The sequence below is a fragment of the Lotus japonicus genome, chromosome 5 (genome assembly GCF_012489685.1).
Source record: "Lotus japonicus ecotype B-129 chromosome 5, LjGifu_v1.2".
Taxonomy (NCBI): Eukaryota; Viridiplantae; Streptophyta; class Magnoliopsida; order Fabales; family Fabaceae; genus Lotus; species Lotus japonicus.
Window position 1 is genome coordinate 42,556,039 of NC_080045.1, and position 72,089 is coordinate 42,628,127.

The window sequence follows — 72,089 nt, forward strand, 5'->3', positions numbered from 1 at the left end:
ATCACCCTCAGACAGATGGACAAACCGAGAGAACAATACAGTCATTGGAAGACTTGCTGCGAGCGTGTGTCTTAGATAGTCAAGAGAGCTGGGATGAGCTGTTACCGTTGATCGAATTTACTTATAACAACAGTTTTCATGCTAGTATTGGAATGACACCTTATGAGGCTTTGTATGGGAGGAGATGTAGAACTCCTCTATGTTGGTTTCAAGATGGCGAACATCTTCTCGTTGGACCTGAACTAGTGCAACAAACTACTGAGAAAGTAAAGCAAATACAAGAGAAGATGAGGACGTCACAGAGTCGACAGAAGAGTTATGCTGACACACGTCGGAGAGAACTGGAGTTCGAGACGGGAGACCATGTGTTTCTTCGCTTGACACCAACTACCGGAGTGGGAAGGGCGATCAAGTCGAGGAAGTTGACACCGAAGTTCATTGGACCGTATCAGATTATCGAGCGAGTCGGTAAGGTAGCTTATCGGATTGCGTTGCCACCATTTCTGTCCAAAATTCATGATGTGCTACACGTGTCACAATTGAGGAAGTATATTCCTGATCCCTCTCACATCATCAAGGAAGATGACATCCAACTTAGAGACAACTTGTCTTTTGAGGTGGCACCAATAAGGATTGAGGAACGTAGGATCAAGCAGTTAAGGAACAAGCAGGTTCCTCTGGTAAAAGTGATTTGGAACCAAGTCACGGGCGATGCTACTTGGGAACTAGAAGAGAAGATGAAGGAACAGTATCCGGAACTCTTCACTGAGCCTTAAGTTTCGAGGACGAAACTTTTTTTTGGGGGGTAGTATTGTAAGACCCAAGATTTTAGAATTAAATAAATAATTAATTTCCAACTCACGCATAGGATTATGTGTAAGCGTGAGAGGAACTTGACTCGTGTTTAATGTTTGGATTAATATTATGAAGAGGAAGGTTCAGGAAATGGTTAAGAATAGTTATATAGTCGCTATAGGCTATAGCACGAGTTTCATTCACTTCCGCCTTAGGGCGAAAACGTTAGTAAACGACTAATTTGCATTTAAAGACACGATGGAAACTAATTCCAAAAATCTTCAGAGAAATGTTAGAACTTCTCTTAATCCTTCCATGACAAGCGTTTCGATATGAAACCCTGGAATGTACGAACGTCCGATTCTAGTTCTCGGAGGTTCGCCGAAACTAAAACCCTGATAGCTCAAGAAACCTAGAATAAACGGTTGATGAAGACTTTTTCTATTCGGAGCTTCAAACGAAGATTCCACACCCATACACCTATTTCTTTCAAGCTTTCCAATCTTTCTTCAGAATGAAGTTTTCTCTTCCGACATCAACTGCAAAAAGTATTTTTTCGGGTAAAATAGATTTACACCGACTTTGGATTGTTTGCCTTAATTCCAAGAAACCTCTTTTGAGTTTTGGAATTTTGTCGCCAGAACCTATCTTAGAATTCATAGAGGATGGCACAGGAGAAATCGGAATCGCGAAATTTTCATTTTTCCGCATTTTCCATTTTCTATAAATAGCTTGAAAAATGAAAAAAAAAAAATCAAAAACTTCCAAACCCATTACCCTTGAACCCGCGAGCTTGGAGGAGAGGAAAGGAGAAGAGTTTTTCGCCGATTCTTGCCTGATCGTCCCACAGTTCGTTGCTACGCGTAGGCCTCAAGGTACTGATGCTAATCCTTACTTCTGATCGTCAATTCTGTCGCTTTTCTCTATCTCTTTCTGTGCTCAAAGTTTTGAGCTTTTTGTAAAACTGTCCAAATAACTTCATCTTTCTATCTAAACTTATTCCCTGCGTGCCCATGGGCATGTTTAGCGGATTACATTTCGCCGATTCTCGCCGAATTGCCGCCGAGTTTCAATTCTGCTCATAATACCCATTTTTGGCTAAAGTTCCGTCCTTTGGGCTTAAAACTCTCGACTGAGCTTAGCGTTAGTAGGATTAGTCGTCATAATCGTCGTTGGTGTCGACCCCATCTAATTTGTTTTTCGAAATTTTGATTTTGAGTTTCTGAGTTAAAAATATTGACCAAAATACCCCTGCAATAGTTTTCGACTCGATAATTTTTCTGAGAGTTTCCCTGGCCTAGATATCGCCTAAGAATACCTAGGAATTGATTTAGATCGAAGAAAATGTTCGGAAACCCTATTTTACATAGTGGCCGAAACCTATTGGTTAGGGTACCGTGTCCAAAAATAATTTTTGGGTCTCTATGACCTGAGCTATAGCGTAGCTCTCTCGATTGTCGAAATTTTGGCGCTGGTTTCGTGTCATTCCGAGTTCTGTAGCTCGAGTTATGCTCGTTTTAGCGAACGAAGTTCTGTAGTCAATTCGTGCCTATATAGGAACTCCGAAGCTTTAAAGCCTTCTTTACGATTTCGATTAGCGTTATTAGATAGTGTTACTCCTAGTAGGGCTTGTGTTGATGATTGTGTTTCCTTCTTCTAGGTTCACAACTTACATGCCCAACTTCTACTCACGAAGGTAAGGGTAACTCGGTTTTAGAGTGTCTTTGAGTCTTGCATGCTTTTATCGCACTGCATGCGTTTGAGATGAAGATGTTTATATTGATTGGCATTGGATTATGATTATTATGCTTGCAATGTTGTATGCTTGCTTATATTGACTGTTTCTGAGGCTTGTGCCAAATGTTTTCTGAAGGCTTCGGCCGAGTAAACTTATTGAGACGTGTGTCTCCGTTTTTTGAGAGGCTTCGGCCGTTTACTGGTTTCTGTCATTACTGCTTCCTAGAGGATGGAACATGTGGTTACTTTGGATTGGTCCTTGGTTGGGCTTTGTTGTTGTCTGACTTGGCATATAGGGCTTGAGTCAAGTGGCGATGAGGAGGTGTGTCCTATCATTGTCCCGTCTTGTGAGACGTTAAGTGGCGATGAGGAGGTGTGTCATATCATTGTCCCGTCTTGTGAGACGTTAAGTGGCGATTAGGAGGTGTGTCCTATGATTGTCCCGTCTTGTGAGACGTTAAGTGGCGATTAGGAGGTGTGTCCTATGATTGTCCCGTCTTGTGAGACGTTAAGTGGCGATTAGGAGGTGTGTCCTATGATTGTCCCGTCTTGTGAGACGATATTGATCGATCCATTTTGTTAGCAACTTATAGTTGCATTATAGGAAACTAACACCTAACCCTATGTTGTTGGATTCCAGTTATTGGTTTATTGATATCTGATTTGATGTTACATTGTTGAGGTTATTATTATCTGAGTTCATCTATGTTTAAGTTGTTGATATATGAGTTGAGTTATGTTGCTAGTTTATTTACCATGCTAGGTAACTAAATTTGAATAACATGATTTTCTCTTTTATACATGGTAATTGTATGGAGTTAACCCTTTCTATTTGCTACTTGTTGTTTGAGCGCTTAACGCTATTAGGCGATGGAGATCCTTCCGCCGATGCTTAGCTGCTTGAGTTGGAGATCGAGTTGTAAGCGGTGGAGTAGAGGTGTGAGAAGCAGCTTTGCTTCTCTTCTTGTGGACGGTGTTTGAGTCTCCTTTTCTATAAGAGAACTCTGTTATTAAAGCCTTGCTTCCGCCACTGTTAAAGTGCGCATGTTTATTTTGAACCGTACTTACGGTATTGTAAACTATTATTACTGTATATCGGGAAACAGGTTATTTAAATAAAGTTATAATATGTTTCCAACCTTTTAGCTGAAGTGTTTAGTTGTGTTTCAGAAAAAATTCCCTTGGATTTTAGGGATTGCAGAATAGTCCTTAGACTTTGTTAGGTTACTAATGTGACTCCTCAATTGAGAAATAGGGGCGTTACACACGTCGGATATCTCAAGGGTAAATTTGCTTTTATCAATAACAAATTAGTATTATTAATTTCTATAAAGTTCTACGGAAGAAAGTTAACAACTTTTATTTAATTTTTTTCAAGCAAAAAAATTGAATGTTTTTTATACGGCCAATTTTTCAACGAATTGGATGCACTTATAAATTCAAAAGACCACAAACATGTTGTTATTATCATATTGTTGGGAGTTGTAACAATTCATCAAGGTACATTTGATTATTTTGAGCAACAAACAAACATAAACTTCTATATAATAAATCAACATGTTCAAACTTAAGCTTACAATCGATCGCTAATTTCTTTTCTAGGGGAATATAAATTAACTGCTGGGTTAAGCTGCACTAAAGTAATGTTCAATCCTGACATTCCACAAGCAATGTCCTACAGAGAAAGGTATGTATGTACTGTGGATTTCATATTACTTTGAACAAATTTAGATGACAAATAACAACATAATTTTGTTTCTTCGCAGATTATTTGAGTGTGACGCAGTTCATACTCAAGTAATGAACGTTGTGATTGAAAGATTAAACATTACTGAAAAAGATGAGTTCCTGACGCTTTTCCCAAGCACAAGTATTAAAAATTTGGTTACTTGCAGATCGGTATGTTCTCATCACTTTTAATTTAATTTATTAGACATTTGTTTTATTAAAAAAAAACAGACATTGATTTTCATTCAATGTTTTAATTAAATAAAACAATTACTTATTATATTATTAACTTAGTATTAATGAATAAATTATTAAATTAGTAAATAAACATTTAATGTTATTACACTAAATAAAAATGCATTTTAAATACTAAATTCATGGGGTTAGAGTTTTTTAAACACTAACTACAAACTTAAATACCTATTAAACAAATTTATTAATCACCTATTATGGGAAATTAACAACACATGAATAATGAGATAAAATATCAATTAATTAGACCATAAACTCTTATACTCTTTCATTGAATTTAATTGCTTTAAATTCATAATGTTATAATAGGAAAAAAAGATTTTGATACACGTTTTGAACATTTTTAAAAAAGATTAATTCATAGTCAACAGTTAAAACAACAACTACTATATTCAATTCTTAAAAAAAACGTTTTAATTTTTTTTGTAAAAAAAAATGATGGAACACTTATTTAATTTTTTTTAAAAAAATTTAAATTTTAATCAATTTAAAAAAAAAATCTTTAAAAGTAAATACCGTATTTAAAAAAGAAAAAAAAAAGCTACTTAAAGGTCTTTTAACGAGTATTTTAATTATCATTTAATAAATATAAAAACTCTTATATAAACGTATTTTTTTTGTTACTATATAAACGTATTTAATGGATCTTAAATAGTGTGTTTTATATTGAGTTATAAAAACAGTCGACACTATAATCCCTCCTTTTAGAAAAATAAAGTTTACACTATACAAATTTAATTACTTTTTCTATAAATAAATTACTATCTAAAAAAATAACAACAAAATCAAGTACAATCATTTCTCATTTAAAAAAACATGTTACTGAGTATTTACATTTAAACGTATTACATTTACATATGTTATCATCACTGTTAATCTAACAATCAGTTGTAACTACGATTTTTTTTTTTTTTGCATTTTATTCATTTCTATAGCGTACAATATTCATTATATATGCCACGATTAAGAAAATTTAGAGCACAAATGATTTGTATTACCATAACTGTGAATGTCACTCAGCAACATACTCTGACGGAGCACAATATTATTGTGAAAAATGTAACAAACATGTCACTCCTACCATACGATAATCTACAAATTCGATAAATAAATTAATTTGTAAAATATTCAGTTTATTTAATTATTAATGTTTACATCAGGTACAAATTGTTGCTTAATGTTGCTGATGATACTGGATCTGCAACGTTTACCGTTTTTTATCGCGAAGGTTGTTATCTAATGAACAAAAAATGCAACGAGATATTGGAAAAAATGGAAAAGGTAAACATAGTCATGTCAAAAAAAGGTACATTTTCATTGCTCACTTAATTCATAATATATTAATTTTTACATTTTAATTTAAATTCAATGTAGACCGGGAACATGGAAGACCCCCCACAAGAAATTGTAGATTTAGTGCACAAGGAATTTCTTTTCAAGGTTGAAGGGAAGGATTGATGCGGAAGGTGGTTTAAATCAGCATTTAACGTCTTGAAAATTTGCAAGGACCCACAAATAATTTCAAAATTCAAAACAAAGGTAAAATTTTAAACTCTTATTGCTAAATAATGATTATTTATATCTACATAATGAATTTTGATATTTCCGATTCAAGTGTAAAATCTCTGATTGAGGTATTGATCATCATTATTGTCAAATAGGTTTGTTTTAGACATTGGTCATTACTATTTCAAAATATGTTTGTTTTGCAGACAATCACTAAAAGTGTTAAACGAAACACACCTCCACCTATAATTGAAGACTCCAACACACTTATTAAACGTCGTTTAGACGATGGATCCATAACAAAAGTTGTTGGAAGTAACGATGCAAAAATGTTCAAAAATATCAAGTTTTCAAAGAATTAGTAGCATTTCCTCAAGATTGTTTACAAATAAAGAGCCTATGTGCTAAACTTTCACTTTTATGTCTTTACCCACGTTGACAATGTGTTTTTTTTTTGGTAAATTGACCTCGGTGGTAACTTTCAAACATTTTGACATTTGTTTTTCGTATATTGACCATGTTACTAAAATATTCAATAAATCGTTTTATGTTTGCAAATTTTCGTGCATACGTCAACTTTCGTGCATCGACCCTTAAACACATTACTTTGCAAAAAAAATAACCTACACCACAAATGTGTAAAAAACGAAAAATAAACCAAATACCTATATAGAATAAATAAAAAAAGATATTAATTGATTAACAAAAATAAAAAAATAAATCCAAAATTAAATTCCCCGTGCAAGGCACGGGTTAAAAACTAGTATCAATATAAGCACTCAATAAAAAAATATTACCACAACAAATATCACACAATCTCCAAAATTTCACAAACTCTTATATATTTTTACCTCTAAGACTATTTTAAAAATTATGACAAATATACTTGAATTATATGAAAATTTATTTTTTATTAGGTTTAAGAAAAAAAGTTTTTTTATTTTTATTTTTCCTCCCCGTAAGAGAGTTTTTTCCCCTGTAATTTATATAAAAAGTAGAAGTAGACTATATTGTTATGTAGTACAAAATTAGTGTGAAACTATATTTTAAACCGATGAAATCTTATTAAAAAATATTTTTATACTAATTTTTTATCTAGAAGTATTTCATGTAAAATTTCCTCCCCATTAAATAAGTATTAATGTTTCTTACCCGTGCGTTGCACGCCAAATTTTGATAATATAATTTAGGCATGTATCAATAATTCTTAACAAATTTTTTGAAAGATAACAAAATTGATATACTAAAACCAATATTTGTCATTTTTTTCACTTGATAGGATTAAGAGTCTAATAATTATGACCACTCAACAAAATAAACCCACAACGAATATCACACAATCTCCAAAAAAATGAAAATGGACTATATTATTATGTACAAAAAATTAACATGAAATTATATTGTAAACCAATGAAATCTTATTAAAATTAATTTTATATTGAAGTTTATGTAGAAGTATTTTCAAGAAAAATTTTCCTCCCCATGAGAGCTTTTAATCATGTAATTTAAATTTAAATATATATATATATATATATTATTGTTATCTAATCTCGACATGACATTTCTATACTCTCTGTCTCTTTCTCACACACACACATATATTATCTGAATCTTCGAAAGGTTGATTTATTTTGATTAATAATTTATTTAATGTGTTGACTTAATTTGCATCAAATATGAACAAAATTTCAGTGATAAGTTAAATTTTTATATCACATTTTTTAATTATTTTTTTCAAATATTTGATACCTGATTTATTTTAAAAAGGATTTACAATTAAAATAATTTTGAAATTTGAATTCTCATTTAGTGTTTCATATATTTTCGATTTTTATAAAGATAGGAAGTGCAACGTAGAAGTACAATTTTAACAATTATTAGTAATAGTGTTTTATATAAACAAATGTAATTTTTGCAAGAAAAAAAACTAATAAATAAAATATCTGTTCTTTTTACATTTTCAAAATTGAAAAGTTAATTTGTGTTTATTCATAACCATTATTTTTTCATGAATTATATATCTATCGTAATATGTATAAGTTTGTTATTCATTCATTGTTTCTTCTCTCCATTTTTTTTCATTGTTTATACTTTGAAGTGAATTATCAAAAAATGTTGTAAAATCTTTATGGGAGAATATAAAATTATGAACTAGACATTTAATTAAAGTAAACTAATTTCAATTTGAACAATCATGCATGATTGAGGTCATTCATGTACCATTTTTTTCTTCAAGTTGTTGGGTGTTTGGTTTAAAACACCCAAAAACTGATACCTATCATTGGTTAAAATTTCCTTATCCTGCGGTATTCATCCTTGTTTTCCTGCAAAAGCTAATTTTAATTGATGGAAATTAAAATTTTGTGTTTCTTTTAACAAAAAAAAGTCAATCGGGATATACATCAAAAAAAATTAAATAGTCATATTATATAATTGCAAAAGAAATTTGAAGAAGATTGAATGAAAAAAAAGATATACAACATTGTGCATTAGAAAAAAGAAGAAAAGAAATCTCAATTGTCAAGATGAAGGTATATAAGGAACAAACCTTTGGTCATTGCATGTTAGTGGGGAAAAGATGAGCAACGAAGAAGAGAATTTGTTTCTTCATGTTATGAGAGTAAAAAATATATACAATAATGTATTAAATAGGATAAGAAATTAAATAGGGTGATAGAGGGTCATCTGTTGAAAAAATTTACTCAATATAAGATAAACACCTAAATCTCTTCTCCCTCTTTTGGTATGACCCATTTTTTTGTGCTTGACACAATTTATAACACTCTTATAAAAAAATTGATATCGTGGTCAATCTATAAAAAATTTGTCTTAAATTCATATAATTAAATTATATGTACACAATTTATAGCATCATAATAAAAAAAATTAAAAACTCATGGTCAATTTAAAAGATTTTATCTTAAATTACTATAATTAAAAATATGAGAAGTTTATTTTGATACAAAATAATGTTTATCTATTATCTATATCTAAAAAAAGATTTTATCTTAAATTACTATAATTAAAGAGATGAGAAGTTTATTTTGATACAAAATCATGTTCATCTATTATCTATATCTAAAAAAACTTTTTTTTTAGTATAATGAGATCATTGCACAAAATACCCAAAGGGAATGAAAAATAAACGACTCAAATTATTTTTTATACTTTCGAATATGTGATATTTTTATGTATCATATTTTTCTATTTTGTGATTTATGTATCTACTATTACTTTTCCTTTTTCTATTTTGGGATTCCAAGTAAACTAAAAATCAAATTACAGAATGCGAAATTTAAAAAAAAATGATTTCATCATTTATTCAAAAAACAATGATAAAAATGATTTAATATATTAATTGCTCAAAATAAAATCTTTAAGATTTTCTATTTTACAATATTTTCGGATTTTATATTTTTTAAAATTTAAAAGATAAAAAGATTTTTTATCTAGCAAATCACAATAAAAACTCATAAAATCTTGAATTAATTAAAAATATGAAAATTCAATAAAAATTAATTAATATTCTAAAAGTAAATAATAAGATAAATTAAGATAAAATCAAGAAATAAACAACCTAAATCCTAATCAAATCTAAAATTTAAAAAGGTACTAAACAAATATAGATAAAAACTATTAAAATCTAGGAAATCACAATAAAAAATCATAAAATCCTGAATTAATTGAAAATCCGAAAATTCAATAAAAATACAATAAAAGTTAATTAATACTCTAAAAATAAATCAAAAATAAATTAAGATAAAATCAAGAAGAAAACAACCCAAATCTTAATCAAATCTAGAATTTTAAAATGTATTTTTTTTATGAGAATGACACGTGGAATTTTTTTTATGAGAATTAACGTGAGAATGACACATCACTAAGAATTAACGTGAGAATGACACGTCACTAAATTAGCCTGATAGAAGTTCTTCTTTTCTAATATATATTGATGAGTTAATACTATTTTCTAGTAACTACGCAACAACCTAAGTGTTGGTCAAATGATAAGTAAATTAGATTTGTAAGAGAATGATGGTACAAGTTTGAATATGTGAGAAGATAATTGTTGGGAGTGACATGCAATGGTTTCTTAAGGGAGTCCATGCTAATACCATCGTTTGTGTGGTTGCTGGGCCGAGGTGGTGGTGCAGCTGCCAATATATGTATTGAGGTGGAAGAGGTTAAGACCTTTGAGGTTGACGGACGGAGGTGATGATCTGATATGGTGTGTAGGGTATGGTCATAGTGGGTGGTGACGGTAAATAACAAGTGACGGCGGTGGTTTTTGGCGGAAATGCAATGGCTAAATATGATTCGAGTGAGTTTAAACTTTAAAGTGAGGATTAATTAAAAAAAGTAGAAGTTTATAACTCGATAAATTACTAAGTTGACCCACAAAATTTTATGTTTCCAAGTTTTGCATATTAGATTTTGCTAAAAGTATCTTTAAAAAAAATTGTTGAAACTATATATATTCTCTCTTTAAATTTAAAAGTGTCAAATGAAAGTATAAAATTGACTAATAATCATCTTTTACTACATTTCCAATATCCCAACCCTTGAATAATGAATCATCAAACGAAAGCAGAGTTCCATAGAAATGAGAAATTACCCAACAAAGGCATACATCCTCCCCAATGAGGGGGAGGTAGCAGGACCGTAACTAGTTGCAAGAGTGTTGTTCATATGTTTTTAGTTGTCTACATTTTAGCTAAGATGTTTTGATTGTCAAGATGTGGGACATGATGCTAGAGCATCTGGTGCAACTTATGTCCTTGCGCAGCTGCTGTGGGTTGCGCGTGTTATCTAGAAGCTTTGGATTGATTGACGTGATCAACAAGTTAGGGTTGTTGAAGAAGCTTCCGCGTGTTTTCTATAAGCTTTGGATTGATTGACGTGATCAACAAGTTAGAGTTGTTGAAGAAGCTTCCGCGTGTGTATCTGAAAATATATCAAGTGTAGTCAAATCTGCTGAAGAAGATTTGATTTGGTTTAAGTTGTAGAAGATTATATCTTTTTGTGTTCAAATCTTATTTAATAAGATTTGTTACTGGTTTAAAAGATTTGTTCCAGATTTAGTCTGAGTGATTGTTTTATCATGTGAACAAATCTTCTGAAGAGAGAATTGTTGCTCCTTTTAGTTTATGGAGAAAACATGTTTGAGATCAAATCTTTGACAACAAGATTTGTTTCATATTTAGGCTTATGGACTCTGGTTTTGTTCAAGCTCATTGAAGATCAAGGTTGCAGAAGAACAACTATTTATGAAGGCTCAACCCTAGTTGCTCAAGTGTGCGTTAATCATAATATCATTGTATTTTTAGGGTTATGTTTGTGAGTCCTTATTGTGTTATTTATACACCACTCTACTACCACCATTGATCATTAGACATAGAGTTGGTTTGTTTTAGTTAAGTTGTAATCTCTTCAATCTCATATCGTATTATAATGCTTCAATCAGGGTCTCATACTTAGGGGGAGGGACTAAGTATAAAACACTAAGTAATATTAGGTACGAAGGCATTGATCAAAGTTTGTTCAACTAAGACCGGGTGTACCAATATTATTCATAGTGGACTTGCTTTCTCGGGTGGAAGCCCCCCAGTTGTACGTCATGTTGCACCGAATTGAGTTACCAATTATTTGTGTTCTTCTTTATTGTTTTGGCTTAATTGCACTTTTAGTCCTTGATCTAACACGATTGTGCAAAAACGGTCACATATGTTTAAAACGAGCAGTCAATGTCCCTAACGTTTGTGTCGTGAGCAATTTAAGTCCTTCCATCCACTTCTGTTAGTAGACAGATGGAATTGTTGACGTGTAATTCATTAATTGAAGTGGCATGTTGTGTCACCCTGCCAGATAAATAAATAATTATTAAAATATTCTTTTTCCTGACACTGATGAGTGTTGCTTTGTGGTTTGTATATGCTTTCATTCAAAATGACATATGTGTTGTTGTAAGTATATACATACATACATTAATTGAGTTAATTAAATAGTTTAATTAACATGAAATTAAGTAACTTAATCACTTGTTGAATTTATGTAGGTCAACATTTTACCAAATCACTTAAAATTGAAATTAACCCTAATCACTTAAATTTGCAATAAATTTTAACTTTCACTTTGTTGAATTTATGTAGGTCAACCTTTTACCAAATATGGAAAAGGATATCCACAGCAGGATGCAGAGTACGGTCAGACTTAGTGGCATTACTGAGCCATTTGGTCTGGATGTACTACGCGGTGCTCCGAACCTATTGACTTATCATAGTGGTTAGCTCCCTCGGATGTATCATAGAGATCATATACATTATGATCTTCCTCATCTATGCAGACCAACAAGCTAGGGTACTGCTTGCTTTCAATTTATTATTTATTATACTTTTTGCTTAGATTAATCGAATTGAAATTAATATTTTCTTCGATGTTTCTTGTTTTTTTCTTGCCACAACTCCCTCATATATGAAATTAAATTTTACGCCACAAATAACTAGTTTAATTATTTTCAAAACTTAACAATTAAACTATTTGTGGCGAACATGAGTTTCTTTTTTATGATCTTCTTGATAACAAATTTTATCATACGAGCTTTCCTCTGTTACCGTCTCAATGTCCTTGGATGGATTGCGGGTTTATTTCAACGAGTCTGTTTACAGCACCTCTGAGTAATATTGTAAGTCAAAATTTCAATTGTATTCTATATTTGTCAACTGTTGCTTTATATATTTAATAATAATAAGGATAAAAAAAAATTATTAATTTTTTACTGGCAAAAATTATTAAAACTAGGAGTGCAAATGCTATATCCATCACTTTATAATCTTTCCTCACACTGATGAGTGCTGCTTTGTGGTTTGTATATGCTTTCATTCAAAATGACATATGTGTTCCTATAAGTATATACATACACTCATTAATTGAGTTAATTAATTAGCTTAATTAACATGAAATTAAGTAACTTAATCACTTATTATAATTTGTTTTTTTTTTTTGCAGATTCCGAATATGTTGATTTCATATAAAGGCTCATTCAGATAGTGTTGTGATGTATTTGTAGGGAAGTTGGGGAGAGGTAAACATTGTACTGAGTCCATGTAAAAATAAAATGATTTCTTACCCGAAGAACATGTGCAATGCACGAGTTAATATTACTAATCATTACTACTAACCCTAATCACTTAAATGTGCATTAAATTATAACATTCACTTTGCTGAATTTATGTAGGCCAACCTTTTTTCAAATATGGAAATGGAAAGCCACAGAAGGATGCGGAGTACGGTCAGACGGTGGCATTACTGAGCCATATGGTATGGTTGTACTATGGGGTGATCTGAACCTATCAGCTCCCATAGTGGTTAGCTCCCTCGAATATTGCACAGAGATCATATACATTATGATGAGGCTCATCTATACAAACCAACATTCTAGGGTGCTGCATGCTTTCAATTTATTATTTATGTACTGCTTGCTTAGATTAATCGAATTTGAATTAATCTTTCCTTCGATGCTTCTTTTTTTTTTTGCCATAATTCTCTCATATATGAAATTAAATTTTACGCCACAAATAACTAGTTTAATTATTTTCAGAACTTAACAATTAAACTACATGTGGCAACGAACATGAGTTTCATTTTTATGATCTTCTTGATAACAAATTTGATCATACGAGCTTCCCTCCGTTACCGTCTCAATGTTCTTGGATGAATTTGTGTGTTTATCTAAACGAGTAAGTTTGCAGCACATCTGAGTAATATAGTAAGTCAAAATTTCAATTGTATTCTATATTTGTCAACAGTTACTTTATATAATTAATAATAATAATGATAAATTTTTTTTATTAACTTTTGTGCAGGCAAAAATTATTAAAACCAGGAGTGCACATTCTATATCCATCACTTTATCATTTTTCCTAACACTGATGAGTGTTGCTTTGTGGTTTGTATATGCTTTCTTTCAAAATGACATATGTTTTGCTCTAAGTATATACATACATACATTAATTGAATTAATTAATTAGTTTAATTAACATAAAATTAAGTAACTTAATCACTTGTTATACATTTTTTTTGCAGATTTCGAATATGTTGAGTTTCTTACTAAGGCTCATTCAGATAGTGTTGTGCTGTATTTATAGGGACGTTGGGGAGAGGTAAACATTGTAATTTAGTACATGCGTAAATAAAATGATTTCTTCCACGCAGAACACGTACAATGCGCGCAATGAACGAGTTAATATTACTAATTATTACTACTAACCCTAATCACAAAAATTTGCGTTAAATTTTAACATTCACTTTGCTGAATTTATATAGGTTAACCTTTTACCAAATATGGAAAAGGAAATCCACAGAAGGATGCGGACAACGGTCAGACTTAGTGGCATTACTGAGCCATATGGTCTGGATGTACTACGCGGTGCTCCGAACCTATCAACTTCTCATAGTGGTTAGCTCCCTCGGATGTTTCACAGAGATCATATACATTGTGATCTTCCTCATCTATGCAGACCAACACGCTAGGGTACTGCTTGCTTTCAACTTATTATTTATTATACTGCTTGCTTAGATCAATCGAATTGAAATTAATCATTTCTTCAATGTTACTTGTTTTTTTCTTGCCCCAACTCCCTCATAAATGAAATTAAATTTTTCGCCAAAATTAACTAATTTTTAATTACTTTCAGAACTTAACAATTAAACTACTTGTGGCAATGAACATGGGTTCTTTTTTATGATCTTCCTGATAACAAATTTGCTCATACGAGCTTCACTCCGTTACCGTCTCAATGTCCTTGGATGGATTTGCGTGTTTATTTCAACGAGTGTGTTTGCAACACCTCTGAGTAATATAGTAATTCAAAATTTCAATTGTATTCTATATTTGTCAAATGTTACTTTATATAATTAATAATTATAATGATAAATTTTTTTATTAACTTTTGTGCAGGAAAATTTTTTTAAAACCAAGAGTGCGCATTCTATATCCATCACTTTATCATTTTACTTAACACTGATGAGTGCTGCTTTGTGGTTTGTATATGCTTTCTTTCAAAATGACATATGTGTTGCTGTAAGTATATACATACATACATACATACATACATACATACATACATACATACATCCATTACTAGAAATAATACCCGTGCGTTGCACGGGTTTATTTACACTATTTTTTTAATGTAGTATAAAAATTATTATAGTATAATTCAACGTGGATGGAGCGGCGAGGGGTACTCCGGGAAGGGGTGGTATTGGTGGTGTGGTGCGTGATTGGACGGGTGAAGTGAGGGGGTATTTTTCGAAATCGGTTGGGGTGGTGTATGCTCATGAGGCGGAAGTCCTGGCTATTCGACATGCCCTTGACTTCTGTAAGGAGTTTCAATTACGTCATGTGTGGCTGGAAAGCGACTCAACCCTCGCGATTGGTTGGACCCTTCGTTCTACAAATAGACCCTGGAAATTGTTAAATGAACTACATGCTATTGATTTTTTGAGGCAGGAGGTTGATTGTTTTAAGGTGGAGCACATATGGCGTGAAGCAAATGAGAAGGCAGATGCTTTAGCCAAGGAGGGAGTGGAGAGGGAACAGCAGCCGCTGTGGGTTTATGGAGCATGATGGGGGGCGGGGGAGTGGAGTATAGGAGGAGTGTACATGGAGAATGATGAGGCTAGGGGGTTGTTTGCTTGTTTTGTTTTGCAGGCTATCAAGAGTGTTCCCTTGGAGTGAAGGTTGCTGCTTGTCTTGGCGGGAAGGTGCATCTGCTGCGGAGAGAGGGATCGTGTTGTCTAGAGTCTGTGTTCGAGTGGCTCGCTGCTGCTACTTTTTCCCTGTTTGCAGATCATATGAGGATGGTGTGACTGGATGTAGCTACTCAATAACTAATGCTAGGAGTCTATCTTGTTCCTGGGTGCAGTTTGGTTTTCCCAAGTTAGTAGTACTCTTTTTCCTTGCTTGGTTTTTTCCCATAGGGTTTTGCCAAGCAAGGTTTTAATGAGGCTCTTTCTTGGGATTTTTGTTTGCCATTCTGCGGGTTGGTGGTGGGCTTTTGATTTCTTTTGTGTATTTTTTGAAGCATGGTCTTCAATTCCCAGCTGTACTTTGCTCTCGCAATGAGTTGTTTTTGGCTCATGCGTATATTTATATCATTTTCACTTCTTTTTTCAAAAAAAAATTTCTTGTGTACTAGCATTGAATTAATTTTAAAAGCTTTGGTTGTAAGTTATTCTATTGATTTGGGTTCTCTATTTTTTGGTTTATTATTGTAGTTTCAATTGCAGAGGGGTTTATTTATCATATATCCGGTTGTAAACATTGATACTCAGGTATGGGAAACATTGTCCCAAAATGTTAATCTATTTTTCAATCATAACTAATCCTTAAAAACCAATTTAATAATTTATTTATTTAATAATTTGAAAAAAACCTTAAGTGAATTTGAAATATTTTAAATCAAGTAATAAGGTTTTAATATAATTTATAATAAAATATTTTTTTATATGTTTTTATCAAAAATGAAATAACTTTAACTTTAAAAATTATAATAAAATATAATTTTAATATCGTAAAAAATTATAAGATTTATAATTATTATTTTTTTAAATTTCTCTACTTACGATTAATAACGTATAAGATTTATAATTATTATTAATAATTAGTAAAGAATATAAACAAATTATTATTAACAATCTATTATTGTCATTAATGTAAAGGTAGTCAATTTCAATGATTATTATTGTTTCTTTTCCCCTCTGTTCTCTTTTTAAAAGCTTCCTCTGGTCTCGCTGGTGTTGCTGTTGGCCGCGAGTCTTCTTTCTGTTTCTTTTATTTTGTTGCTTTATTTGTCGCTTGTCTTGCTCTGTACTTGTTACTTTCACTGTGTTTTTCCAGCGTTTTTCTTTCAATATAACTACCTCCTTTTACCTCTCAAAAAATAAATAAATAGTATAATGAATAATAAAGTGGATGTAGTTTTTATTTTAGTTTTCATTTCTATTTAATGTTTTTAATACAAAAGAAATTTATTATTTCTTTATGTGTTTAATTCTATTTTTTCAAGTCTGCTTTACATATGTATATAGATAGATATATAGATAGATAGATAGATAGATAGATAGATAGATAGATAGATAGATAGATAGATAGATAGATATATAGATAGATAGATAGATAGATAGATAGATAGATAGAGGGGATTAGAAGGTCTTAATGGTTCATGTCTCGCGCGAGCGAAATATGGTGGTAGATGCACTGGCAAAGCTTGATCTTAGCGAAGGTTGGGAGTGGAAAATTTGGAATCTCCCTCCCACCGTGGTGGTTCCTCTTTTGTGCCAAGATGTAATCATGTAGCCTGTCTAGTTGCTTTGTTTCCCATTCCATTTGTGACAAAAAAATAGATAGATAGATAGATAGATATAGATGAATTTTTTTTAAAGTATTTTATCTAAATTATTTATTAATAAATATTATATTATTAATTTTAATTTTTTTATATTTGTCAAATGCAAAGCTCAAGTCAATTTTAAGTCTATGAATGTTGTTATTTAATATAAGGAGTTGAATAGTTTTTTATAGTACAATGTTTTTTCAGTTTTTAATTTATTTAATATATTTTTGTTATTTTTTGATGTATTGAATATAAAGGTATGTGAGGTTTTATTGTTTAATGCATTTCATGCATGCAAAAACTCAAGTCTCCTTTACATATATATATATATAGAAGATTTGAGTTAATTAATTAGTTTAATTAACATAAAATTAAGTAACTTAATCACTTGTTATAATTTGTTTTTTTTCTTTTGCAGATTTTGAATATGTTGAGTTTCTTACTGAGGCTCATTCAGATAGTGTTGTGGTGTATTTATTGGGACGTTGGGGAGAGGTAAACATTGTAATTTAGTACATGCGTAAATAAAATGATTTCTTCCACGCAGAACACGTACAATGCGCGCAATGAACGAGTTAATATTACTAATTATTACTACTAACCCTAATCACAAAAATTTGCGTTAAATTTTAACATTCACTTTGCTGAATTTATATAGGTTAACCTTTTACCAAATATGGAAAAGGAAATCCACAGAAGGATGCGGACAACGATCAGACTTAGTGGCATTACTGAGCCATATGGTCAGGTTGTACTACGCGGTGCTCCGAACCTATCAGCTCCTCATTGTGGATATCTCCCACGGATGTTTCACAGAGATCAAATACATTATGATCTTCCTCATCTATGCAAACACACTCATATGAGCTTCCCTTCGTTACCGTCTCAATGTCCTTGGATGGATTTGCGGGTTTATTTCAACGAGTGTGTTTACAACACCTCTGAGTAATATAGTAAATAAAATTTCAATTGTATTCTATATTTGTGAACTGTTGCTTTATATAATTAATAATAATAAGGATAATTTTTTTTTAATAATTTTTGTGCTGGCAAAAATTATTAAATCCTGTAGTGCACATGCTATATCCATCACTTTATAATTTTTCCTGACACTGATGAATGTTGCTTTGTGGTTTGTATATGCTTTCTTTCAAAATGACATACGTGTTGCTGTAAGTATATACATACACTCATTAATTGAGTTAATTAATTAGTTTAATTAACATGAAGTTAAGTAACTTAATCACTTGTTATAATTTGTATTTTTTTTTTGCAGATTCCGAATATGTTGAGTTTCTTACTAAAGCTTATTCAGATAATGTTGTGTTGTATTTATAGGGACGTTGGGGAGAGGTAAACATGGTAATGATTACATGCATAAATATAATGATTTATTCCACGCAGAAAACGTGCAAAGCACGCGCAACGCACAAGTTAATATTACTAATCATTATTATTAACCATTATCACTTAAATTTGCATTAAATTTTAACATTCACTTTGCTGAATTTATGTAGGCCAACCTTTTACCAAATATGGAAAAGGAAATCCACAGAAGGATGCGGAGTACGGTCAGACTTAGTGGCATTACTGAGCCATATGGTCTGGCTGTACTACGCAGTGCTCCGAACCTATCGGCTCCTCATAGTGGTTATCTCCCTTGGATGTTTCACAGAGATCATATACATTATGATCTTGCTCATCTATGCAAACCAACATGCTAGGGTACTGCTTGCTTTCATATTAATATTTATTGTACTGCTTTCTTAGATTAATCGAATTGGAATTAATCTTTTCATCGATGTTTCTTGTTTTTTTTTACCACAACTCTCTCATATATGAAATTAAATTTTTCGCAAATATTAACTAGTTTTAATTATTTTTAGAACTTAACAATTAAACTACTTGTGGCAATGAACATGGGTTTCTTTTTTATGATCTTCTTGATAACAAATTTGATCATACGAGCTTCTCTCCATTATCGTCTTAATGTTCTTGGATGAATTTGTGTGTTTATTTTAACGAGTGTGTTTGCAACATCTCTGAGTAATATAGTAAGTCAAAATTTTAATTGTATTCAATATTTGTCTACTGTTACTTTATATAATTAATAATAATAATAATAATAATAAATGTTTTTATTAATTTTTGTGCAGGCAAAAATTATTAAAACTAGGAGTGCACAGGCTATATCCATCTCCTTGTCATTTTTCCTGACACCGACGAGTGCTGCTTTGTGGTTTGTATATGCTTTCTTTTAAAATGACATATGTGTTGATGTAAGTATATACATACATATTTTTTTTTGGGTACATACATACATATATTAATTGAGTTAATTAATTAGTTTAATTAACATGAAATTAAGTTACTTAATCACTTGTTATAGTTTGTTTTTTTTTTTTGCAGATTCAGAATATGTTGGTTTTCTTACTGGGGCTCATTCATATAGTTTTGTGCTGTATTTATAGGGACGTTGGGGAGAGGTAAACATTGTTATGAGTACATGCATAAATAAAATAAAAAGATCATTGATAATAATCTCATTGTTAACCCGTCCACCGGTGAAAAAAGAAAGGAGGAAAAAAGAGTATAGGAGGCAGGAGAGGAAGCATATGAGAGTGGAGACATAATGTGTGTTAATTTCAAATGCATTATATCGTTTTAAAATCTAATTTTGATGAATAATTTTTTTTTATCAAGAAGCACTTTAATGGAAAACTAAGCTTCTCATTTAATTTGAATTACAGGGTATATTCATTTGAACAAAGTACTTCAACGTCAGGAAAAAGATTCAGAATTCGCAAGACTGTCTAATACATTTTCAACTCAAGTCAAGACAAATTTGCTCCTGACCGTCCAATGTCAGCTCATCAGTCAGAAAGATTGAAGACAAAATTCTAGGCGACAAAGACTTAGTCAGAACTCAACCATTTGCTAAGGATTCGAAAAGAGATCACGTGAAGATTTTCTCTTTCCTTAAAGTGTGCTGACCAACGAAAGAAAAGGACAAAGCGTCAAAATCAGACTTTCATTTTGTCTAATTTTTGAAGAGTAGCCCAAGTCTATTGCCACTTACTGGCTAACAAACCTCACCTTTTCAGCTAAATTAAGGATAGACTTGAACAGTAGCATGCATTTAATGCACATACTAACCGAAGCCATTTGAATCAACAGACAGATCTTACACTAGAACGGCTAGAACAAGGGTTGGATTTATCTCAAAAAGGCTACAACCCTAGCAAGCGAGTATATAAGACACACTTGAAGAATGAAGCTAAAAGAGAATCAACGTTGAAAGAACAAGAGCTCAAAGTATTCAATACAACATTCTTCAAAGCATTCGAAGCTTCAACAGCTCAAGGCAGAAACATTCTTAAGTTTCAAACTTACCCACCATTTCTGCAAAGTAAAATAGAGAACCAACAACCTTAAAGAGTCAAATCTCATCATTTATTTCTCTCTTAGATTCAGAACTCTTGAGTGATCCAAAGTCATTTATACCAAAACACTTAGAGTTCCAGTGCCATAAATTCTCTATCATTACTCTTGTAAAAAGAGAAACTTTGTAGAGCTAAACGATGTTGAAAAGATTGTAAGATAAGTCATGTACAATACTTGTAGGAGGAGTCCTGTAGAATACTTGGAGAAGTCCGTGAGAAAACTTGTGGGAGAAGTCCGTGAGAATACTTGTGGGAGAAGTCCTTGAGAATACTTGTAGAAGTCCTTGAAACTGCTAGTGGAAATCTTGTTGGTGGCCAAGTACTGGATGTAGCTCAACCGTTTAGGAAGAACCAGTATAAATTTGTGTGTGCTGATCGTCTGCTTAACTCTGTTTATTATTCCCCTGCACTAAACCGTTTACGAAAAGCTTTTAAGAACTAATATTCTTTTCGAAAACAAAGGTTTTAAAAAGTGATTTAAAAGTACACAATTCAAACCCCCCTCCCCTCTTCTTGTGTTATTTACTTGCATCTCAATGTGTTCTTCTAGGTGTGTGGTTAGAGGGTTAGTAAAATTAGTTAAAAAGAGATAAGGCCGGAGAAAGTCAAAATAACCGGGATAAAATTATTTTATTTAATTTATTCTCACTAAGTAATGTGACACTTGGTCTTTTAAGCTTTTAAATAACGATTCAACAATCTCCTATATATTTCAAAAGTATCTAAATAATTTTTTTTATCATTGACGTAAGCTGAATATAGTGTTGTCAGTGGAAAAAATAGAGGAATTTGAGAAGCAAGCTTCTGGAATTAAAATACTTGAGTGTACATATTAGAGGTATATTAATCACAATTCACCCTCACAATTCACATTAATAAATTGCACAAGTGTCTAGTAATGCTCTAGAGACTTTCCATATCATACCATCGTTAATTGACATTCATATATGTGATTCCAATAAGTGTATGTTACAGCTCATACACCGCTTATAAGAGAAATGAAATTTAGGAAAAGTTTTAAGCTTACCTTTTTTATAATGCATCTAAGCTCATATCACATCGAATATCAAATATTAATAGTATTTATAGAATTAATAAGTGGTTTATTTTTACCCACGAAAACCTCCCCTTTATGATTGGAAAGCCATGGAGTAGGAAGGATACTATTTTAATGTAAAATCCCCCTGTACGATTGGAAAGCCAAGGAGAAGGAAGGATACTCATGGGCCATGGCATAGTCGCATAAAAATTCTGGGTGTGTTTTGGATTTTTTAGTGTTTCTAGGTTTTTTTTTATAAAGTTGAAGATGAAGATGAGTATGAGGATGATGATGATACTAACATGTCAGGTCAGCAATTATGTTAGTCAACTAACAGAAGTGGACGGAAGGACTTAAATCGCTCACACCACTAACATTAGGGACATTGACCGCTCGTTTTAAACATCTGGGTTCACTTTTGCACAATCGTGTTAGATCATTGACTAAAACTGCAATTAAGCCTATTGTTTTTAATGTTTTTACTGTGTTGATCGTGGTGACTTATCTCTTGCACGTTATACGCAGTCACGACCCAAAATCCCAAGCCGTGACCGGCGCACGGACTATCACCCCAAGTCCGGCAAGCCTTTAACACATAATCCATTTATAACGAATTCACCATGATAAATACGTCATCATAAATTTATAAAAAAAACGACAAAGTCTCCTATGTATTTCTGTAATCTCAAAATAACATAACCTGCTAAATAATATTCTCCAAATCCATAATTTTCAAGAAAAGGTACAAAACCAAAATTTGACGCTCAGCGTCAACTTTTAAAATAAAACAATACCGTCAACCCCAAACTAAAATCACCTATGACTCCCTATAGCTGCAGATAACTAGAATCAAAAGAAATAAAATAGCAATGAGGCCACCAGCCGATGGAGGCCTACCAGCAAGACAACTGACAATCTTAATCCAGGAACAGCTTGTTACTCAGCTGCTGAAGAATCTGTGGATAAAATAATAAAGGGGTAAGTCACAAAGACTTAGTGAGGATTTAACAACCACCATGAACAGGAAAGGGGAAACATATGAAGCACGAGTTTTTCACTATCAGTTCAGAGTGGATCAAATATATATTATTAATAAAATTAATAAGCATCATTTCAAATAAGAGATGATCAAAATGCCAAGTTTATAAATAACTGTTTCAATGAAACTGAATAAAAATCATGTCAGTCATATGAAAGCATTTAAAAATCAGAAATATAATTTAATAAGGTCACACATGTAGAACCGTGAGGCGGCTTCATCTCGTTGATAGCCCTCTCCTCCTAAGGGATGGCCTATCCGATAGGGGCGGCTCCATCTAACGGATAACCCTTTTCTCTCTCGTATCACATGTCGAATCGTATTACCGGGGGAAGCTACATCTCGTTGATAGCCCTCTCCGTGTACTGGCGGCTCCATCTAACGGATAGCCCTCTCCTCCCGGAATCAATCTAACTAGGTGCACCTAGGTCGTTACCTCCGTTAACGGCTACGGGGTTCTATCAAGGATCCCCAAAACCGTTTTCTCAAATCAGTTCAAGCCTCATCAAAAGTCTCAAAATCAACTTTCCAAGTTCATAATCTCAGTTTCACATAATTTCCAAAATCAAAGCAATATAAATTGTTTTCTCATGTCAGTTCATAATCAAACTCCAAATCAACTTCCTAAAACCAGCTTTCAGATAACAAAAGAACTGTAAAACATGTTTCCCCAATTTAAATAAATATTGATATGATAAAATAATCAAATCAACAATTATATAATTATTAAAAATAAGTCACAGTGATTGGAAAATCACTCACAGCTATGACGAAACAATTGGACCGTCCTCAACAAATGCGCGACAACCCAACGTATCTTCACCCGGTAAATCTGAACACCACAATTAAATTTTACCTTCAGCAACCAAAATCTTATGTCATACTACCGAGTACCGAGAGCAACTATGGAAACCCCAACAGTATACCCAAGGCCCTAATTACTTATACCTTTATCTAACATACAGTACAACAGTTCAACGCTAATCCTCAGATTCATGGTTTAGGAATATACCTTAAATACAATTGAAATAGAAATTCTGAATAGTTGAATTTCCTTCTCCTCCCTCAATGCACAACTTCTACCCCAATTGTTAACTCAGAGTTCTCCCAATTGAAGTGTCATCAACCTCATTCATGAGTAAATATATATTAAATGGGGCTGCTGTTGTTTTTCTTTGCTAAAGGACAAAAGAATAAAAGGAGGGAAAGGAGAATTTGATGTCGCTGTGCAGAAGAAAGTTGCATAACGCGAGAAAGAAAAGAAGAGGTTACGGCTGGTGGGGAAAAAGTGATGGGGGTGGGGTTATTTGGTTAAAAGAGGGTTTATAACAATTTCAGGGTAGTATACCAACAATACCAAAGGGTGGTCACGTGACCCCCTTCAATCAGATTGTGTTCTGCTCCTTCCCCCCCCCCCCCCCCTTTTTTTTTCTTACCTTATTATATTATTTTTTTAAAAAGAAAAACCTATCCTAATTATTATTAAAACGGTGCGTTTCATACGCGTTGTCCTGGACATTGGGTTTGACATCTGCCTTGCGTGAACCAGAATTTCAAAGAGGAAGCCCTTCATTGTTACCGGCAACGAAAGCAACCCTCAACTCTCTCGTTTCGCGATAAGCCACATCAAATTTGATTTTAATGATGTCATCTGAGGGGGATCCATCGAATAACTCAAGGAGCATATCCTAAAAGAGGGACCATTGGACAAGGGTGCTAATAAAGAGAAACCTGACGCAGAAGCAACGACTCCAAACTAAAAACTTGGTCTTCAAACATCAGCCAATTCTGCCTTTCCTAAAAAGAAAAAAATCACGTGAACAAGAGTTGTAATGCATCATCGCCTGCATGCTCAAAAAACCTTTGCGAAAATTCAACAATCTTCGTGTTTGGGAAGTCCACTACATGCAAATTGAGACGAATGCAAACTAAAGTTGTCTCGCTTCAGGACAGTAGAGGAAGTGTACTTCACCGTTTCTGGCTCCGTAATGTAAATGGGGCACAAATGATTAACGTGTGGCCTCCATAATTAGGCCTTGCCTCTTTGGAACGAGGGAGGACCTTAGCCTTCCAAAGGTGTTTCCAAAAAGACCCAGACAGTGAAGATGCTGAAGAAGTTGAGGCTTGTTACTGAACCTATTGGTGAGCCAAAAAAATAATATCCCAACTTCGTATTATAGTGTCCATCCTTACAATTGGCCAAAGAATAACACGCTCTATAAAATAGAGAGAAAGAGGTACATAAACAATATGCTCAATAACATAAGGTAAGAAAACATAATTTAACATTGTCATGTCCCGGGAATGAGATCCGACATCAATTAACTCGGATACAAAATTCACATTGATCGCGGAAGCAATGTTAGCTCCCAAAAGATTAGGAGAAATATTTGGAATCCAATTATCAAGCCAAAAGTGCACCCGGGAATCTTCTTCAATTCTCCATCGACACTCCTTCTTGAGCATCAACCCCGTTTGGAAAATACTAGATCACACAAAGCTCGTACTTCTAGGACTTATTTCATTCTCTGTCCCCTACTATTATTGAGCAGGTCACTTCTTTGATCCTTTCACCCGGGAGGAGGCCAAGACAACACTATTTCATATGCATCCGACTAAAACCCCCAAGCGGGATGGTTTTCCAGCTTTTTTCTTTCTAAAGTTTGGAAATGTAACTGGAGCTGAAGTCTCTAATTTGTGTTATGAGGTGTTGCGTGACACGCTTTCACCAAGTTCTCTTAATCAGAGATTAATCATGTTAATTCCTAAAAGGCTTAATGGTCAAATTGGTCCCTGTATTTGTAGTGATTTTTGGTTTTAGTCCCTCACTGGAAAAAACTTGTCGATATTTCCCTGCAGTTGCAAGCATTTTGATAATAGTCCTCACCGGAGGACGGAGCTCCGGTGAGACCCCACTTGGCACGCTGACGTGTTAAATCGGTCCTACATGGAATGTTTTTTTTAAAAAATTAATTAAAACAAAATTAAAACCAAAAAAATCCTAAATACCCTTCTCTTTCACCACTAAATCCCCAAATCATCTTCGCATCGCTCCATTCCAATGTGTTCGCAAGGTTGAAAATCTTAACCACACACACTACCTTGCTTCTTCCTTCATCTCTTCCATTTTTCTGTATTTTTTCTTTCCATAGGTTGTCCCAAGATCTGTTCCTCCGGCTGAGGCAGAGGAATGTAGCGGTGGTTCAATTCGTGAACAAGGCAAGTGAACTAGTGTTGTGTTGAATTATACTGTTGGAGTTCTGTATGGTTGATTTGTGGTTGGTGATTCTGAAATACTTTTTTTTTTTTTTCTCCCTGTTTTGGTGTGTGAATCTGCTTCTTACACCACTAAATCCCCAAATCATACCTAAATCCCTAAATTCCCAAATCAACTAAGCTTTAGAGCAAAATAGAAACACTCGAGCCTGAGAAGATGGTGAAGCCTTTGGTCAAGTTTCAAACAGACTCATAATTCTTGACAAAAGTTTCAAACACTAATATCAAACCGATAGAGTACAAGCAAGTAAACTAATTCATCAAATCTTGTGTTTCAAAAGCAAAAAAATACATGAGCCTTTTTAGATGGATCAAAACCCAAACAAATGTTCAACAAAGGAAGAATACGTAAAAAGAAATAAGAGAGGGAGAAGACAGTGACACTACGAAGGAGAGGAAGTTGAGGGAAGGTAGAAGATGATTTGGGGATTTAGTGGTGAAAGAGAAGGATATTTAGGGTTTTTTAAGTTTTAATTTTTGTTTTAATTAATTTTTTTTTAAAAATATTCCACTTAGGACTGATTTAACACGTCACCGTGCCAAGTGAGATCTCATCGGAGCTCCGTCCTCCGGTGAGGACTAATACCAAAATGCTTGCAACTGCAGGGAGATATCGGCAAGTTTTTTTCGGGGAGGGACTAAAACCAAAAGTCACTACAAACACAGGGATCAATTTGACCATTAACCCTTCCTAAAATTAAGAAATCTTCTCATGCTCCTCATTTACCATTAACCTTTGTAATGTCCTTTTTAAGATCACTAGTCATTTTCACTCGTGCGTTGCACGGCGATTAAATTTATTGTGTAGATATATCTGTAGAATATTAAATAACAGAGAATAAATTCAAACATGTATGTGAATTAATAGACCAACGTAAAAATGTTAAATAAAATTCGTTGTATGACCTACCGATGTCAACACATGAACATTATAAATCCAAGGTTTTACGGAATGCGTTGTAAAAACAAACAAATTAAAAAATCACAAAAATGTCAACAACATGATCGCTTAATAGAACTTGTTGTCCATGTTTAGTGATAATGACTTCAGACTTAAAGTTGAATTTTTCTACCAATTCAATATTTGAGCAACATAACCTACAATGGAAACAGTATATATCAGAGTAATAATTAGTAAGCAATACAAAGATGAACTTGATATATCATTTGAAACTTAAAAACAAACCTTATAGCAACGAAATTATCTTTCAAGTTAGATGACCAATAAGCTGCTTGCCATTTATTTATACTGTCAACAATTAAAACAAAGACATATCAGATTTGGTATTTAAAAAAATATAAACCCAACAAAATTGTAGTAAAAAACAGCACTTACACATCAAATATTTTCAAAGACTTCTTGATAGACAACGTTGTGGGTAGTGTTAGAAACTACTCCTTGGTCATCTAGGATTAGTATCTTCAAACATTTTCTAGATTTAACTCTTGATAGTGAAACATATAATTGCCCATGAGTAAAGACAGGTCTTGGCAAATACAAACCAACATGAGATAAAGACTGTCCCTGACTTTTATTTATAGTCATTGCAAAACATAAAGTAACAGGGAATTGCCTGCACTGGAATTTGAAAGGAATGTTAGAATTAGATGGAGGTAAGCTCATCCTTGGAATAAAGGTTGTTTCTCCCATCGTGTTTCCGTTTAGAACAGTAGCAACAATTATATATTTAGTCAAAACGTTGACTATCATTCGAGTGTCATTACACAACCTTGCAGCTTGGTCAATGTTTCGAATGAGCATGATAGGGACACCGACTTTTAGTTTAATTTGATGGTTTGGAATTCCGGAGCATTTGTAATCATTTAAGAATTCAGATGTAAACCATTCTGTATTGACACCCGAATCTTCATCGAACTTGCATGGAGTATCACAACTCAAATACTCTATTTCCTCACCAGGAATCATTGCTAACATAAAGTTGTTGATTTCCTCTACACTTTCAAGTGTTGGTGCAAGGATTGCTCTTTCTTGGAAGAATGAATTTTTTTCCAAATTAAACAAAAGTTTCGGATATGAAAAATTTACTATTTCAAGTAAGGGATCCTTACACGGTTCAATAAGAAGATCTGGAGGAATCTCAATGAGTGATTCGGCTTCATCAATGGTTGTAACTGTTCCGTCTCCCACTTGAAACAACCAATCAGCAAACTCTTTTATTTCTGCTGATGAAGAAGATGAGTTAGCATTTTGCAATATCATATTAACAGTCAATTTCATTACCTTGCAATACTTCCATAGGTATGAAGAATTGATAGCAGAACCCACAATCTCCGAACAACTTCCTTTGGAAATAACTGAGAGTATTTGTCTAAAGTCGCCTCCTAGTACTACAACTTTCCCTCTGAATGGAATGTCATAACTATAAGTAGATCTAGTCTTTATAATGTCATTTAGAGATCTGTTCAAAGCTTCAAAGCAATGTATATTCAAGATAAGTGCCTCATCCCAAATAATTAGGCTTGCTTTTTTCAATAATTCAACTTTTGGGGAATCATGACGAAGATTATAGGTTGATATCTCATTTATTGAAATAGGGATAAGATTTTGAAAAAACATGCTTTAATTCAAGTCTTTATAAAATATTAAAAAAATGAAAATTTATGCCCACTGAATTTATTAAAACATTGAACTAAACACCCCATACAAAACTCATTTACTCTAATTTCCTTAATTAAAGGGGGGGGGGGACTTCTAAGAAGAAGAGCTATCGTGACCAGCAGCCCAAGCAGTTTTGGATGCAGAAAATAGAGAAGGCAAAGTTTCCGGGGTCAGAGATGTGCTTCACTACAACAGAAGAGGATCGTAACCGTATTGCTAAAACAATCATTACCACATTGAGAGAGCCTCAGAATGCAAAAGATATCTAGAACTTCCTGGTTGCAAAAGGATGTAGCATGATAAAGGTTATCGCATTGGGGCCTCAAGAGGTGGCGTTGGAATTCCCAACCAAGGAAGATATGGGAGATTTTTTGACTCAAGAGAAAACATTCATAGGCTACAAGTTTGTTCTGTTACGCCCAGCTTCCTTATTCACAACGCTATCAAGGCTTTTTCTCTGGTTGACTCTACATAATGTACCTATTGGAGCCTGGAAAGAAGATTTCTTTAGATCTATTGCCAGTTTATTTGGTGAGTTTATTTTCCTGGACAAGGAAACCAAAGAGAGACAGAGGTACGATGTTGCAAAGATGTTAATACAGTCTTCCCCACCAACATTCCAAGGAATATCCATCCAGACGGAAATCGATGGTACATCGATCAAGATATCAGTGGAAGCAAACTACTGTTATGACTTTACTCTACCATCAGATTTCTTGTCAGAATCAAGCTACACTTCATCATCATTCTGTGCAAACGATCCCCAGGAAGAGGTTAGACCAACTAATGAAACAGTGGTTGTAGGATCTTCTGATGCACAGAAAGGTACTTCTGAGGATGAGGAGGGGGAAATTCATACCCAAGAGGGGGTAGCAGTCCGATGAAGGAAGGCCACGAAGTGATGGAATGTGCTTCCAATCACGCGCCACCTCCTTCCGACACGGTGGTCAGGGTGGGCTATGACGAGCTCGTTGACTTCAGGGGGCTTAATTCGATGTTATCCAATTCTAGAAGGGAATTTGAATTCATGACAGAAGCAGTAGTGACAGGCGACAAACAGAGAAGTTTGTGGGTAGTGTCTGCAGGATACGGCAAGGAAAGGTTGTTCAGTTTGGATTTTAATGACAGTGGCTTATCAGAGTTCAGACTCTTTACGGGACCTCGGGAGTGGAACATCAATGCAGGTGTGGCGCGGTCAATGCTAGGGTTGGCAACACAATTTTTGGGTGTTGATTTTAGTGGGGCGGGTCAACCTTTGCAACAACTTGACTTTGGTTTTGAAAATAATGCTTTGGGCCTGACCCATACCTCGAGCCAGACGGTTCAGGGTTCCTTGAGCCCCATTGAGAGGAACTTTCCCTACGCAACACCCAACCCATACCCGACCCTTTTGAGCGTAACACATTATGGATCCGATCCTTCTCTACAACCCAAGAGAGGACGAGGCAGACCAAGAAAAAATACGATAGTAAACCCAGCTCCCTCACCTAACTCTTCCAGGATCTATGAAACACGAGGACGCAAATTCAATCCTCAGAAAACTTCCGAGAAGGATAGAGGGGTGATTACAGATATTGGTGTCAGGTTATCCTCAGAAGGTTACGAATCAAGGGCAAGGAAAGCATGGGAAGTGGGGAAAGCTCTTGGATTACAGTTTGATGGGCCAGATAGCAAAGCCGTGGAAGGTTTGGAGGCAGAGTTAAGGCAAATTCGCCTGGGATAACCCATGGAATGCAAGTGGGTGTCATGGAATGTGAGAGGGTTAGGTGGGGCTGAAAAAAGAAGGTCAGTAAAGGAGGCTCTGAGAAGATCCAACGCCCATGTTATCCTCTTACAAGAGACTAAATTGGATGCTACTAGGTAAAAATTCATTCAGTGTTTTGCAAATTCCCTCAATTACGAGTGGGAGGTCATACATGCTAGAGACTCAGCAGGTGAATTGATTACTATGTGGAAACCACACAATTTTACTGTACTCGAAATAATTAAAGAGGAAAGGTTCTTGGGCTTGTTAGTTAACTTCAGCAGCAGTAACCAAAATTGCCTCATAGGGAATTCATATGGGCCAAATGTAGATGCTGAAAAACAGGCTTTCTACGAAACACTGGGAAGGGTTTTGAGCAATAGAAACTGTTGTGTTGTTACGGGTGGTGATTTTAATGGAACTTTGAATTTAGGAGAGAGGAAAGGTGTTAGAGATGAGGTTGATCTATTGCTGGGCAGTTTTGTGTCAAGCTCTCATCTGCTTGACTTACCATTGCAAAACTCGGAGTTTACTGATATAGCTCTCGATGTGGGGGACTTTGGAGCAGGATTGATCGATGGCTAATCAACGAAGAGGCAATGCTTCTATTCCAAGGTTGTTACCAGAGTGCTGAAAACTGGGGATTATCCGACCATAGGCCTGTGATTCTATCCTTGGGGCTGTCTAACTTTGGTCCCAAACCATTTCGATTTTTTAATAGTTGGCTGCTGGATAAGGAGTTTAACACCCTTGTGGGTGAATGGTGGTCTTCTGCAACAGTGGAAAGTTGGTCCGGTTATGTTTTGCAGCATCAATTGAATAACCTTAAGACCAAAATTAAGGGATGGAAAGGCTATTCTATGAGGGGCAGTGGTGAAGCAGTAAAGGCTTTGGAAGCGGACTTACAGAATGTCATAAGTAGGTTAGAACTGGAAGGCCCATCAATTGAGCTGCGTATTCAGAGGATTGAAATTCTTGGGGCTATTTGGGATAATTTCAGAAGGGGGGAGAGCATTTGGAGACAAAAGTCCAGGCTTAGATGGCTCAAGGACGGTGACAAAAACACGTCTTTCTTCCACTCTATTTGTAGAGCTCGCCAAAGTCGCAAAAGCATTAATTCCCTAGTGGTTCATGGACAGCTAGTTGTGGATCCCACAACAATCAAACTAGCAATCCCTGATCACTTCAAATCTTTCTTTGCCAAAGAAGTCAAGTCCAGGCCAACGCTTTGATGTAGTAACCTTCCTAAACTCAGCCGGTCAGAGGCAACTGAGTTGGAAGCTCCTTTCTCTGAGGAGGAAATCTGGGAGGTTATCAAGTCTTGTGATGGGAATCGTGCCCCGGGACCCGATGGTTTTAACCTTGCTTTCTTTAAGCATTTCTGGCCTGTTATTAAAGAATATGTGATCAGATTTTTTGCATAATTTCATGAAACTGGGAGATTGGTAAAGGGTCTAAATGCGGCATTCATATGTCTCATCCCAAAACAGAATCAGCTTGAATCAGTGGTAGATTATAGGCCCATCAGCTTAATAAGCAGCGCCTATAAACTCATTTCGAAAGTATTGGCGGCACGTCTGAAACTTGTTATGCCAAAACTTCTCACCCCCAACCAATTCGCCTTCACCCATGGTCGCCAAATAGCAAACTGCATTGTAATAGAAAATGAGGTAGTCGATTTTATGAAGAAAAAATCCGAAGGGGGCTTCTTGCTAAAGATCGATTTCGCCAAGGCATACGACAATATCGACTGGGGTTCTTACTTGATGTGCTAGTGGCTATGAAGTTTGGGTATAAGTGGATTAAATGGATGCGATCATGCATATCCACTGCTTCTTTGGCTATCTTGGTAAACGGATCACCGACTGATTTTTTTAGTATAGAAAAAGGTCTCCGTCAAGGAGATCCTTTATCTCCATTTCTATTCAACCTATGTGCTAATGGGCTATCCTGCATGCTTAATCAACTGTTGGAGGATAATAGATTCAGCGGGGTTAGGATCGGACCGGAATTGCGATTGAATCACCTTCAATTCACAGATGACACATTGTTGTTTTGTGAGAACGATTTCGATCAGGTGGATCTCTTATGCAATACCTTGCTGGCTTTTTTATTTGCATCAGGTCTGAAAATTAATATGTCCAAATCCACTCTTATCGGGTGTAATATTCCTGACTCAATTGTTGAAGCCGTGGCTGAGTTCTATGGGTGGAGCTCGGGGAAGCTTCCGGTTCAGTATTTGGGGGCACCTCTAGAAGGAAATCCAAAGCGGAAAATTTTCTGGGAACCAATGCTGGATAAATTAAGGAGGAAAAGTCGCTCTTTGAACTCTAAATACACCTCCTTGAGCGGCAGATTGGTTTTAGCCAAAGCGTCACAGTGTTCGATCCCTACTTACCTAATGTCTATTTTCAAGGCTCCAGTGGGAGTTGTGGGGGAAATAGAGAAAATAATTCGTGGCTTCATTTGGGGCAAAGGTAGTGGAGATAGGAAAGTGAACTGGATACCTTGGTATCTTATATGCCAATCAAAGGAATCCGGTGGACTTGGTTTGGGATTCATAAGCTGGAAAAACAAGGCATTGTTGGAAAAATGGGCTTGGAGGTATGGAGTTGAAAAGGACAGTTTATGGAGAAATGTAATATCAACAAAATATAACCTCAATGGGGAGTTGCTGTTGTTTCAGACAGTAATGTTAGAAGGGAGAAGCTGGTCCTCTATTTTGATCGATATCGTGAACACTTTGAAAGAGAACTCGTTGATATCGAAAGGCTTAAAAGAAGGTCTGTTATGCAAAGTGGGAGATGGAAAGAACACCAGATTCTGGTCTGATCCGTGGCAAGATTCATCTCCTCTTTACCTTAAATTCCCACGGGTTTTTGTTGTTTGTTCAAATAAGACAGGGATGATAGCGGATATGGGTTTAGTGGTCCAGGGAAGATGGGTATGGGATCTAGCTTTTCAGAGAACTTTCTTTGATTGGGAGGTTGATATCTACAATCAATTTCTAAACTCGATTAATGGCCTTTTTCCAGCTCTTGGAGAACATGATAGCTTGATTTGGGGGCTGGATAACTCATGAGTGTTTTCAGTTAAATCACTGTATAAATGGGCTGAAAGTAGAGTGTTCTCAGCAGGAGAATGTGAAACCCCAGCAAAAAATCGTAAAGCTATCCCACCAAAGGCCAATCTTCTGTTTTGGCAGGTGTGCAACAACAAGCTAGCTACAAAGGAGAATTTGATGAGAAGGGGCGTGTCTCTAAGTGATAATGGTATGTGTTCACTGTGTGGCCTAGTCCTGGAAACCGGTTCTCATCTCTTCCTCCATTGCCAGGCCACTTGGCCTCTTTGGTGTGCTGTGCTACATAGAGAGGGGCTATCTTGGGCTATGCCACGGTCATTGAGTGAGGTTGCTTCAGAATGGAATTCTCTTGCTGTTTTTTCTGATTTATTGCTATGGAATCTTACCTCTTATGCTATGGTATGGTCAATTTGGATCGGCAGAAATGATCTACAATTCAACAACAAACAATTCAAGGTTAGTGAGGTTTGGGAGTTGCACATTCTGAGGGTGGCATGGTGGACAAAAACACTCTGGTATGATTGTCCATACAATGTCAATCAATTCTCCTCCAATTTCTGCAATATAAAAGTTAGCAAGAAGATAACTCTTCCTAAGGTGGCTGTTTGGGTACCACCCAGCTTGGGTTATTTTAAGTTTAATGTCGACGGGGCTTCTCAGGGCAATCCAGGGCCTTGTGGGGTGGGTGGAGTGTTGCGTAACCACAACAACGAAATTCTGGGTTACTTCTCCAAAGGCATTGGCCAAGGATGGGCTTTCGAAGCTGAACTGCAGGCCATTCTAACGGCTCTTCTCTTTTGTCAGCAATTTATGTTCAGTAATATTTATATTGAGAGCGATGCTTCAATTGTGGTGGGTTGGGTAAACTCAAAGTCTAGTAGACCAAGTGCCCTTTTAAATGACCTGAATCACATTGACTTCCTGAGGGCTCAAGTAAACTGCCTTGGTGTCCAGCACATCTTCCGGGAGGCTAATGACAAAGCTAATCATCTTGCAAAATGCGGCGTCACAAGGACTGAGACTTTGTGGGTTTGTGTGGACATAAGAGTATGATGACTGTTTTGGACGGTAAAGTGTGTTGCTGTTTTGAGGATCCCCCCTCTGTTTGCGCTTCTGCCTGTTGCTGTTGAAGCCGCTGTTGTTGCTTTCTGTTCTTATGTTGTTTGTTGATGTCTTTTGCTGCCATTTGTGGCTCCTTTGTTTCTGTTTGTTTACTGTCTGTTTTTCCTTTCCTTTAGCTTTGTAATTCTCGTTCTATCTGTTATTTCCTTGTATTGTTACTGTTTGGGCTTTGCCCCTCTATATAATATTTGGTATTTCCAAAAAAAAAATAATAATAAACACTAAATGTGTTTAACGTGATATTTTGTACTAATTTATTTCTTTTAACTTTAACACATTGATTTTCCTGATTGAAGCTATTTTTTTAAGAATTTTTCCGTTTTTATTTTAATTTGAAAAAATCAAGCAGGGATCATATTTTGAAAAAAAAAATGCTTTAATTCATTTTTTTTATAAAATAATAAAAAAATGAAAAATTATGCCATCTGAATTTATTAAAACATAGAAATAAACACTCCATACAAAACTCATTTACTCTAATATCCTTAATTAATTAGAATTCCTTAATTAATTTAATTTCCTTATTTAAGTTTCCAACACTCAATATTTTTTTTAAATTAACCAATACACAATACACATTCATCATAATTATACATAAAATTAATTCATTAATGTAATTATTTTAGTGAGAATATGTTTGACTGAGTTTATCTCGTTCAAGATATTGATTAGTAAATTTATGTTATTACAGGTATTCAGCGTTCTCTATTGGAAAGAGGGCAACTTATTTGAAAATTAAAGATTTCATTTCTTGTTTGCAAGGCACATAAATAATTCCATAATTTATTCCTTATAAATATTAAAAGTCAAACCGGGTAAAGATTTACATTAGGCTTAAAAAGTGGATGATATTTAGGCCAAAAAAACGTGGATCACACTCCAAAAATAAGTCTTTGTATTTAATTACTTATATTCCAATACTTTTCAGAAAAATGTGATTAGTTTTCCTAATATGTCCGTTTGCGAAATTGAAACATACATTGATTTTCGTTTTGACCAATTCTCACTCTGAACAATTTTTCATTTTCTTTTCCAATTATGCCCCTTTTAATTGTTCCACCGTTGTGGGCTTTTGGTTGGTTCGGCAGCTCCTTTATAATGGACTGTGCATGAATTCTATTTTGGAGAGGCTCATGGCTCCTTTATAATTTCTCTCATTTAATAGGGGACAAAGAATCAAAATTATAGGGAAATCAGTTTGTATAATTAATTTGTGAAGTCTCTCTGGCTGTGACACTTGTCAGCCAGAGAGAGGGGTAAGAGGAAACTTAATCTTGGAATGCCATGTGTTAATTTCTTGTGGATAATGATTTTCTTTTAATAAATATATAGATTACAAAGATTTTGGCTAATATACTCAATTTGATTTTGCCTTATATTATCTATGAGAAACATTTCAAGAACATCAATTGTCAAACAAAGCATCTTTTAAAAATGTGTTCACTTTCAAGAATTATATAGTGACAAGTAATATAATTCCAACTTAATGTTGTAAGAGCCATTATGGTCTAATATCAATAACATATAGCCATTAGGTAATAGTAGTTTAATATTAGTTACAAATTAAATAACATTATGTCACTTCAAAAAAGACCACTGAAAACATTTATTAAATTAAAGTTTTAAAACTATATTTTCATATTAACACATTGCTATTAGGTGCAAGATGTTTTCAAACCCAAACTAAATTAACTTTATCATGAGTTGTAAAAACAATATTAGAAATAACTCATACACGGTCTGACCTTTCTATCCCCGAATAATAGCTCAAGTGGTAAAAGTTAGGGACATAAGAGTTAGGTGAAAGATCCAAGATTCGAACCCTGCAGAGAACTAATTTACTAACGTTACTAACATTTGCCTAAAAAAATAAACAGTCCGATCTTTCTGACTCTACAATCATGAATCACAGAAATTTTACATTTTACATATTTAATTAATATCAATAAACTAATTATAAAGTATATTTTTTTACGGGAATTATAAAGTATAATTATTAATGCAGCATTGGGCGGATCATTATTACTTAGGAGGATTTTCTCCTACTCTAAACTTCCTAAAACACGTGAAAAATGATATTAGTCTGGTTTACATAGTTATAAATAATTTCTATCAGAAGATAATTTATTTGAGGAATGTTAATGACCAAATCACCAAATATTTGCTTACTAAACATCCAATTGTAAAAAAAACATGGTTCACAAGTTAAAAGAGTTTCCCTACAAACAAATTTTAGCACATAAAAAGCATATTGTAAATAAACTGTATTAGTTGTAAAAGCATGGTTCATGAGCGGACCAGTTTTTTATAGAACTGCCATAACCACAAATAAATCTGCCAAACATTGAAGTTATAAACAGACTCCTCATCCTTGTCATTAACATGATTTTCAGACTTTCCTCATCAGAAGATACAACCTTTGATCAAGCTCAAACTTGTTGCAATGAGAGTGATCTCCCTTCATCATCATCAGAAGCCCACCAAATGAAATATTTAACTCCCTACAATTCAAAGCCCAAAGTCAAGACCAGTAAGGGGGGAAACCATAAAATATACTACGACATTAAATTGTATCATGTAATGATCTACATTCCTCTCTAACAGGAGGAGAGCTGCTACTTGGAAATAACATCCACTGATTAGCACTACAGAACTAAATAACATGACAAATCCCATCTTTAATTAGTGAACACTGCTACTTGGAAACATGCGCTGTACCATACAAACTACACATGATTCATTCATGCTCATGATAATTCATATCTCAAGGAAGAAAAGTCCACAGCCCCCAGTAACTAGTCTCTAAATGGTTAATCAAAAAGACATGCATGCTATGCAGAAACTAAACAGTAATTCCAGTGTTCTGCTACTCAAAAGTCAAAACCAGTGATGGACATACGCTTTTTCACGTCCTGAACCTTCTGATATCTTGTAGAGCTTGCCATACATAACATATTCAAAATTATCAGCCAGTGATTGCCGATTGCCCTGGGAAAGAAACAAGCAGATGAATTCTATTAGGCAAATCCAGGATGTCTGATTTACACATGGTTGGACCTGACCGATTTGACACAACAGGGAAAAGGGAAATAGCAAACATAAAAAGAAAAATGAAGGGCAAAGAGAGCTATAGTTATAAATTGGGCTAACATCTCACACTACTGTTACTACCACACATTCTTTTTTCACACTATTATGCCATCTGTGCAGTAGTAATGCTATTTTACATTGTACTTGTGTCTTGGTTTATTGCAAGGGGTAGGAATTGTTTTTAATTTGGATGTTTAGGGATTTAAGGGTTGTAAAATGGGTATGACTAGTATTTAAAAACATATCTGTTTTTTCTCTATTTTTCTAGATCGTTAGGTACCCGTATCCATTAGTAGTTAGTAGTTAATAGTTGGTTAGTTGGTTGTGGGAGTTAATTAGAGAATGAGACTATAAATGAGAGAGTTAGAGAGAGCATTAGTCATCTTCTGGATCAGATTGTAAATGGGAAAAGGAGAGCCCAGGTTCTCTCAAATAACCTGGGGTTACTTCAATAATATCAGTTTTCTTGTTGATCCATTGCTGGTTTCTATCATAGTTAATCAGAACAATAGTCCTCTTTGGGTTCTGGGGTTCACAACTCTTTCACCCATCCTTCTCTACTGAATCTCTTAAGGGCTACAAGATCTAGTCTTCTATCCTACATGGAAAACCTGCATTCATAAGATTGCAACACTAGATCACCCTCCACTCATTTAATATAGTAGTTGTTGCTTGACCCCAGGCAATTGAAACAGATTTTACATGAACCAACAAAAATTAAGCTCCTTACGTATCTGATTCTGAAATCAAGTGCTTTTAAATAGTTGCAATGCCCAAATATTTAGACAACAATATGCTCCATCATGTTCACAACCCATATTTTCTAGTAAATTTTCAGCACCTAAGATTGGACCAACATTGGTTACATCTTCCAGTAAATTTTCAAACCCAACCATAAGCTGTGCACTGGAGTCTAAAAATTTGAATCTCGTAATGACAATGATCAGAGGACTGACAAAAGCTATGTACAAAAGATGCACAGAACTTACCTACTTCATACTTCCTAGAGTGAACCCAAAAAAACAGGTATCATACAAATAAAAAAAAGACACAAAATAGTAGATAAAAAAATTGAAAGAGCAAACTAAGTATTGAAATTGAACAACCAGAAAACATGGCATCCACCTGCTTAAACTAAGCTATGTAATGTCACCTGATCATCAAAATCGACGCATTAAAACTTACTTGACCACAGATGCTTGTTTTAAGTAACAAGTAATGCATATATCAACTAGATCACACCTTCCAAGAAATCTTTGGTAGAAAATTAAACCACTCTTACCCCCCCCCCCCAACATTCACATGCATATTTAACATTAACCATATTTCTGTTTTGAATTCCAAAATCATGAAGACCAAAAGCCCCCAACCACAGAACAAAAATCTTGATGAATGTAAAATAAACAAAGATTGGCAAACGCCCAGGGTTTTCACAAGCCTATGCACTCAGCCACAAAATGCACATGAAGGATAGACATTGAAGAGAGGTAAATAATCTGTTACGTAAGCCCAGCAGGCTGGTCTCTATTATTTCAGGGAGTTAGTGATTGTAAGATAGAGTCTAACAGAATTGACAGAGATTGGCTATAAAGAGAACGGGAGAGAGCTACGGGTCATCAGATATTTTGCTGAATATTTGGAAGGAGTTTCAGGTTACTCAAACACCTGGGTAATCATTGATATACTCTTAACCTTTGACTATGTTCCAGTATCACAATGGTACAGAAATAGGGATTGGGGATCAATTCAACATTCCTTGTACTAGAAAAAGAATAAACTAATTACCGGAATATAGTAGCCAGTGTCTGGGGTACCATCTGGATTCAGTGTTGGAACCAGTAAAAGAGCGAATTTCTGACCCACCTTTAACGGATATAACTCAGAATTGATGTCTAGGTGCATAAACATGTCAAATCTTTCACTTCTTGCTTCAATGCGGGTAACTTGAGCAGAAAACCAAAGGATTAGAATTAGAATAGAATACACAACAATATTGCATGTCACTAATAGGAGCAAATGATCCCACTCATCATATTCATGTTAAAAAATTGAGACTACAAAAAGGCAGATGGGAACACAAGATACAGAAGAAAAAAAGGACATGTAGCATAAACAGGGAATGCAACTAAAAACAGCAAGCTCTGAAAAATGATGTTGAATAAGGATAAACCGAGAGACAACATTAGACTGAATCGGTGTGTGTAAACTACACAGCGGAGGTCAAGCATTATAGTTACCTGATAATAATATATCATATCCTAGTTTCCCTATTTACATGAAATTGTGTTACCTAATAATAATAAGTATAAGATATCTAACACTTATCTATAAGATTTCTAACAAAAGAGAATTCATTTTTCTAGGAAGACATGCATTACAAAGGGTGACTTGCCTCCAGATATATCTTTTGAACTAAAGTTAAAGTCTTTCACTCTTCATCTTCATCGTGACATTAACAACAATATACAAACATGTGAATATGAATCTTCTTTCATCATTCAGAAATAATAAAGAACAGCAAGTTAAACTAAGCCAATATACAGACAAAATTGAAAAATATACATGATAAATAATAATAATACCTTTCTCAAATAATTTCTTGTCATCTGGGTTTAATTTTTCCACTCTAAAGATATCGTCAAAGAGAATCTCAACCATCGTAGACGTAGCGGTCTCCTCACTAAAGCTGAAAAAATAGGTAAAGGTCAAATATCAACCAAACACAGCGTGTCTTTTTTTTTTTGGTAAATCAACACACGTGTCTAAAATACTAAAGAATTCTACTGAGAATTTATTTTAGAATGTGGCTTTTTAAGAGAGCCTGGAACGATCCATTTGTTATGGTTAGAACCTGATTAAACTAATACTAACAAAAGTAGTAGTATTTTTCATTTCTCGTAAATATTGAGAAGACTTACAATGAAATAGACACAAAAGAAATGATAAAGTTTCTTCAAGCTTTTAAAAACAGAAAATAAATAAATAAAAACTAAAATTTTGATGTTATCCTAAGACCTAAAGCTAAAATACTAGCAGACACTCTTCAGGTAACCATACTGTACATAACTATATCCCAGAGCACCCAAAGGTTTTCAGGGGGCTTTCTGTTCCATTTTAAATTAAATTCAAAAGGGAATAGAGGGTTCCTAGAAATTAATAACTCTAATTCCAAGAACACATAAACAAGTATATTAATTTGCCAGTCAACTACTCAGCCATAAGACATATCTCATGAGAAATTATAGCTCAAACACATGTCCAGGCCATAAACTCAGTAATGCCATCCTCAAGGATCCAAATTTCTCAAGCACAACATAATCGTACAATTTTTCCACTCTTCTCCATATACCAAGATCGATTTCCATTGGCCAAATCATTCGATTTTCATATCCATAATTCACCAAACTTGAACTCTTCAAATCTAACACTTAAATCAATATAGTAAGCTAAGTTCACAAACAATTATAAACTAAATAATAGAAGAAAAAAGAATTTCCAAACAATAGTATAAATTTCAACATGTTCAAGGGCTTAGGCAAGAAGAGTTCATCAATTGGATCATTAACTTATTTCAGAAAGTACAGCAAACACATCCATCATTAAAATCACACAATCAACCTCATTTTGCACCACAATTTAGAGACATACAGCAGCAAAAGTTTCACAGCACATAACAATAAAATAATACAATTTTTTACCATCTATATAATAATCATAAATCACACACTCCACACGCTAATTCCAACTCAAAATTCATCAAAAAATCTTATCCAAAAATTTTGAAGGCTCTATTCAGCAACCCGAAACAATTTATCTCAAAAGAAGGCAACTTTAAGCACATAGATACAACACCCACCATATATTATTCCCCAAAGATTACAAGCTTTACAAACAAAACCAAATGTTAATCGCATTAAGCAACAGAGCATGTGAATTTAACAATAAATGATCAAAGAACTTACTCACTACCCAGTCACCTTGGCCACAATCGAAGGGTCTCTCCGATTCACTAATTTACAACAAAATCAAAACCCTAAGTTTTTATCAGCTCATGAATTTGAGAGTTGGCAAGCATGAATGCAACACAGAACCCCAAATTCATGATCCCAGAACAGAACACACAAAAATTACCATAAATTAAGCGTATTTGAAGTTCAGATTCCATCGTACCTTGTATGAAAATGAATCGCAAGCTGCGCGAGGGTGTTGTGAGATCTTCTTCCTCCAAGGCCTTCCCTTTGATAGTGTATGAAGATCCTTTTGGAGACAAAGAGAGAAAGAGAGTTAGCAAGGTACAGAAAAAGGAAGAACAGTGGAGAAGTGGGGGCATAGGTGGGACTGTGGGAGTGAAGAAGTCACTGTAAGAAAAGGTTAGTTGGGGATGACAAACCCTATTAAATAAACCAGGTAGTATCCCGTACGAGGCACGGTTGCTGATTTTTTTTTATAAATATAATATTATAACATGATAAGTTAAAAATAAAATATAAGTATATCAGTGCACATATTTTGATTTTGTTTCGTACTAAAAATTAAGAATTTAATGTGTATGCACCGTTAGTATGAATTTTATTTACACAATCATTCAATTGAATTCTATCACATCAGCAAGTATATTACGGTTTTAATTAAAATTTAAGGTGAAATTTATTATTCCACCTATGTGGCATGGTGTAATGGTTGTTATTGTAACTGTGCATATCTATTAAACTCAAAAATAAATAACATATCCATTCTATCGAATATAATAAGATTCAATCATATTTGATCACTTTCTATTTTCCTATTTTTAATATATAATTTGATTTAATTATGATGTCATACAAAAAAGAGTAAATCAAATAAAATGACAAAATATTAAAACCTATCCGTCTAAATAAACAAGAACGAATTTTAATCTATTTTTCAACCTTGTTATTTTGACAATGATAAATTTTCACTGAAAACAAACTCTCATACATCAAAGAAAAAAATTCACTATCGGTGTAAAACAATTTAGAATGTGATTAAAATCTAACAACTCACTAACACAAAATAGGTCACTGGATATCCATTATCGGTGTAAAAAACAATTATACTTTTTTCGCAAATATAACAATAATTAGGACTCATCTTATAAATCTTTTGAATAACATATTTCACACATGCACAATGAAAAATAATTTATCTCAAATACAAAATAAATAAGAGCATTTCCATATAAATTACGTATGATATCTCAATCTAATAATCAATTAAATTTGGCAGCCTCTAAATTTATAAAAGTAAATAATCTTAAAATTTAACAACTGCGAAGAATTAATTAATTTTTAAAAAATTAACGATTTGGTTTTATCTTATTTCGCACATACACTTTGTGAAAAAAATAATAATCTGCACATACAAAAATAAGATTTGGTTTATTCTAATTATAATTATTTAGCAATAAGTCTATGATTTATATTATGATTTTTTTTTAAGATTGTACTTTATTCTATGAAATTTTATCACATCCCGTATAAAAAAAACATCCAAAAGCAAAATCAAAATCTAACAAATGTCATTTAAAAAAAAAAACTAAACAAAATCTTAACTATATATCAGTTTTCTCACATTGCCTTCCACATACTGCGCACTTTACTTCCTAAACATCAATTTTCTCACAGTTGCTTGTATTTTTTCACCCCATAAAAAAGATAAAACAATATAAGTCTTTTTTTTAGCCAAAGATAATATATTGAAGGAGGTACTATGGGACTATGGGTACCTCAACCAAGATACAAAAGAAAGCCAAAGGCTAAAGAGGAAAAAAATCTGAAAAGAACAAACTCAAGAATATAAGGAAAAACTGTATACATCACAGCATGTAAGGTTTGTTAAGAATATCTTTCCTTACTCTTCTTTATCTGCCTCATCTTCTAATTCAAATTCAACCTCACTTCCCCACTCTCTTCCACAAAATATTGTGTCAGCAAATAACCCACTCCTTGCTCCTAATCTTGCGCCTCAATTCAACTCCCCAAATTTAAATACTCAGTCAATCCTTATCTCTCCAAATAACACACAAACTGATTTGCATTCCCACCCCAACAACCTACGCACAACATGTGCGACCAATTTAAACCAAACTTGCCACTCAAATCAACGAGAAGCAACCAGAAACAGGTCTTCAAGTAAAATAGTAAAACTCGAGAGCAGTACAAGAATATCACCAATCCTTGCACAAAAAAGCACGACACCACAGAGGGGGAAGAAAAAACTCTGCTGCAGACAAACGTCAACCTGATATATTTCTTCGACGATGTGGTCTTGACCTGCAAATTTCACACCAAAACGATAAATCTCTCCATTATTTCATGCCTGAAACGAAGAAAGGGGCATTGTTCGAACCTTAAAAGCAACATAGTGGTAAGTATTGTTAGTCAACTGAACTGAGCATGAACTTTGCTTCTTCAATTCAACTACAAAGGAAGAAAAAAATCAAAACATGTTAGTCAATTGAATTGATCACACAAATTGATCACACGTATGCATGATCACATCTCCATACACCAACAAAAGAGAGTTACCCCAGAAATTCAAAATAACACACCAAATTAAAAAAACATTAACTGCATAACTGGAAAATAGAGAAAAAGAGAACAAACCGTGCAACTTCAATGACAAACCATTAAAAAAAACAAATTCAATGGCTACATCATACAATATAATCGAACAATTACAACAGTTGCATAACAGCCAAACAATATCACAATAATATATACAAAAATCACACTTACATGTTGGTCAAGCAGAATCAGCTTCATGGACACAAGCTTATTTTCTCTAATAAAAGAATCAGCAATCCACAGGTGAATCAGTAAATGAAGCCATTAGAATAATCCTCCCAGATAACACAGAGAATTCCAATTATGAAATACCAGAGTAAAGTAACAGCAAGCAAAATAGAACCGACGATATTTGCCTCTCAAAACCAAGAATCAGACACTTATATAGCCATACAATGGGGACAAAATCACACACATCACATTCGCACAACTTTTTCCTATAAAAAGTTCCCCACAAAGTAATTTATATTGCAAATGAGTCCGACATCTTTTGAGTGAAAAAAGTAATATAAAAAGTGCCCCACAAAGTCATTTGTATTGCAAGTTTGTCCGACAACTTTCGAGTGACAAAAGAAACATCAAAAGTTTGTCCGACAACTTTCGAGTGAAAAAAGTAACATCAAAAGTAACCTTAATTAGCTACAAACCGATATATCATATAGTCCTTCCACAAAAAAACCGGGAAAAGTAAACTATATATATTTTTAAAATACCAAAAGATAAAAAAAAAAAAAAAAAGCACCATGAACAGGAATGAATAGTTACATTTTTTTTTTGAACAGAAATAGTTACATATTGACTCTCCTTTGTAGTAGTTATAGATTTTATAATTAAGTCTTAATAAATATCTCTTATTTTTACAAATAATGTTCATTTGTCAATTTTACCATGGAGTCCTTAAAATTATGGAGATAAGGAGCTTGATTTAAGTTTTTCCCTAATTATTCATTTGTATCATATTATCAAATTAATAATAATCTCAATACTTAATTTCATAATTTTGTATTTCTATTATTTAGGCCTACAATTATTTATACTATCAATATTTTTTTTTAATACTCTATACTATCAATACTAATATCCACATAATAAATATTAACAAATATCATCTATTAAAAGAATTATTACATAGAGCTAAAAATTAACAATATGAAATTATTTCCATCAAACTCAACCAAAGTAAATACAAACAAAAAATAACTTTTGAAGCATAACCTAATAATTTTAAAACTTCAATTTAAACCAAATAAAAAACCAAAAAGTAACAAAAAATGTTCCTTATGGTGCACCTCAGCAACATTTATGAAAAACCCTAATGTGAATAGTGGCAAAAATGTTATCCCTTTGTAGTAGTTATAGATGCCTCTCAAATAGCTTAGACTAGTTATTTATAATTTGTAGGCATCACGAAATAATATTTTTTTTTAAACATACGAAATAAAATTTAACCAATTGACAATTTAAAAAAAATAATGTAAGAACTTTTAAGTATAAAATATATATATAAATCAAAATTAAGCTCTTAAAATCGTGCAAAACTAAAAAATAAACTGATCAAGTCTTATTTTTTAAAAATTTATCATGAATAAAAGTTCAAAACTCTTAAATTAACAAGGGAACAAGTAGAAATTCATTTTAAGTGTAAATTGACGGAGACATGGAGTGAATAGAAATATGAAGAAGAAAGATAAAGCAAAAGATGTGATGTGTTATATAAGAGAAAGATAAAAAATGAGGGGTAAATGAAGTGAAAAATGATATAAGTGTGAATGAATCATAGCTCGTTGACAAGATATTCATAAATTTATACTAATTGATGCACTCACACGAACATGAGACATTACTATTTTTTTTAAAGTGACCTTATTAGTTAAGTTAAGAAGAATTAAATAAGTATCACTTAAATTAATCAATTATATATCTATTTGAATTTGTCTATTGGGTAAACTTGGCATCCCAATACAAAAATGAAAAGGAGAAAACCTACTTTTTCATAGGTGATAGAAACATGAATTGATAAGTATACCAATTGTGTCTATTTATTTCTCTATAAATATTTAAAAGATCTCATAGAGAGATGGATTTGGATCCCTAGAGTCTAAGAAATAATTGCAGGAAGTGCACTTTCATCTCTCACCCTTCTTGTTATTTTTTTATTTTTTTTTTCAATTTAATGAGTATGCACTTTCAGTAAGTATAATACAGTTTTACTCTATCATCTAATCACACAATGTCACCTATGATAAATAATTACATTATTTTTAATTTTCAATTGAAAAAAAAATATATTTTCTGATTTGATGAAAATCAATTGAATGTTGTGGTAACAAATTTTATGTCATAGTGGACAACCTTTCAATTTTTTTGTTTGTACTGTACTCTTTGATTAATGTATTAACTGAGAAAACAATCTATGGCCAATATTCATGCACAAATGGTGGTGGCCCTAGAGAGGTAGACATAAAAATTTTAATATGGGAGAACATGAACAGGCTAGTGGATCATGATCCTTATAACCCCATATATGTTGGTAATGATAGAAGGGGCGGGTAGGTTGTTTAGCTTTATCTGAAACTGCTGGTTCACATACTCTTCACTGTGAAAGCAGAAAACTTAACAACCATATATGGCCATGGCCACGCTAGCTTCCTCTTCACCTTCGTTGCTCTGTTCCCCAACCTCTTCCAAGCTCCTCCCACTTTCACATTCTTCTACTTTGCGCCTTTCTTTCTCTTCATCCTTTCACTCATCCTCTCTATCAGTTTCTCCCACCTTTCTAGCACACCCTTCTTCAGTTTCTGGACGTTTTGGTAAACATGCTGCTGCATTCAGCATCAGTGCCAGTGCTGCAGAGAAGAAGAAGGTGCTCATCGTGAACACCAACAGTGGAGGGCATGCTGTGATTGGTTTCTACTTTGCAAAAGAGCTTCTAGGTGCCAGCCATGAGGTCACCATACTCACTGTTGGTGAAGAAAGCTCAGACAAGATGAAGAAACCTCCTTTTAACAGATTCTCAGTAATTGATCTTCATCTCAGACTAATGATTACACTCTATGCTTGCTGTTTATGTCTGTGTCCTGTTTTGGTTGTCCGAATTCAGCTAATACTAACTTGCATTGAAAGAAAATTGTGAATTACAATGATAACAACAAAGTTTTATTGTAAGATTTGAAAAATATGCAGGAAATTGTGAGTGCTGGAGGCCGCACAGTGTGGGGGAATCCGGCTGAAGTAGGGAGCGTTTTAGGAGGGGAAGCTTTTGATGTGGTTTTGGACAACAATGGCAAGGATCTTGAGTCTGTGAGGTTTGTTGTATTGATTCTTGTATACTTGTGTTCAATGCTTGACTTGAAAATGCCCGCAGTGACATAGAACTCATACAAGTTGTTTTAATACATGATTGGAAATCTTTCTACAATTGATTTTAAAGTTAGAGTCAATTACGAGAAGAAGCTTATGCGAATAGCTTTAAGTGTCACAATTGATTCTGGGAAAAGAGAAGTTGATCCAAACATGTTATTGATAAAATTATGGCACTCTGCTAACAAAAAAACAGACACTTCTCTGATAAATGCAGGTGTAATATCTAAGACAGACATCCTAATAACTCAATCTTCATTTGTAGGCCGGTGATAGATTGGGCCAAGAGTTCTGGTGCCAAGCAATTCTTGTTTATCAGTAGTGCTGGAATCTACAAAACCACAGATGAACCTCCACATGTTGAAGGGGTGTGTTGAATATTCCCCATCATAGCATTTTGTAAAACTGATAGGCCAATTGCAATTTATATAAGCTGAAGAGAAAAATCAACTATTCTGCAGGATGCTGTTAAAGCAGATGCTGGTCATGTTGGTGTGGAGAAATACATTGAAGAAACTTTTGAGAGTTGGGCAGTGTTCCGGCCACAGTACATGATTGGGTCTGGCAACAACAAAGACAATGAGGAGTGGTTCTTTGATAGTAAGGGGGAATTTTTCAACAAGCTTTATTTTTAACCTTTAATAATCAAATATGATGTAGAGGATCTGTGTTAATTTTGCACCTACTAAATATGTGTGTTGCCATTTGTAGGGATTGTTAGGGACAGACCAGTGCCAATTCCTAACTCAGGATTGCAGCTCACAAACATAGCTCATGTTAGGGACTTGTCCTCAATGCTTACGCTAGCTGTGGAGAACCCAGATGCTGCAAATCATACAATTTTCAACTGTGTGAGTGATCGTGCCGTGACTCTGGATGGAATGGCCAAACTTTGTGCTCAAGCTGCAGGGCGCCCTGTTAACATAGTGCATTATGATCCAAAAGCTATTGGCATTGATGCAAAGAAAGCTTTCCCTTTCCGTAATGTGGTAGTTACTAATATCCTATCTTCTGATCTACTCTAAAACCTGATTGCATAATTCACAGATTCTTGCCTATAGAATCTCTTGCTTAACACAAATCATTGAACTGATAAGGGAGGAAAATAGAAATCCCCCCTTGTTGATCAGTTTAGTCATTGCTTACAAGCAGTGTAATAAATTCATGCAAGTTAGATATTTTAGCCTAACAATTTCTATGAACCATAAACGATGCAGCACTTCTATGCTGAACCTAGAGCAGCCAAAACTAAATTGGGGTGGAGTTCAACCACAAACCTCCCTGAAGACCTGAAGGAACGGTTTGAGGAGTACATAAAGATTGGGAGAGACAAGAAGCCCATAAAATTCGAGCTAGATGATAAGATATTAGAGGCCTTGAAAGTTCCTGTGCCTGTGTGATCCATTCAAGTTCAAAATAAATAAAACATTGATTTGACAAGATTGTAAGAATTTTTGTTACTTATTCAATTGATGCGTACTGAAGAAAGTTACTTCTCTCCTTATTGAGTATCATGCAGCTAAACGAAACCTATCTGAATTAAGCAGTGATATTTTTACCTATAATAACAAGAACAGCAGTTGTATTGTTAACACTTACAAGACAAGCAAGCATAGGGTGATTACTAGATTCATTACGACTGGATAACCACAAAAGATCCACACAAACTGGTATCAAATGCTTGACAGAGAAAGTGACACCAGATAAAACCCGAAACAAATTAGAACCTGAATCATGGAGGCACTATCAGGTAAACTATGCAGATGAAAAAAAAAATATGGTATGAACATCGAGAGGGAGGAAGTGTGTTTCGACCGATCACATTCATGGAAGGAACTTGAGTGAAATTTCCATGAAATGGATGGATGCATGCAAAATATTATTTCCATTCCAACCTGCACTTATTGCGCAACCCCATCGTTTCAGTGCTCACTAATATGCACTACGAAAACAGTAGGTAGATAGACAAAATAAAACACATGAATATTGTTCTATATTTGTTTGGGGCATAAAAAGTAGAATAGAATAGGACAAAAGGTGAAAATATGGTACATTTTGGTTCCCCAAAAAAAGGTGGAACCTAAGAGAATAAAACAGAACAAGTTATCTCATGTTCTGTTTTATAAATGTGTCAAACACTACCTACAAATGTTGATTCAAATAATAGAAATCCTGAGAAAAAAGTGACCAAATAAATACGGACAGAATATATAGCAAGACCCCTCTTGTAGATTTTAAACAAAATTACCACCACTGAAGCTACATTCAAGTTGGTTATGCTGATAACTTCCTAGAAAAATTGCTTGCAATTGGTTTACGTTGTTGTTTATAGCTCAATCAAAATGCAATACAAAAATAAGATGCAGTCCCATAGTATTCAAATAACCTCCATATGAAATCAATTGCAAGATATATAAAAAAGGAGAGCAGTGACTCTGCAATCAAAGATGAATTCCCAACAAAAGGTCCAAGTACAATAGAGCCCTGAAATTTCTGCAGCTAATACCATTTGTCCATTTCATGTCCGGCCAGATATATTAAGAGCATATATCTGGTAATCTTTGAAAAAAGTCATGGAATAGAAAATCTAAAATCATAGATTAAAGCTAGCTACCGGGTCTGAAACATGTATGCCAGTCGCAAATATTAATTGGCCTACAATCAATCTGATGTAGAAGTTGCATACTTAATTCCTATGAATACTTCTAAATGCCAAGGCCCTTCAGTTTTGATTCCAACTCATCATGCTCATCATCTTCTTCAGCCTCATAGTCATTGTCCTCTCCTTCAGGATCATTCTCATCCAAAGGACCCAGCGTATCAGGCGAATTTTTAAATATATTCTTCAACTCATCGACACCTTCTTCAGAAATGAAGTTAGTATTAATGTTTAGCAACTTAAATCCAGGTTTTTGAACAACAGCTTCTGCCAACAGCCTAGCTCCTGACCATGTGATTGAGTTTGTGTTTAAATCAACTTCATTTAATTGGCCGTGACCTTCTTCCAGTGCCTTACTGATCAAAACTGCACCTTCATCCTTCAGTTCATTTTCAGATAAATTTAACTTGGTTAGGAACTGCTTTGATGATATGCAGGCAGCCACAGATGCAGCAGCTTTTGCAGTTATGTCATTCCCAGCCATATCCAAAATTTCCAGTGACGGTGCAGATTCCTTGAGTGCATTGGCAAGGGCTTCTGCGCCGTCATCCTCCAAGTTCAAATAACTGAGGTATATCTCAGTCAGATCAACAAATGCAGGTATTACTTTGCTTAGAGCAACTCCAGCTTCCACACCAAACATATTGTCACGCAAATCAAGCTTCTTCAAATGCTTACAAGCCCCAAGTGCTTCAGCAAGAGCAACTCCACCATCAGAGCCTACTCTGGTAGATGAACAGCGGAAATCTTCCAAAGCTGGGGAACGTTTCACAATTTCAGCAATAGCAACCGCCCCTTCATCCCCAGTCATATTATTATGGAAATGAAGAACCCTAAGCTTCTCAGTGGAAGGGATCAATTCAGCAACTGCTTTTGAAGCTTCCTCTGAAATACCATCATTCATCAAATAAAGCTCCTCCAAGTTATATTGCGATTTCAGGAGCGACCGAAATGCTCTTACCCCCTTTTCACCCATGGCATTATTTGACAGATTCAGATATCTTAAAGCACAACCTTCCAGCGCAGAAGAAAATATAGTCATCACTTCAAGTGCTTCTGCTTCTGGCCTTCCAGCAATAAAATCTGATAGATCTACCTCTTTCAATTGATCCTTAATTGATATAAGGATGGGCTCAGCTACATGAGCAGCATCCAAGCCAAAACTCCTATTGCTGAAACATATCTTAGTATAAGAGTTTGGCCCCCTCAATGGTTTCAAAAGTTCAGCAGCTTCCTCCCCATCAATAAAAGCTCTGCGACCCCCAGATATGTCAAAAACAGTTTCAGCAGTAGAACCAGCCTTCTCAGATACCAATTCTCCATCATCCTTCACTTTTGGTCCTCTTTTCAACACCTCCAACATAAGCTTACTAGACTCCTTGGCATAAATCTGTACAGCAGAACTCCCATCACCATCAGGCTCCTTCTCAAAGTGTTGGGCAGCATTAGCAAAAGCTACATCCTCAATTTCCTTCGCATCCTCCTCAGCCTCTTCTTTGCTCAGCAGCCCATACTTTCTAGAGAAAATGGACGGAGTAGTTAGGTTCTTGGTCATCCGCTCCACAAGCATTAGCCTTGTACTCTGGCTAGGAGGCCATAACTTGATTGAAAGTGAGCGATGCTGGTACGACTGCGCTGCAGAATCCATATCGACAGCAACCTGGAGCAAAATGTAACAACAACATTTACAGGTTTCTGAATCAAATATTCCACTAGTACTAGCAAAAAACAATAGGAGATCAAACTGCTTATGGAAATTCTTAACTTTGTAATTACAATCACCACAGTATAAAATCAAAATCAAACACTCATAATATGCACATAGTGACAAATTGTTGCAACATTCGGTGTTAATGACAGCGAAAGCTTTTAAAAACCCTAAAAACAAAACTAATTTGTACAAATCAATAACTACAGTATAAAATCCAAAAGAAAAACTATAATAAATTATAAAACATGTAATGCAGACCACAGAAATTCGGCATTTAAAAATCAAAAGTACAAATAACATGAACTCTATGAGATATGACCGATCTTAAATGTTATGGATCCGGTGTTTCTCAGATTAACGTTGTTCCATGATCAAAAGTGAATACTTATAGCGATTACGGTTACTTAAATATCATAAAAAAAAACTGAAAGAAATTACAAGGATCTAGTTTGAGGAGAAAATGTAGTTATTGACAGTAATTATTAAGTCGCTCTGTGAGTATACTATTCACAAATCGCAAGCGTTATTCAAATCATCCAATAGTTAAACTAAGGGAAAAACCCATGAATCGAAAAATGGTTCTAGTTTCTAACAATTTACGAGTAACCAAACTGAGCGACTACGGTACCATGGACAAAAAAAAACCTAAATCCTGATAAATAACAACGTTAAACAGAAGAAGAACGAGGATAAAGAGACAAAGAGTAACGGATTTGAGTACCTGAGTGAGAACAGAGAAACCCTAGATAGAGAGTCTGCAGCAGCAGAGAGAAGAGAAGAGAAAAGAGAAAAGAGAAACGAGAGTAGTTGTATTTTGTTTTATGTTTTTGTTTTTTTTTTTTAGCTAAAATAAAATTCAAAACTTTGGTGGTGAGGGTCTTTTATGGTAGCAGTGGAGCGGGGGAAAATTAAATTAAAATGTTTGCTGGAAAAATGAAATCGATTAAATTAAAAAAGTTTCCTTATATAGGGAAGCGTGCGCGTGATAAATTGGAGGGAAATGAAATGATGAAAATGAATAAAATGAATTGAAATCTCAAAGCGTGGATTTTCCGCTTCCTGTTGAGATGACCAATGTGACCTCGTTTTTAAATTACATTTACGTTTTTAAACCCATATTATAGTTCTGAAAGTAAATTTGGGCCTAGACTTCAAAAACTATTGGGCCTAGGCCCCGGGCCTTGAGCGAATCACGTTTACGGATTCCGGTTACTATTCTTATTATTATGTTTTGAAAATTGCTTTCTAAACCTTGAAATGCAGCAAGCAAGTCATTACTACCGTGAACTAATTCTCAGTATGTAACAATGGCGTTTGGATTATTTTAGCAGCGGCACAGCATTGCATTCGCAAAGGCAAGGCGAGGTGTCGCATTCACGGAGGCGGGACAAGCGTCCCAATGTCTTGTAGTTCACGGTGGTGGAGGGAGAGTGGAGAAGATGGGGAGGAGGGTTAGGGAGAGATGTAGAGACTGAGAGAGGTGGCGAGTGACACAATGAGTAGTTATTAAGACGAAGACAAGCAAGTATACTCGAATTTAGCATCGGGCGACATAGTATTCATCGAACATTAGCATCGACTAAGAGGGGGCTAAAAATGGGCCAAATAAATGGGTCTGATCCATTTCAAGTTAACGTCGACCAAGTTAACCCTACATTGGCCAGTTAATTTAGTGTCGACCTAATCGACGCTTATGAGTTGCAACCATTAACCATTAAGTGGCAAAATTTTAAATTTTGACGCTTGGTGTTGGTTTGGTCGTTGTTAACCAACACGAATTAGCATCGACGTCATGGAAATAGGTCAAGTCAGGTCAGGCTTTACGCAGCCTAAGTCGAGCCACCATTCTAATTTCATGCCCCAAGCATGGCCCGCGCATGTCATAAGCCAGATTTTAAGATATGGTATGGCCTTTTAGATCGTATGGTCTGGCCTGCTAGCATTTAAAAGTCTATTTAACAAAAAAAAGTTCTCTTAAGGAGGCTAGTAGGTTAGTGGGTTAATAGGATGCAGGGCTTTTGAAAAAGCCTAAGCCTTACCTTTTTAATAAACAGGTTAGGTCAGGAAACGGGTTCCTGATGTGTCTTCTGACTTTCTTCCACCCTATGTGTGACTCAAGAAATGAAAATATGTTGTTGATGTTCTCGGAAATAATATGGGTGTTGGCACATACTGGAAACAAGATACTATTTTCTGCATTCGGGCTATGTTTAATTGGGGATGGATGATTAAAATTTCTCCAATTCCTATGGAGCAGAGTTTAGTGGCTAGAGTCAAGATTGGCTAGGGGCTGCCCAACAAAATGCTCACCCAGCTAGTGTTTGAAGTGGGCAGTATTCGTTTGAGTGCCCCCTCGCATATACTTAAGGTCTAGTGGCTTTTGATCAAGGTTCGCATAGAGAGACTTCCCAGATGTCGAGTTATCCTTCTATGCGGCAAGGCATAAGGTCATCACCAAGTAGTTTAGGAGCTTTTCTATTGGGCGTGTGACTTGATCATGTGGGGGGAGTGATGTATCATTTGTTTAAGGCTCAAGTCCATATAGGAATTATGTGTAGGATTTTGCCCTCCCAACTATTAAAGTGAAAGTTTGATTGTAATTAAGGGATTCACTTCACTTAATACAAGAGCGACTAAATCTAAACATTCATTTTCGTGTATGGTTTGGACAATGGCTAATGCTTTGACTCGTCAAGCGAGGATTGATAGATTTCCTCTTGGTGTCCGGAGGTTGCCTCCTTCTAGTGTGTTTGCATTTATGTGTCATGACTCATGAGGTTTCTTAGCTTTTCTTAAATGATGTTTAATTTACAATTTTTTTTAAAATACATTATATAGCTTAGTTTTTCAATTATCGTTACATTGCTTCGTCTCTTTGTGCGTGTCTTTTTCTCACGTTAATTATGCTTTATGTCATATTTAATCAAACCATTTTGGTAAATTCTGTGGTACCCTGAATTTTTTTTGGGTACGGTACCTCAACTGGATGAAATTGTGAAATTGAAGGGCAGAGAAAGAGAGAAGATTAGACCTTTCAACTTTTGTTAGAATCTTAGACGTCATGTCGGTTGTTGCAGCTCTTTTTAAGTCAAAATCTAGTGGTGGAAGTGGAAATGTATGCGATGTAAGAACAAGAGAGTTATTGACCACAATAAGGGTGAGATAAGAAATTGGTGTCGGGCGAACGACAAGATAATGAGATAATCTACTAAAATGTTCATGAATGATGACGCTAGAGGCTTTTATAAGTTAAAAAAAATTGGAAATAAAGAGGTTTTACATCATTTAAGGTACTGTACCCTCATTTAAATTAAGGTACCAGAGCAAATACCAACAATTTTTATATGTTTATTTTATTTTTTACCTAGAAATCAAATGAAATAACTTGGGAAATGGAAATGGTACGTAGATATTTGCATAGTAAACACATCTTAACACATACCCAAAGTGAGAAAGAAATAGAATAAAGAAAAATAATTATTATGATCCCTTTGCTTAAAATAATAGAAAGAAAAAATGAAGTGTCTTTTAGATGTATGTACAATTTGTATTTATATGTATAAGTATGATTACTTAAATAACTTTGATATCTCCATTGCATCCTTCTGATCCCTGTGCTTAAAATAATATCTTCTCGTCCACCCAGCAACCAGTAATTCCTCGTGGCTACAGCCATGCAAACATTAAAGTACTGATGGTGAAAATTTCAGTAATGGCCAGGAAATCAAAGTGATTATTCTGTTCTGAACTTTAAAGTTGCTGAAAAACATGTATAGAAAAAAGCAGAGGTTCTCTGCTCGCGCAGTCTGCTATGTTAGGTTGCTGAATACCATATTATTTTACTTCCAGAGAAAAAAATGCTTCCTACACTTTGTTAATGCGTGAACATTTTTGGAGGACAAATGGCAAACATGCAGGGATGGTAAATCGGGACTCGATGCGCGAAGCTCGTGTGCATGTAAAACAGAAACAAAAAGTTTTACAGGAAGAGATAAAGTTTTATGAGATAATGAGAATAACCTTTGAAATTAATTTGAGATTTGTAGTAAATGAGATCGATAGCATTTGTGATTTTTTTTGTTGATAATATTGCTAATTTTGGGCCCTAGCTATGGATGAATGGACTAAGAGGGTTGGGCTTATTCTACTAAGACGTGATCTAATATGGGCTACATAGTCAAATGCGGGCCATGTGACTTAACCTGATGCAGAAAATGAGATATTTACTTATACTCGTTTTAAAGAGCTTATTTGAGCTTATCTGATAGCATAAGTTCTTATGTCAGTGTTTGAGAGAGCTTATGCAAAACACTTATGGGCCACCATAATCTATTTTGAGCTTATTTTCATAAGCTACTCATGATAGCTTATGAAAGAGAGTTTATGCTTATATATAGCTAATTTACAATTTATTCCAATAAAAATTTTAAAATAGCTTATGAATAAGCATTTATGTCATAAAAGCTTATGATCATAAACGCTTAATTAAGTTTTTTTCCCAAACAGGACCTTATTCAAACATGTGTTGTATTATAGGCTGAGATATTTTACTTTCAATAGGTTAGCATGCACGACCCCGAAAAGCATAGCATGTGGCTACGTGATTAGGAGACAGTTACGCACTAACCAAAGATTTTCCTGAGGTTCACTTTGAATACAAAAAAATATACTATTGTTGTTCCTATGTTCTTAGCTGTCTACATTTTAGCTAAGATGCTTTGTCTGTCAAGATGTGAGACATGATGTTGGAGCATTTGTGTGCAACATATGTCCCAGCGTAGCTGCTGTGTGTTGCGCGTGTTTTCTAGAAGTTTTGGATTGATTGACGTGATCAACAAGTTAGGATTGTTGAAAAAGTGTTTGCGTGTATATCTGGAAATATATCAAGTGTAGTCAAATCTTCTGAAGAATATTTGATTTTGTTAAAATTCTAGAAGATTATATTTTTTTTTTTTGTTCAAATCTTATTTAATAAGATTTATTACTGGTTTAAAAGATTTGTTCCAAATTTAGTCTAGAGTGATTGTTTTAAAACATTGGGTAGTATTAAGTAGGAAGGCATTGAACAAGGTTTGTTCAACTAAGACCCGGTGTATCAATACTATTAATAGTGAATTTGCTTTCTCAGATGTAGGTGACGTTGCAACGAATTGAGTTACCAATTATATGTGTTCTTCTTTATTGTATTTCCATTTTTGCTGTCTTAATTGTTGTGGCTTAATTATTGTACATTGAACACATTGTCTAAAACATTGTGTTTAACATCTGTCCTGCGCGTGAACTAGAATTTCAACTACATTTTAATCTTCCCTTTAATTTTTTACTTAGTCTCTCCAAAATTCATTTTGTGAACATAACTTAAGAGAATTTAACCGGTATCTTTTTTCTTCTTTGATCATATTTTAACACTTAGTGAAACTTTACAATAACACCAATATAGTTTCTACCGAATCAACCCAGGAATAGACCATTTATATTAAATTTTCTCATGTTGAAAATTTTATACCTATCTCCTACTTTATATGTATGTTTTAAGTAGTTATAGGTGAGACTCTTAAAGTATGTATGAAGAGAGATAGATACAATTTTTTCAACAAAGCATAAAAAAATTGACATGAGAGAATGAGAATCCACCTCAATCAACACATATGATTAAGTTTTAATGTCTGTTAGACTGACACAAGCTTTAAAATAACTTTATCAAGAAATATTTAACAAATAGTGATGACTTAACATCAATTACGGTAGCGTTGGCTTAAAAACTCAAAAGGGTAAATGGTCAAATTAGTGTCTGATTTTGTAGGCGAGTTTGATTTTAATTATCTGGCGGAAAATGATGATTAATTGCAGTAAAAAACAACCATTAATTAAAAAAATGACCATCACTAAAATCAAACTTTCTTACAAAATCATGCATTAATTTGACTATTAACTCAAATAAAAAAAAAGGTTGGTGGACCACCAACTAGCGGTGACACTCATCGGCATCTTTTACGACGGTTTGTGTTTTAATGGAGATTTCCGATTGTTGAAACTAATGCTTGTACCTCTCGTCCCCACAACTCATTGCGGGACAAATCTAAAGGGCTACTATTCCGACAGAGATTTCCGATCATTGACCCTAATGCTTGTAGCTCTCGCCTCACAACTCACTATGGTCAGAGCTAGATAACTATTGTTTCAACAGAGATTTCCAACTATCACACCAAACGGAGCACCCCGCACTCTTGAGAGCCAGAGTTACCCCACCGCTGAAACAACTCCATCGGCTCCCGATCACAACCAATCTCTCTTCTTCAACGGATGAGATATTTATCACTTCTCATGTCCCATCACATTCTCTTCCCCTCTGCTCAACGCTCCAGCGTGGAGCGTTATAGCTGGACCTACCTGACTGGTGAGGTGCTCCCCTGTAAATCCCTTGGTCACAAAAGGTCAACCCTAATATAAAAGACATGGTCTGAGATTTCACAAGGTAATTAACCTATCTTTTACTTTCTTGCTTCCCCACGCTCTAACTTCGCCGTTGGAGTGTCATTTGTAGGAACCCCATGGCACACATCCAGACAACAGAGGCACAACAAAGCACCTTCTTTCACCTTCTCTTAACTGGAAGTTTATCGTTCCTCTTCAATATATTAACACTCTTCTAGGTGATTTAATCAAATTCATCCGGTCAGTTTGTGCGGGGAAATATAGAATGTTATTTGGCTTTTAAAAGAATATTATACTTCATTGAATTATTGAAATCTTGAGTAAAATTCTATAAACACCGGGATTTCTAATTTTGTTATCTCTTTCTCTCCAAGTTATCTGACACCGTTGATAAGATATTACTATTAGTCACAGATGATGCTTTTCATTCCACATGTGCCTAAAAAATTGCCTTTTATCCTTAAACCATTCAACCAAGGCAGAGTGAGGCTCTTTAATTTGATGTTCTTTGCACGCATGCCCAAATCGTTGTTACTTGGGACACTTTTGGCATTGTGTAATTGGAATTCTATCCTTTGATTATATAATTCCAAAACATCATCAAATGTTGGTGTTAGTCCTGACGATTCTTCAAGAAGAGTGTCAGTATCAATAATATTGTTAGGAGAAAGCATTCTTCAGCTATATAGAGTCATAGAATATTAAAGCAGCGTCAATATGGTGCAATTTGAGAAGAACCTGAAGATTCTTCAAGAATAGTCTTCGCAGAACAGGGCATTAATTCTTTATCTATATAGTTTTAAAACATTAAAGCAACCTCAATGCTTGGTTTTGTGGGAAATGCGAGCTTGGGGATCAACATTGCCCTACCCTTCACTTCTCTCACAACCCCTTTGCCTCTCATTCCCATATTGCCCACCAATAATTAATTAAGCTCAATCTTGCTATTCACTCCCCACATCGATCTTGAATGTCCTTTTAGTAACCTTTTCAATAATTATTGGAAGTTTGTCTAAATCACACAACGAAGAACAAGAATCCAAACATTTAAAGACGCACCACCCTTTCTAGTTACTAAACCACCCGTTCTAGTTATGAGAATTTAAAGGGATTCTCATTTTAATAGATCGATGGTTTAATTTCACCCACAACAGCAACCACTTCATATTTCTACCTCTTTAATATTTTATTCTTGTGGGGAAGCTTATATTACAAGTTTTTATATAACTCATGTTTGTCTTGACAAAAATTGGCAATGCTTTGGAATCTACTTTACCAAAAGAAGAAATAAACTCCCCTTAAAATAAGCATTGATAAGAAGGCATTAGGCACCAACTATCCACTAATAATATAAAAGATGTTATGGTGCAAACTTTTGAAGCTCTTCAACTCTTTTTGAAATGACAACATTTATGAAGCATTGATCTTGGAGCTTGAATGCTTTGCCATGGTAATTTCTAGCCTTTTACTATATCATGATTAATAAAGGTGGGGATTCTTTTCAGATTCATCGTTGGAAAGCCATGCTATGTATGCTGCTGAAATTTTAGTTGTTCTAGATATTACCACGTTCCTAGCGGAAGACCACTCTCAGGCTCATTTCTGTTGCTGAAATTTTAGTGAAGTTAATTTAGTGAATACTACAAACAACACAGACAAATAATTATGCCCTTCATTTTTTTAAGGTAGTGCTTAGTGACGGAACGGAGTAAAACAAATCGAATATGATAGAAAATGTGAAAAGTAATGTTATGTGTGTTGCGTTTGGTAACTCCAAGTCATTAGAATAGAACCATAATTTTAAGTACACTCATATAGTCCTTAGGGTCGGCCCAAGGGTAAAATCATCCCAGCAAGGACTTTAAGTCCCAAAAAAATACTCCCTTCGTCTCTAATTATAAGCTAAAGTTGATACTTAAGTTTTGTCACTAAATATAAGCTAAAGTTGTAAAAGCTAATATTTATTTCCATATTTACCCTTGCATTTATTGGTTTTTAATTCCAACATTTTTGAAATTAAAACCCACTTTTATTCTCTTTCCTCCTACTACTACCCACTTAAATAGGGGTAAATATGAAAGATTGTACCATTTTTTAAAAACCAATGCATCAATTAAGACTTTCTTATTAAGCGTGATTTTTACAACTTTACCTTATAATTAGGGACGGAGGGAGTATCTTTTTACTAAGTAAAAAAGACCCCCAAATATTTTTACTAAGTAAAAAAGGCCCCATAATTAAAATTAATAAAATACTATTTTAGATCAATCATGTCTCAACAAAGATTAAATAGATTAGCTTTATTATCAACTAAAAAAGACATGTTAAATCAAATTGATTATGATAATTTAATAAATTATTTTTCATCTCAAAAAGCTCGAAACGTAAAAAGTTTTAATAAAAAAATAATTTTTTAGATAAAAAAACCTCGCTTTAAAATTCGCTTCAGGCCTCATTTCGTGTTGGGCCGGTCCTGATAGTCCTGCATGTTTAATATTTGACTGAGTGTAAAAAATTGAACTCAATTGATATTATACACAAATGTCATTTTTCGTTGTTTATTTCGCGATATAATCACTTTTTTTTTGAAAAAAACTTAGTTATATATTTTTAAGATGTTTGTGTATGCTTATGAAAAAAAAACTGAATTATTTCTTTAAGTCCATTTGTTTTTTATTAAACAATAATAATTTTTATAGAGATTAATATTTAGATATTTTGAGAAAAGCATAACCTAATTTCTTTAGATCTTCTCTCATCTATCATAATATAATTTCTTGATAATTAAGAGTGTGTTTTTTTTTTAAGATCAAATATTATTAGAATGAAAAGTCAAATTACAAACATGGCAAAATGGCATAATTAAGAGTGTGTTTGTATGTTTGTTTCAAAAAAAAAAATAGTGGTTTTTAGCTCTCTAAAATAATTAATTTTGAGAAAAACATATTTTTTTTTTGAAAATGAAATATATATTATTAATAGAAGCGTTTGAGTCAATAGCAACTCAAGCGAGAACTAAATACAATCTGAACTGAACTCGAACGACCTAAGAACAAGCTGGCCGAACAAAAATAAACCCACCACCATTCGATAGGGTGACATAAACGAAATTCCAAGATAGAGCCTCATTAAAACCTTGCTAGGAAAAACTCAATGGGAAAAAAGCCTAGCAAGGAAAAAGAGTACTACAATCTTGAGATAGTCATTTTGTACCTGAATTCAATGATATTACATCCTTTAGCTCAATGCATTAAAACAAGGACTCAAAAACTAAAACGTCCACTAGAAGTAGAAACACCAACAGGTTCATCTCCAAGTATCCATTACGACATCAGCCTTAGTAATCAGCAAAACCAGCAACAACATCTGTAAAAGACCTTCTATTTTCGCACCAGCAGCAACAGCAGTAGCTGTTTTATTTTAACAGCAACAACATCTGGTTTATGACAGCAGCAACATCATATTTCTTTTGACAGCAACAACAAGCATCTATACCAGCACTCAATAACAGCTTCAGCAACAGCATATCTGCACAACAGCAAACACAGGTGCAACAACCGCATCCAAAATCTTTGTTTTTACACAACAACCAATGCAGCAGGCACCAGGATCCTTAACAGACCTGCCTCAGCAACATAAAAAACTCCACAACAGTACCAAGCAGCAGCAAAAATGTCTCATCATCCTACTTGACCCACATAAGATCAAACCAATTCCTCCCTAAAACATTCTTCCTTAACCAACTCATCCGCCTCAGCATTTTCTTCCCTCAAAATATGATTCACCCCACGACAAGCCACCACCGGAAGTAAAAAAATCAATCATAATCATCTCCTTAGTAAGGTTCCAAGGCCTATTCTTAGCCCCGCTAGCCCATCCTACTGCAAGAGTAAAGTCACTCTCAATGCCAAGGTCCCGACATATTATTTGAGATGGGGGTGATTTTGACGAATTTGAGCCTCTAAGCCACGAAGCATCAAAGCTTCTGATCCTCGCGATTTCAAACCCAGTTGTTTACCAAGTAGCCAAGTTCTCTGAGCCCGAGTTGTCACTTCATCTTCCCCCTGCACATGCTCCAAAAAATCAACTGGAAGAGGTGTAGGTTTATTCTTACTTCCCTTAGGTCGCCCCCGCTGAGAGCTCTTCTTGGAGGAATTTGTGTTTGGTGAGTTCTTCACTACCGGAGTCACAAGACCAGCAGAAGCCTCAGGTTCAGGTGGGCACGTGAGAGGAAAACATTGTGGAGAAGAAACAAGACACACAGTAGCAGAAGGGATTGCACGTTGTCTTACTATTTGGTGTGGAGACGTGCGTACAAAAACGTCTGTTATTCCACGTTGCTCAGAAGTTGGCGAAGGAGCAGAAGTTGTTGTGAAACCAAAAAACCCGTTTTGTTGTTTTGATAGGGAAGGCAAACACACCTCAACCTCATTAGTTTGAGATAAATTTCGTGGGTCCCAATGCTGTGGATTAGAAGGCCAACAAATAATTGATTTCTGAATTAAATCTTGAGCATCAAAGGAATAACCTGTAACTGCATATCCTTTGCCTTGATTTTGAAATTTTTTGTCTAAGATATGATTGCCATTAAACAAGATATCTTCTACTTTTAAATTATTCCTCCACTCCTTAATCTCATCTAACGTATAACCAGAGTCAATGAGCACCTGTAACTGCTCCTTCTGCTCCTCTCTTGAATTGATGGCTGCCACGTTTGAATTTGAATTTTTTTCTCAACCTGCTCACCCATACCTGACGGCCTAGGCATCTCCGTAACCACCGCCGGCTCCTCCTTCTTCGCCGGAAAATTTTCCCCCTCCGTCAGCACTACTCTAGCCGCGGACAACACGCTATCTATCGCTGAAGCAGTACAAACCTGCAAGCCTTCTGTCACACCATCCCTATATGCCTCATCTTCCTCATCTGATTCAACGTCAACGACAGACTCGTAGTCTTTGTCATGATGAATTGGCGTATCAAACAAACCCGCATCACCCTCTCCACCCTCATCCCCCATGCTTCTGTCATTGTAGCTCTCATCATTGTCTGAATTATAGATTTTGACCGGCGTCGACGGCATGGCCTCTACTGTTCCATAGTCATATGCTACAGGGTCCTTCTCAACCAGAATAATGCATGTCGTTCCGGCAACATCCACTGACATAGTAAAACATTGTAGAATTGGATGGTGCATACGAACCAAGATGCGCGCAAAGTCCGCTCTATGTCACGACAAGGTTGCGGAATCAGACAACACATAAGCCCCTAGCCTATTTCCAACAGAGGTGAATAAAGATTCATTCCACAAACCCAACGGAACCTGCCATAGACGAATCCAGACAAGTTGTGCCACGCCAAAGGAAAGCACAGTGCAAGGTTTGACGTCATATAATTTCTGCTCCAAAAAGAAACTACACTTTGCAATTATGTCATCCATCTCTTCCTTACTTTCAAATTCCAAGATCACCTCATCTGCACCAAACGGGATTAATCGAAAATTAAACAAGTCAATCTGACTGAATTGTTCCTGTAAAACATCCACATGCATAGACTATAACGTGCGTTCCCTAGCACATCTTTGAACCCATTCTTCGTCCACATCAGTCATAGCGAGACGTAACTGACACTCTTCAGGTTTGGGTGCAACCTCTTTCATCTGATCAGAAACATCCTTGTTTTCTTTTAGCGGACCTTGTTCTTTCACCTGCTGCTGTGTTTTTGGTCTCCACACCTTTCCCTGGATTTCAAATTTATTTTCCCCGGATGAAGGAACCGCTGGTGAGCGTGATGGTCACTGAATTTTCGCTTTATGAACCACCAGATAATTACTGTCTAGTCGCAAGCCATGGAACATGCGAATGGCCTTCCATGCCTCTTCATCACTAGAAAAGCGCAAGAATCCAAATCGGGAACGCCGTTGAAATCTTTTTTTATGCTGAATGAACGCATCCCGAAGCCTCCCTGCCTTCTCAAAAATTGCTCTTAATTTCTGAAGCGTCATCCTATCTCCCAATCCATCTACAAACACCGAAAAGGACTCCTTGTGTTGTTTGGATCTTTGAGACACACTGGTTCTTGACTGAATTCTTTTACCCTGTTGTTTTCTGTTTCTTAACTTAGAAACATCTCCAGGTCTTGCAGCCCTTGTTGCTTTCCTTTGATCACGCCATGACTGCTGCCATTTCGAAAGAAATCTCCCAGATCTTTCTCTCCGGATCCCTCCATTTGCATTTTTCCGATCAAATCCTCCCTGCTGCCATAGGACTGTACGAGCATCTCCATAATGATGTTGTCCAGATTGCTGCTGTGGAGCTCGTCCAGAACCCCAGGAGATGTTGTCACGCCGCCAGCCGCCATACTCCGCCTCTCTACGCCGTGCGAAGTTAATCCCTGGTCGCCTCCATGTCTGCTGCCACCGCGCCGAAGGCTCCCAACCAGAGACTCTCTCTCTCTCTTCTCGCTCTCATATCATTCACTTTTTCTTCTTACAGTTAACCTCGGATAAATTGATATGTGTTTTGCTACACTAATTAAAATCACTTTTTAATATTCTCTCTTATCAATTAGTAGATTTTTCTGATAAGCTAATAATGCGTTTTTAAAATAATATATTTTCATGTTTTTAATATGATTTAAAAAAATTGAAACAAAGATCTTAAACTTTTAGAAAAAAAATTAATTAATTAAAAAAGTGATTTTTTCTAAAAATAAGATGAAAAAAACACACTCTAAAGTAGTTTTTTTTTTAATATAATCTGCTTTCAGCTTTTTTACAATAAAGATTTTTTGAAAAGCTAGCAAAAAACATAACAACAAATTTTTAATTGAAAAAGTGATTTTTTTATAAAGATAAGCTGAAACATACACACTCTAATTAGCTCTTTTGTCATTGCTTAAAAAATGATTTTACTTTTGAAAAATAATTAATTAATTTTATTTTAAGTGATTATTTTGAAAAGCATAAATTTATTCATGCTTGTCAACAAATATAATAAATGTTTTCACTTTAACAAGTGATTTTAAACAAATTGGATACAAAAGATTTCAAATATAAATTAGAAACATTTTTTTATCGTGTAAATTTTTAAGAGGGTGTCCCGTCTATCATATTTCATGGACACCAAGTGTCCAGCTTCAGGATTCTTATTAAAACATGTGGCAGTGCCACAGTGGTGACAAATGGCAAGTTAATTGGCTGGATCCACCACTCTAACGAGGACTAAAATTATATATTTTCCTAATCACGGAGATGCATTTCTGAAGTTACGCCGGTGAGGAACGAAAATTAATTTTCACTCAAAGTTCACGACAAAAACATATTTAATATTTTAATAAAATGAATATTATGAAAATAAAAATAATAAAATGTGTTTTTTTTTATAAGCCAAAACATTGCATTGAAACAGCACAAGGGGTGCCAACCCAAATACAATGAGAGATGGTTCAATCAAAAGATAGAACCAAAAACAGAAAAGAAGATGCAATTTACATGGAAAGAAAAAAAAAACAGCAAAAGAAACAGAACCAGTCTAAAACCGAAAATCCCAACAACTAATGTTATCCTGTGTTTGTTACAACAAACTCGAATAAGAAGCATGATCTCCTCATGGGTTGCCTTCAGCCATAAGCAATTCCAGCCAGTACATATTATGTGAGCCACCCACTATAGCAATCAGAATTGAATGAGCGTGCCATTAAAGGGACAAGATGCACACACTTGGATTCTCCTTCCATTCAAACAAAGAATAACTGAAACCATCTATTTTCACCCTCAGCCACTGCCATACTCTCAACTGTGCCTGTTCCAGAATCTGATCACTCTCAAAAGCTTCTCCCTGAAAAATCACTTTGTTCCTTTTTATCCAGATCGACCACACGATAGCCATCCAGATAGCATGTTCTCCTGCCCTTTGCGCTTTGTTTCTTCCAATTGACGGAAATTGGAGGAGATGGTCCCGTATTGACGGTGCCATTGCCGTTTGAAACCCGAGCCAGCCCAAACAAGCATACCAAATTGGACTTGTAGCAGCACAGCGAAGAAATTGGTGCGTACTAGATTCCTCCTCTTGTAAACACAGAGGGCATGTGGTAGCCTCTCCCCTTGCAAGGACACGCCTCTTGCATAAAATGTGTTAAAATTTACTAAGAGATATGTTACAATATTATTGGAACACCTCATCAATGATGATTTAACTCAATTTTTTGTTTATGGTCATTTAGTCAACCTTAATTAGAGGATTTTTGTTTTTATTTCTGTTGTTGAGATTAAAGTATTTACCGCCAACTTTAATAACTAATTATTCTGTCGTATGGTCTCACATTTAACAGACAACTAACCATTAAATATGGTTCTCCCATAAATAAGGATGAGCGCCCGACCTCATAATTAAGGAACGGTGCGAACAACCCACCACGACGTCGTGGTTATGAAAATTAATATTTGTTTAAAGGTAGATTTAGTGCCGGTTTTTTCTTAAACAACAGTGCCGACTAAATCAATTAAATTGTGATTTTATGGTTGGACTACTCTAATAATTAATAAATCTGAAACGGGGTCCAATTGCCATTAATGAATAATTTCTCCAGCATAACTGTATATCCCCATAGTCAATTTGAGAGTTTAAGAAACGGCATAGGACAAGCTTTCTAATTTAAAACTAGGTCAAATGTCACTAGCTTTGTCTTTAATGACTAACCAAATCTAGGCATGTGCAGTAAGTGTTCGCATCTTTATTTTCATTATAAAAGGAAAAAGAAAGTCGAGTTATCAGCTCATGGTTAATAATATGAACTTCTAATAATTCATTATGATAATGGCAATTCAAGATTTGCACAAAATAAATTCCATTAATTAATGATATTAATGATTAATTTCTTCATTGAGACTGCTCGCACTAAACAGTAAATTACTGATCACGAAATGTGTTTAATTCTCATATGTAGAATCGAACATCTAACCGCATAGTTAAGTTATGAGGTGACTAACTATCATGGTTAAGTTATGAGGTGACTAACTATCATTATTGATCTTTACATATGTTATGAGTGTCAATAAGTGTTTGTCACTATAAGTGATCTGCGTAACAAAACTCAATGATTTTACCTCTTAGGTGATTCATATCACCCTACTTAAGTATGTACAACACTCACCAACTATTATATGAAAAAGGAGAGGTTCTTGTATGGAAAAAGCAATTGATGGGAACTGATAACAACAATTTGTCAAGTACATGATGAATTCCTTAGGAAATTCCCTTCCTCATGGGTTAAAAACCAAAGCACACAACACAAGCTTAGAATGGTACGGTGTCCCCTCCTTTCCTCAACCCTTCAAGAAGCCCTCACTATACTCTGACGGTGAAACCTAAATAACTTCACACTGTGAATGTTCTGAGAAGATTCATGAGCCAGTCCACATCAAACAGGTTGGGTAAAAAACCAGTGTCAGAACCCCGATTTATATTGGCTAATCCATTAACCTTTGTCCTAGTTATAACCTAATGTCATTATCGGTTCAGTTCATGAAAATGAGGTGCGAGGGTATGTTTGTTGCCACGGTGCTGCCTGTGAAGCTTTCTTCTGCAACCATTAACAAAAGCTTTGAAAATTTTAGAAAGGTGACACTAGGAAAACCGACAAAGAAAATGACATAAAAGGAAGCAGATAATACAGGCTATGAATGCCGTGGCATGTAGCCACCTGTGGGAGAAAAGTACCACACTGCAACCACCATGCTCAACCACCAAATCAGGTCTGAGAGAACTCCGAGGAGCATACTATGGACAAAAGCCTGAAAAAGTAAAATTAATGGAAATAAAATAAAAGATAGTTTCTGACTTTCTGTGTTGAAAATTTTGTTATATATAGCAATGATGATGAAGTTTTTCCTTTTTTAAAATAGTATGTTATATATTAAATTGTTTTTTTATTAATTTTACAATCTATTAATTATTTATTGATGTTCGGATCTGATAATCTCGTGTGATTCCCACTTGGTAGAGGTGGTTCACGATGGAAAGTGCAGTGGTGCATGTGACCGTAGAAGACGCAACGAGCTCTAGGTACTATGGTGAGGGGTGCTTACAGAAGACACTTAGTTTGACGCTCAAGTTAGTGTTTGAGTTGAGAGAAAATCACAAAGACTCAGTTAGAACTCAAGTGTAAATGCTAAGAATGAATAACGTGTTATGCAAATAAATGATAAAATTTATAGAGTTGGAGTCCTTGCCTCTACAACTACAAGTGTGAGGGAGTCCCTTAAGTTGGGCGACCGAGCGGGTAATTGGTCCTTAGCTGTTGTGCCTTAATTCGTTGGTCTCGGTCCTCTGATGGTCGAATGACACTTTCGTGTAGAATGTTTCTTTCTGAGTCATTTAACCCGACCTTCTAGCGGATAGTTCGCAGTATACCTTTTGGTCAGCTAAGATGTCCTTAGGATGGTGGCTAAGAAGCTAGTCAAAACAATCAATTTTCTCTTGTTTAATGGAGAGGCAAAGCCCTGAAACTACACATCTTCTACAAGCTTCAAGGAAATATCCTCACTAACGTCAATCAAGCTTAAGGAGTTTATACACACCTTAAGCGAACCCTGCAAGGGAAAACACAAGGAAGCATTAGCTAACCAAAACGCAACTTACTTACTATTGCTAAGAACAAAAGGAGAAACTAATACCCCTATGAACAATGCAGCCATGATGAGACACCATGCTCATCGCATACGGGTGGGAAGGGATCACGTATGATGGCACAAGCTGAATAACATCTATACAGTCATTCTCGATAATACATATGAGAAAATTTAAATATCATTAACACTGTACTTAAACATTGTTAATTTCATCTCATTGTTGGAAAAATTGTTGATATTTCAAAAGTTTCAATGTCCCACAATGCTTGTGCCATGAACTTTCAAAGACTTTATATACTAAACTTCTCTTGTGGATGTTAAAGAGTCTAATAAGATATGGGCCTCGCGCGCATGGAAATTGGGCCACGATTGGCCCAACGTAGTGCAATTGTGCAAATCCTCCGATTTGCCCCCCCTTGCGCGCACGTACATGGGCCGGACTTGGTTTTTGCTGAAATTTCTTTTTAGTTTTGGAACTTATCTGGAAACCCTTATTTTCACATGTGCACCGTACATTCCCTTCGAATAAGCATGTGCACCGTCCACTTCATTAAAACCTAGAAAAATTCGTTTTGGTTGATTGTGCCCTGACTGCCTTGAAAATATATTATCTCTGTTTTCGTCACCCAATATTTATGTTCAGCCTTCATTGGAACTAACGGTTTTTTAGCCTGTAAATAGAGACTGAATTTCACTTTGCAGATCATCCTCAACTCTGCTACTCTCTCCTTTCCCTTACTTTATTCTTGAGCAATTACAGTGTTTTCTGTTTCTCACCAGTTCTGTTACCCGTCCACGCCGGAGGAAGCTGTTTAATCCTAGGGAGGTGTTCTGGATATTCCGGGATAAAACCTTCAAGGATAGCGAATTGATTTTCGCGACTCAACTTATTATTCTTGCAGGTTCTGTTCGTGGTTTTGCTGATGCCCCAAGGTTGTTGTTCGGCGTCAAATATCCAACAATCTTGAAGGTTTTATACCATGACGAATGCTGACGGTGACCAGAATGGAAGTCCCAACTCAGGAAAGGATGTTGTGCCTGTATCTGTTCTCGGCGCGGTTCCAATTCCTGCCTACTCCAAACCGTTTCCCGACATCTCCAAAATTGAGGTGTTTGGAGGCTAGAATTTTCGAAGGTGGCAAGAAAGGATCTCCTCAACCCTGGACATGCACTGTGTAGCAGATGCCCTCACAAGTCCTGAACCTGACTCTTCTGCTACTGAGAAACAGAAACAAAATCGGGCACATGCTAACAAGGTATGTCGTCATACTATTATCAGTACGTTATCTAACGAGCTATTTGATGTGTACTGTTCCTACAAGAAAGCACATGAAATTTGGGAGTCAATGATACAAAAATACACGGCTGAAAGCGTTGGAAGGCGCAACTTCATCATTGACAACCACTGCAACTGGAAGATGACCGAAGACAAAGACATGAGATCTCAAATTAATGAGTACCACAAACTAATTGAGGACCTGAAAAGTGAGAACATCAATTTACCTGGTGAGTATGTTGTTGAAGCACTGGTTAACAAGCTGCCAGACTCCTGGAATGAATACAAACAACAATTGAATCACAGAGAGAAACAGATGCCCCTTGATGACCTCATAGCACACATCCTAATTGAGGACACCAGCAGAAGGGAGATAAGGCAAGCAAGATCAAAAGCCATGACTTCGCGAGTAAACATGGTACAGAATAAATCTGTCCACAACTGGTACGCAAATAAGAAACCTGGTCAATTTATCCCTAAACCTTCTAACATTCCCTTCAAAAGGAACACAAGAGACACAAACAAGAGGAGTTGTTTTGTCTGTGGAAAGCCGGGTCATTTCGCAAATCAATGCAGACGCTGCCAACAAAATGGTAACAATGGTAATAGTGGTAATCCTCCTAAACCAAATTCAAATCAGGTTAAAGGAGAAGATGTTGCTAGGGTGGTTTCACTAGTCAATATGGTTTCCGATGTGAAGATCTGGTTGGTAGACTCTGGTGCTACCAAACACAAATGTGGAGACAGAGATGCATTTTTCTCCTACTCTCATGTAGAGGAAGGAGAAGAACTGGTTTATATGGGCGACTACCGGACTTCTAGAGTCCATTGAAAATGGACTGTTCGTCTCAAGCTCACATATGGAAAGACCCTTGCTTTATTGAATGTTCTTCATGTTCCTAAGATCAAATCAAATCTGATTTCTGTTGGTCGCTTGATGAAGGCTGGTGTGAAGATTTCTTTTGAATCAGATAAAATGGTAATGACCAAAGATAATGTATTCATAGGGAATGGATATTATGACCAAGGTCTCTTTGTACTCAATATTTCTGGAATAATGAATGATGAATCTTCTTCTGCTTACTTGATTGACTCTGTTGATGTGTGGCATGCTAGACTAGGTCATGTGAATTTTTCTTATCTTCAGAAAATGCATAACTTAGGCTTAATTGATGGCTCATATAAATCCTGTGATAAGTGTGAAATTTGTGTTGAAACTAAATTGACTAAGAAACCTTGCCCTTCTGTTTTTGAACGTGAAACTGAACTTCTTGGTTGTATTCATACTGATCTAGGTGTTTGAAACATAATGAAACCAGAGGTGGTAAAATATATTATATTACTTTCATAGATGATTTTTCTAGATACACCAAAGTTTATCTCATTAGAAATAAAGATGATTCCTTTGACATGTTTCTTTCTTATAAAGCTGAAGTAGAAAATCAATTGGATAAAAAGATTAAAAGAGTTAGATCTGACTGATAGAGGAGGTGAGTACACAATCTTTAATGATTTTTACAAAAAGGAAGGTATTATACATGAAGTAACTCCTCCTTATTCTCCTG

General features: G+C 35.0%; 5 protein-coding genes and 1 long non-coding RNA gene across 6 annotated transcripts; 1 reads left to right on the top strand and 5 right to left on the bottom strand.

The window, feature by feature from the left end:
• Positions 1 to 22,480: 22,480 nt before the first annotated feature.
• Positions 22,481 to 24,340, bottom strand: LOC130720595 (uncharacterized). The gene is made up of 3 exons (XR_009013185.1): positions 23,948 to 24,340; positions 23,698 to 23,767; positions 22,481 to 22,852 (listed from the first exon to the last, which is right to left on the bottom strand). It is a non-coding gene; the product is annotated as an uncharacterized LOC130720595 (long non-coding RNA).
• A 2,845-nt stretch (positions 24,341 to 27,185) lies between these two features.
• LOC130719584 (uncharacterized) lies at positions 27,186 to 28,789 on the bottom strand. Its single transcript, XM_057570202.1, has 3 exons — positions 27,786 to 28,789; positions 27,398 to 27,460; positions 27,186 to 27,309 (listed from the first exon to the last, which is right to left on the bottom strand). Exons 1-3 carry the CDS (start codon positions 28,787 to 28,789, stop codon positions 27,186 to 27,188), a joined length of 1,191 nt encoding a protein of 396 aa, XP_057426185.1.
• Positions 28,790 to 36,921: 8,132 nt separating this feature from the next.
• LOC130720240 (DNA-directed RNA polymerases II, IV and V subunit 8B-like) lies at positions 36,922 to 42,223 on the bottom strand. Its single transcript, XM_057570867.1, has 5 exons — positions 42,040 to 42,223; positions 40,452 to 40,555; positions 39,655 to 39,812; positions 37,679 to 37,767; positions 36,922 to 37,280 (listed from the first exon to the last, which is right to left on the bottom strand). The coding sequence occupies exons 2-5, from the start codon at positions 40,525 to 40,527 to the stop codon at positions 37,169 to 37,171; spliced, it is 435 nt and encodes a 144-aa protein (XP_057426850.1). The 5' UTR covers positions 40,528 to 40,555; positions 42,040 to 42,223; the 3' UTR covers positions 36,922 to 37,168.
• A 4,728-nt stretch (positions 42,224 to 46,951) lies between these two features.
• LOC130716848 (chloroplast stem-loop binding protein of 41 kDa a, chloroplastic) lies at positions 46,952 to 49,304 on the top strand. The gene is made up of 6 exons (XM_057566864.1): positions 46,952 to 47,472; positions 47,640 to 47,761; positions 48,082 to 48,184; positions 48,278 to 48,416; positions 48,528 to 48,805; positions 49,034 to 49,304. The coding sequence occupies exons 1-6, from the start codon at positions 47,083 to 47,085 to the stop codon at positions 49,214 to 49,216; spliced, it is 1,215 nt and encodes a 404-aa protein (XP_057422847.1). The 5' UTR covers positions 46,952 to 47,082; the 3' UTR covers positions 49,217 to 49,304.
• Positions 49,305 to 50,230: 926 nt separating this feature from the next.
• LOC130716847 (RAN GTPase-activating protein 1) lies at positions 50,231 to 53,066 on the bottom strand. Its single transcript, XM_057566863.1, has 2 exons — positions 52,908 to 53,066; positions 50,231 to 52,135 (listed from the first exon to the last, which is right to left on the bottom strand). The coding sequence occupies exon 2, from the start codon at positions 52,121 to 52,123 to the stop codon at positions 50,522 to 50,524; it is 1,602 nt and encodes a 533-aa protein (XP_057422846.1). The 5' UTR covers positions 52,124 to 52,135; positions 52,908 to 53,066; the 3' UTR covers positions 50,231 to 50,521.
• A 10,782-nt stretch (positions 53,067 to 63,848) lies between these two features.
• On the bottom strand, positions 63,849 to 64,978 carry LOC130719586 (uncharacterized). Its single transcript, XM_057570203.1, has 3 exons — positions 64,892 to 64,978; positions 64,451 to 64,793; positions 63,849 to 64,093 (listed from the first exon to the last, which is right to left on the bottom strand). The coding sequence occupies exons 1-3, from the start codon at positions 64,976 to 64,978 to the stop codon at positions 63,849 to 63,851; spliced, it is 675 nt and encodes a 224-aa protein (XP_057426186.1).
• Positions 64,979 to 72,089: the final 7,111 nt, after the last annotated feature.

Bases quoted from the DNA above. Each gene is read 5' to 3' on its own strand.
- LOC130716848 (XM_057566864.1), top strand. From the start codon at position 47,083: ATGGCCATGGCCACGCTAGCTTCCTCTTCACCTTCGTTGCTCTGTTCC. The intron at 47,762-48,081 runs GTTTGTTGTATT...CTTCATTTGTAG, and splicing joins AAGGATCTTGAGTCTGTGAG to GCCGGTGATAGATTGGGCCA. The intron at 48,806-49,033 runs GTAGTTACTAAT...TAAACGATGCAG, and splicing joins CTTTCCCTTTCCGTAATGTG to CACTTCTATGCTGAACCTAG.
- LOC130720240 (XM_057570867.1), bottom strand. From the start codon at position 40,527: ATGGTTGAGATTCTCTTTGACGATATCTTTAGAGTGGAAAAATTAAAC. The intron at 37,768-39,654 runs GTAATTAGTTTA...TTTCTTTCCCAG, and splicing joins ACACTGGCTACTATATTCCG to GGCAATCGGCAATCACTGGC. The intron at 37,281-37,678 runs GTATGTCCATCA...TTTGAATTGTAG, and splicing joins GGTTCAGGACGTGAAAAAGC to GGAGTTAAATATTTCATTTG.
- LOC130719584 (XM_057570202.1), bottom strand. From the start codon at position 28,789: ATGTTTTTTCAAAATCTTATCCCTATTTCAATAAATGAGATATCAACC. The intron at 27,461-27,785 runs GCAATTCCCTGT...AATTGTTGACAG, and splicing joins CCTTTCAAATTCCAGTGCAG to TATAAATAAATGGCAAGCAG. The intron at 27,310-27,397 runs GTTTGTTTTTAA...TTTCCATTGTAG, and splicing joins GATAATTTCGTTGCTATAAG to GTTATGTTGCTCAAATATTG.
- LOC130719586 (XM_057570203.1), bottom strand. From the start codon at position 64,978: ATGGCGGCTGGCGGCGTGACAACATCTCCTGGGGTTCTGGACGAGCTC. The intron at 64,794-64,891 runs GTACAGTCCTAT...AAATGGCAGCAG, and splicing joins ACATCATTATGGAGATGCTC to TCATGGCGTGATCAAAGGAA. The intron at 64,094-64,450 runs GTAATTATCTGG...CGTTTGGTGCAG, and splicing joins CCATGGCTTGCGACTAGACA to ATGAGGTGATCTTGGAATTT.
- LOC130716847 (XM_057566863.1), bottom strand. From the start codon at position 52,123: ATGGATTCTGCAGCGCAGTCGTACCAGCATCGCTCACTTTCAATCAAG.